General features: G+C 42.4%; 6 protein-coding genes and 1 pseudogene across 6 annotated transcripts; 3 read left to right on the top strand and 4 right to left on the bottom strand.

Annotated features, from left to right (window-relative positions):
- Positions 1-278: 278 nt before the first annotated feature.
- On the bottom strand, positions 279-10,678 carry LOC117389481 (alpha-tectorin-like). Its single transcript, XM_033987163.2, has 18 exons — positions 10,619-10,678; positions 10,444-10,541; positions 9,249-9,476; positions 9,091-9,174; positions 8,478-8,583; positions 8,268-8,397; positions 7,676-7,919; positions 7,222-7,378; positions 7,064-7,151; positions 6,713-6,775; positions 6,382-6,581; positions 5,668-5,802; positions 5,369-5,556; positions 4,066-4,220; positions 2,923-3,168; positions 1,232-1,394; positions 713-805; positions 279-401 (listed from the first exon to the last, which is right to left on the bottom strand). The coding sequence occupies exons 1-17, from the start codon at positions 10,659-10,661 to the stop codon at positions 713-715; spliced, it is 2,421 nt and encodes an 806-aa protein (XP_033843054.2). The 5' UTR covers positions 10,662-10,678; the 3' UTR covers positions 279-401.
- Positions 10,679-13,829: 3,151 nt separating this feature from the next.
- Positions 13,830-14,890, top strand: LOC117389482 (trace amine-associated receptor 13c-like). The gene is made up of 2 exons (XM_033987164.2): positions 13,830-14,002; positions 14,074-14,890. The coding sequence occupies exons 1-2, from the start codon at positions 13,830-13,832 to the stop codon at positions 14,888-14,890; spliced, it is 990 nt and encodes a 329-aa protein (XP_033843055.2).
- A 4,247-nt stretch (positions 14,891-19,137) lies between these two features.
- On the top strand, positions 19,138-20,198 carry LOC117389483 (trace amine-associated receptor 13c-like). Its single transcript, XM_033987165.2, has 2 exons — positions 19,138-19,310; positions 19,382-20,198. Exons 1-2 carry the CDS (start codon positions 19,138-19,140, stop codon positions 20,196-20,198), a joined length of 990 nt encoding a protein of 329 aa, XP_033843056.2.
- A 9,951-nt stretch (positions 20,199-30,149) lies between these two features.
- LOC117389484 (trace amine-associated receptor 13c-like) lies at positions 30,150-31,238 on the top strand. The gene is made up of 2 exons (XM_033987167.1): positions 30,150-30,328; positions 30,404-31,238. Exons 1-2 carry the CDS (start codon positions 30,150-30,152, stop codon positions 31,236-31,238), a joined length of 1,014 nt encoding a protein of 337 aa, XP_033843058.1.
- Positions 31,239-42,640: 11,402 nt separating this feature from the next.
- LOC117389485 (trace amine-associated receptor 13c-like) lies at positions 42,641-43,505 on the bottom strand (annotated as a pseudogene).
- A 260-nt stretch (positions 43,506-43,765) lies between these two features.
- On the bottom strand, positions 43,766-44,814 carry LOC117389486 (trace amine-associated receptor 13c-like). Its single transcript, XM_033987168.1, has 2 exons — positions 44,651-44,814; positions 43,766-44,579 (listed from the first exon to the last, which is right to left on the bottom strand). Exons 1-2 carry the CDS (start codon positions 44,812-44,814, stop codon positions 43,766-43,768), a joined length of 978 nt encoding a protein of 325 aa, XP_033843059.1.
- A 1,377-nt stretch (positions 44,815-46,191) lies between these two features.
- On the bottom strand, positions 46,192-47,240 carry LOC117389488 (trace amine-associated receptor 13c-like). Its single transcript, XM_033987171.1, has 2 exons — positions 47,077-47,240; positions 46,192-47,005 (listed from the first exon to the last, which is right to left on the bottom strand). Exons 1-2 carry the CDS (start codon positions 47,238-47,240, stop codon positions 46,192-46,194), a joined length of 978 nt encoding a protein of 325 aa, XP_033843062.1.
- Between the last annotated feature and the right edge of the window lie 11,444 nt (positions 47,241-58,684).

Raw genomic sequence — 58,684 nt, forward strand, 5'->3', positions numbered from 1 at the left:
TCAACAGCTTTATTCAAATCACCAAAACAGCCGTGGAGGTTAATAATGGATGCATAGACAGGACTTACATTATTGTGTCACTATCCACTAAATAAAAATATAACACCCATTCTCGTGAACATAAGCAAACATTTACAATTGTAGTTTGGTACAATTGTCTTTTTTCAGTAGCTAAGACACTATCACATCTTTGGAAGGTCTTTATGTTCTCTGAACTATTACTTGTGAACAAAGTAAAGTATAAAGACTATTATTATTATTATATTGCACAATGGCTCCCTTAAACCATCCTAGAAAGTTATATAGAAACACCACAAATATGAAGAATGAGGTAAGGAATGAAGATAATCCCCACAGACTCAGACCCTCTGCTGACGAGACCTCATTACCACGGAAACCACCTGAAAACACAATTAGCATCATTTACCTGCCCAGTTATGTAATACAAGGATTCAGCTAAGAGAGCTCAGATCAATTTCCTAAAAGCAACCCCCACTGTCAAAATCTGCCATTTCTGTAGCCGCAGTGAAACACATCCGTAGAGATGCATTGGTCAAAACGACTTTAAAAACGAGCAGTGGAACAGAACGAAGCTGCGTGAATGAAGTGAATGAAGTTTAGCGTCTTAAAATCTCCACTGGTTTAACATTAGACTAACTCAAAATGACGTATATATGACACAATCCTGAGCAGATTCTATTTAGACAAGTACCTAATGTCTCCAGGCCATGGTGATGAGGCCGGGGTTTTGATCCATGTAGTTGGACATGGCAGATCGACGTCTCCTGCTGCTCTGGTTACATTTCTGAGGAACACATAGAAGTTACAACCACAAAATGTATAAAGAAGTGGACTGAATGAGTGTGACGTCACCCACGGCGTTCAGCTCCGGTCAAATGAAGCTCATTGAGGCTAGAGAAGTTATAGTGGCTCATTTGGAGCTGGGTTTTATATTTGAATTTCTGACCGCGAGTATCATAGCAACCAAAGAGCCAACCTGGAGTGTTGAAGGTAACGCACATTAAATCCTCGAATCTGTCAATCAAACTTGTTTCTAACGCTAGCGGGAGTAACCTCAGAGAAAGAAGGTGCCTGACTTGTCTATCATGATCACTAGCAGTTTAGCTATGTCTATTTATATATACAGTTTATGGTTAAAACAAAGCTCAAACTAAACTTCTGTTGCAAAAAAAAGCAGGTGTAACAATAACCAATTAAAAGAGCCTCTTACCGGGGCACAAGAGGTCCCCTGATTGACACACAGCATGGTTTTGCAGTGCAGGTAGATCTTGCCTGTTCTCCCAGTAAACTGGAACAGGCTGAAGGAGAAGTAACTAGACAAACCCTGTCCGTTGTTGATCACTCTTACAGACTTGTCCACAGGGTTGGGGCAGCTGTAAAACCAAGGCAAGTTTATTTGAATAGCACAATTGGTGCATAAAGTAATCCAAAGTGCTTTACAGAAAAAGAAAGACATTAAAATAGCAAGACAAACAAATCTAATCCTAATAATCATAAAAGTAAAATTAAAAGAGACGAGGCAGAATAAATCCCTTTCAGTCGTATGCACAGATAAACAGAACCGTTTGGAGTCTGGATTTAAACATGGTCAAAGTAAAGGCCTGTCTCACATCTTCAGGAAGGCTGTTCCAGGTTTTAGCTGCACAAAACTGAAATGCTGATTCCCCATGTTTAGTCCTGACTCTGGGACCAGCAGGAGGCCGGTCCCTGAAGTTGTGAGATGGTTCATGTGGCTCATGTGGGAGATGTTCTTTGGTGCTGGTCCATGGAGAGACTTGTTCACACTGAGCTGCTTTAAAGTCTATTCTCTGAGCCACAGGAGCCAGAGACCTGAGCCACAGGTCTGTGTGTGCCATGTGTGAAGTACTTCTTGGTTCTAGTCAGGACGAGGGATGGGACGATATTAAAATTTAGACTCATGATTATTGTGACCAATATAATCACAATTAACGATATTATCACAATATTTATTAAACCAAGGCAGTATAATATCCTCATATGTGGCACCAGGACGCTGTAGAAAAAAAAAAAAATTGTATTGTGGCCTTGACGACCCAAAATGTGTTCAAAATGCGTCCTAGGCGGTTATAGGTATTAATTCATGATTGTTGTAAAACCATGCGCCGATGCTAGCAAACTGTACAATCAGCTGTGCAAAAGGCTGTTCAGCTAGTGCTAACCTAGCGATAGCAAAGTCAACACAAACTTACGATGTCACTTACGATGGTTATTTTCGGCTCAATTTTGTCAAACGAAGCAGAACAGTTGTCTCACAAATTTGCGTGTAAGTTACTGGTGTTTGCCCTCTGAGCCGAATCTTTTTTCCTTCAGGCTTTGCAGGTTGGTGGCTCATTTTTCTGGTCTTGTTCATCAAATCCATAATAATTCCACACATCAAACTTCACCTTCTTGAGTGAAGGATATAAATGTGCGGCGTCACCGGGATCCAGATCTACTGTCTGCCCACGAGCCATGAGGAGGACGGACGGTGATGAAGAATAGGCACAGAAGCAAGTGTCATTGCTATGATCGAGGCCCCCTTGTGGACAAACACCAGAACTAACATGTAAACACTGTGTTGAAACCGGAAACATGAGGCAGTCTTGGCTTGTTTGGAGAGGCCGTTACAGTCGTCTAACCTACTAGAGACAAATGCATGGATAAGCCTCTCCAAGTCTGGTTTTGACAGTTTACCTTTGATTTTTGCAGTGTTTTTTATATGGTAAAAAGCTGCAGATGTTATTAATCTGATGTGGCTGTTAAAGTTCAAGTCTGAGTCCATTATTACCCTTGAAAAGTTTTAGAGAGAGAGACTGGAGGTGACTGACACGTTCTCTTTGTTGATAAAAGCACAACACTGGTCTTAATATAAACATGATTCAAAAACCTTTACACACTTACCCAGTTCCAACGATGCTGTATTTCAAGCTGCTGTTTGGTGAGGACTCAGTGGTCGCCCAGCACGAGTCAACAACCAAAGACAACAGGTTTTCATCAATTCCGTCGACCTGCAGTTCGATGTAGATCGTCTGATCCAGGTTTACCTCTGTGTCTGGAGTAAGAGCATGTCTGCGAGCCTCGTCGGTGTACACGATCATGGACAAGTTGTAGCGCCATTGTCCAGATGTTAGCTCCTGAATGACTGAGCTAGAAGTAATACACTACAGTTTACATACATGCCAACTTCTACCACACCATACACAGTACAGTTTTTTGTTTAAGTGGTCATAAGCAGGGGAGTAGACTGTATAAAGAAGTGGACTAAGTGAGTGTGACGTTACCCACAGCTTTCGGCACCAGTCAAATGAAGCTAATCGAGGCTAGAGCAGTTATAGCGGCCAATTTGGAGCGGCGTTCCATTTTTGGAATTCCGACCACGAGTATCATAGCGACCAAAGAGCCAGTCGAGAGCGCAACACCCCTTCCCTGCTGCACTTAGCAACGCTGTCAATCAAGCCTGTTGCTAACACTAGTGGGTGCGACCTCGAGGAAAGAAGGCGCCTGATTTGTCTGTTATTAATGTTCATATCTTGATTTACAGACACAATAGTGAAATTAAAACCCCAGGATCATGTAGAGCGGTTTAATACGAACAAAATGATGAGTCTGACAGCAGCAGTTACCAAGAGAGAGGCTACAGTTTTTCAATGTTAAGTGAATTGGAGCCAGAGTCGATGGAGACGGAAGCGCATCCATGATCACTTCCTGTCTGGAACGCGGCAGTTAGCAGGTTAGCATTTATATATTCAGTCTATGCGGGAGAAAGCGGGACAAAGGGGTCTGTTGTCCCGGGCCCCAGGGTCTTAAGGGCGCAGAATGATATATGGAATTACACAGCGAAGAAAAAGTTAAATAGCTCTACTAAATATTTTTTGATTTTTTGACTTTTTTTTCCTTCGCTACATAATTCCATATAATTTCCTTTATATATTTGAGTTTTTCTGTGTGTTTATAAACTGTAAAAACTAGTAAAAAAGAAAAAAGATTGTTGAATGAGAGGGTGTGTCCAAAGGTCTGGTATCATAACCTCACCTAAGGCCTCACCTGTCTTTAATCCGAACGGCCAGAGACTTGACACCTGGCTGCAGGTAGTGACAGGAGAAGTCTAAGTGCACGTCGTCATGTCTGCTGATGATTCCAAAGTTGGAGCTGTTCCATGTCTGAATGGTGTTGTGGTAGATTATTTTACTGCCGTTGGACTGCAATCCAAAACAGATACACATCATATTACAGTAAATGTATCCTACAGTACCAGACACGCTAGCTACCTCCCTTTTCTCAAATCTTTTGCTAACTTCTATTAAAAGCATAAAATATAACATAAACAGCCTATTAAAATTCAAATTAATTAAAATAAAGACTACCCAATTACTTTAAAACGTAGAATACTTCAGTTTGTGGTATGGTTTAAATTCTTACAATGCCTCAAAAGTAGCATTAGCGTTAGCATTGAGACACAAACATGTCTTTCTAAACACACAAGTATCTCTGGTGAAGTCCATCCATCCATCCATTTTCTTCCGCTTATCCGGGGCCGGGTCGCGGGGGCAGCAGTCTAAGCAGGGACTCCCAGACTTCCCTCACCCCGGACACGTCCTCCAGCTCCTCCGGTGGGACCCCAAGGCGTTCCCAGGCCAGCCGAGTAATACTTCACCTCTGGTGAAGTATTACATTTATTTGTGTAGTGTTTAACATGTTGTCAGTGACATCCACCCGCAGCTCCCTGTCCACTGTCTGACCCGAACCCCTCTAACCTCTGACCCCTGACCCCTAACGCACCCGCAGCTCCCTGTCCACTGCCTGATCTTTTTATTCACTTTAGCTTAACTCGGCAAAAACGTCCCTTAGAATGGCCAGTGCACCCTCACAGCTCCCACAAAGCCCTACGTTCATAGCACATCCAGTTTCGACTAAAGATTTTCAAACGACAACCACAGAGCGTTCAAAATGAGAGTTTTATAAATCACTACAAGGGCTAACTAGATTTAAACTGGCTTAAAACAACAATGCAAACATGGTGGAGGATGGGGGGATGCTCCATTGTTTAAAGGCTCTAAATGAACATGTTAAGTGAGACCTTAGCCCCCTGTAGCTCCTCCAGCCAAAAATGTCTTGCGTCGCCCCGGGCCCATGTGAGGCTTCTTGTCCTAGGACCCCAAATTGCTCCCAACATGCCTGGTAAAATGTATCATCTGATGTTATGAGGGTGTACTCGGACAGGCTTTATTTTAAGTATTTTATCTGCCACTGGGGAACAGTTCAGAGCTGGTTGGGAAAATTACTTAATATCGGTTAGTCAATGTTTATGCTCCATTTTAAAGAGACGCAGACTATATCGTGGCCTCACCTTGACCACAGTTCCACAGGTGTTGGTCTGGTCAAAGCTGAACGTGACCATATGCGTCTCATTGTCCATCTGTCCGACACAGGACTCATTGTTCATGTGCAGGACGCTGTAGTCGATGCCTCTTTCCTCCAGGAGGCAGCCAGCCAGGGTGAGTGCGGCAGTGTGCTCCTCACACACAGTGGGCTCACCTGGACACTCATTTCAGCGTTACACGGTCACAACAAAAAAGAAACGACATTCCCGTGTTCCCCAGACAGGACAGGGTACGGAGCAGCTCTCCTCGTTGACAGGTGACTTACCAAACGTGTTCGTCGGTCTGTATTTAGAAGCAAAGATCGCCCTGCAGAGACACGCCCACTCCCACCCGTTGTTTTTCTCTCCACAAAACTCGTGTTCACTGCAGTACATGTTCTGGCATTTGGCCTGAGTTTCAGCTGTCAACAATAACATATGAAAATGAGTATATATTAAATATGAATCATCAAACCTGTTCTAAAGTGCTTGTGACTTCCTGAAAAAATCCCGAAGAAACTGTAATATGTTTTTTTTTTATTACTGCTGCCATATTGGAATCATAGTAGTCTATCAAAATCATGGGTAGGCTTGTCATGATAACACATTTTGAAGTGCGATATATAGACGATAGACGATAATATTGAAGCCAAACCATAAAGTAGAATTATTCACAAACCTAAAACTATTCTAAATGTACAGTATTGTTTAAAAAAAACTGCAGTAAAGTATGTAAGTCTGTGTCTATAATGAGTCATAGAAGTTAATAATTCAACTTCTACAGCTCAAATATCATCATAGTACAAAAAAAAAACACATTTTCCCAGCAGTTCAAGGAAAAACTCCATCGATAAATATTGACCCCCAAGAAGTATTGTTCCATCTGTTCACATGAGTCCCCCTCTAATAGAAATGAATACAAACAAGGTCCATTGCTGGGCCCCTTGGACCCTGGGACAGCAGACCCCGTTGTCCCCCCCTGTCGACTCCCCTGGTCTTACCGCACTTGATTTGTGACTTCCATCCCTCTACACTGACATTGTGCATTGAGCAGGCCCTGGTGTAGGCTTCAAAGAACTGACAGTTGAATCCATCCACTGCAGGGTATTTGCACAGGACACTAGAGCAGGCTGAGATGAAGGGCTGTGGGTCCACCACCAGGTTACAGGTGGAGAAGGGCTGCTCCCTCAAGATGTTACACCTGCAAAGTGTGAGCCGGCCATATTTAGCATGAAAGAAGTTATAGATCTAATGTTTATACCATACCATTACGCTATAGATCTAATGTTTATACTGTACCATTACGCTATAGATCTAATGTTTATACTGTACCATTCCGCAGTGTCATTGCAGTTGATTGAAACATCAGCATCTTCTGTGTATGTCGTCTCACAGCTGAAGATCAGAGACATAGGAGGGAAAAAGACTGCATTCATTATATTGTATTTTTATATTTTTATAAGTAGATCTGAACTATTTTTCTGCCAAATGTGCTCTCCTCAAGGAAAAGCCCATTTCATTCTTTATATTTCACCATAGACAGTGTGCTGCCACTTCCAACAACAGCTGAATATGGATCTACCACAGCAAATTAAAGAATAAATGACAGAAATAATAATAGTAATAATGCCATTAAGGAAAATAATTTGCACACCACACGCAATAAACTGAAAATCTTCTTACCCACTTTCACTCAGACCAGAATTCTTCTCTTGAGCCAAAGTGGTGCTGGTGTTTCCACATAACCCAAATACTGGAGCCACCTTTGGTCCTAAAATACACAAACAAATGTTTTTATTCACACGCTTATATAGATTACGCTAAGCTGTTTCTTCTTCTACCTGTGACGCGGATCTGCGCAGTGTGACCATTGAAATGTATTGATGCGGCGTAATCAGAGGCGGTGACTTCAGCTGTCAGTCCATTTGGGCCTTTAGAAACTTTCACTCCATGGACCACCTTCTCTGAGGTGTTGAATGGCAGCACTGTGTCATTCACCTAAAGAATACACAACGTTTAAACACCAGGAGGAGGGAAGGGTGGGAGTCCCTGCTTAGACTGTCGGCCCTGCAACCCAGCCTCGGATACACGGAAGAAAATGGATGGATGGGTGTAAACATCCTCAGAAGACCTGTTTTTTTTCTTAAAATGAGTTATATAGAAAAATACTCATCTTTCATCTTTATTTATACATGTTCTCATTAAAAAACAAAGGATCAAAACAGAAATACTGGCTCCCGGCTTCATCGGAGAGTGAGAGATCACATTCTACTGTTTGAAAATAATCAAACCAACCTTCACCCGTCCTCCTTGTTCCAGAGAAATGTCCACATTGGAGGACTTCAGGTGCAGAACCAGCCGCTCTAAGAAGCTCACGTCTTTGCGTCTTCGTTCTTGAAAGACTCCGAACACCTCCAGGTCTGGGATGGACACGTGCTCCATGAGCTTGTACCCACATCGGTCTGGGACAGTGTGGAGCTGTCCAATGACGTCAATAATGGTGGAAGCTGTGACAGTGCAGGTGGCATCCAAGGTACAGCTGAACAAAGAGCCATCACAGCAATGTTCTTTTGTCAAGTAAACATGATAATCATATGTTTTAGGACAGGTAAGTATGAGTACTGCTGTCAGAGAGTGTTTTTAGTGACTTAACCCACTCCTAAAACATGAAGTACACTCATTAAAGTGAAGGCATCATTTACTTGTCATTCACGATTTCAGAGTGGAGCGACAGGTTTGACTATATTCATTTGTGTTTGTGTGTATATATATATATATACACACACACACACTCAAAATATCTCCACATTTACAAAGACACATTCTACTTAAGTGATGTTTTGTCAGATTCACTTAAGCGTATTCAGAATACACATGTAGTATTTACGTGTTGTTTCCTTGGCAGCGCTCCATGGGTCCACATGTGCTCTCGGGAGTAGCGACCCCAAACTCATCACAAGTGACTGTGGAGCAGATGTCTGCGTTCCACACACTCGTGTTGGTCTTGTACACAGCCCCTGAGAGGTACACCGCTGTTACACGATCTCCACTCACATCTGTATACTCAGATACTATAATGGAAGAGAATTAAACACACCGAAAAGTCTGCAGCCGCTCACGTCTGTCAGGACTCCCTTGTTGGTCTTATTGGTATGAAAGACATGTCTCACCATGGACTTCCCATTGACCACAGTTTGTGTTTCCTGTAAATACACAAATAAATGCTTGGTTATGTGGGTTCAAGGTTGACACTGTGTAAAGTGCCTGGTGAAGGGTTCACCACCTGCTCCAGGTCCATAAGTATCATAGCAACCAAAGAGCCAAGGACCGTAGGTTTAGCAGGGAGCGGGCGCTTAGCAACGTTGTCAATCTAACCTAATACTACCAACCTCAGAGAATGAAGGCGCCTGATTTGTCTGTTGTTAATGTTCATATCTTGATTGTGGACGCAAAAATAAAAACACCAGGATCATGTAGAGCGGGTTAATACGAACATTTAAGACAAAAATGATGAATCTGACAGCAGCAGGTGCAGAGAGAGGGGACAGTTTTTCATTGTAAAGTGAAAAGAAGTCGATGGAGCCGGAAGCGCGTCCATGCTCACTTCCTATTTGGAACTCGACAGCTAGCAGGTTGGCTATGTCCATTTATATATACAGGCTATAGTGACATTCAGACACAGCCAGTATTGTATCAGTCGTTTCACTCACAAAGTTGTCGTCTACAAATCCCGAGTGAGTCTTGATTGCCACAATAGCCTGAGGCCCAAAATTCCCCAATTCTATTTGTTTAACCTGAAGAAAAAAAGAAAGATTAAGAATGTTTACAGCACGCTAGCATCACCTGTAAGAGACACGGCCACACTCACATCAGAGCCCTGTTCGTCTCTCAAGGGGATGACGTTCACACACTGCCCTGCGTGCTTCAGGTTTGGCACGAGGCTGTGGATGCCCGATCCTGCAGGGATATCTCTGCTCAGAGTGGTCAGTGCTCCTCGGTCAGCTGACCCTCTGGACATCAGAATACAGTCACTCTTCTGTCCAGAGTGGTACTGTCCATTGAAGCACAGTGTAGATGTGTTGGAGTCAAATCCAACCTGCAAAAGTCCAGAAAACCCTGCGTAAACAACAGCAGTTTTACAAAGCACTTCATTAGATAACGATTTAATGTGCCAAATTACAAAGTAGGATTATGTTTTTCTTTTTACTTACTCATAAAAATGTGTAGTGTTGCATTGGATGATTGAAATATAAGCCAAAGTAATAAACAAATTAACTACAGTGTTTGTCAGGTGGTTCATGAGGACCACACTCAGAGCCATGGGTCACTGGGCTCAGGGCTCAGAGCGGTCACACCATTCACTGTAAAGAAGTGGACAAAGTGAGTGTGACGTCACCCACAGCGTCAGGCTCCAAATGAAATGAAGCTCAGAGCAGTTGTAGGGGGCCAATTTGGAGCCCTGTCCTAAATAGGAAATTCCAACTGCTAGTATCACAGCAACCAAAGAGCCAATCTGGAGTGAGGCTGTTGAAGGTAACGCCTCTTCTCACCTGCACCACTGGTTTAGCAGGAGCGACCTCGGGGAAATAAGACGCCTGGTTTGTCTGTTATTAATGTTCATATCTTGATTTATGGACAAATACTGAAATAAAAACCCCAGGATCATGTAGAGCGGGTTAATACGAACATTTTAAGACCATAATGTAACGAGAGAGGAGCCACAGTTTTGAATGTAAAGTGAGTTGGAGCCGATGGAGCCGGATGCGCGCCCATGATCACTTCCTGTTTGGAACGCGGCGGTAGCAGGTTAGCTATTCCATTTACATTTTCAATCTATGAAGCACACACATTCCCTCACACAGATGCATTATTGGTAATTTAGATTCTTTTGAGATTAGAAACAGGTTTCTGGTTGTAATTTTATTGCAGTTCAGTGTCTGTCATTATGGGGCTGGACCAGAGCGAAAAACCTTGTCACTCTACAGAACAAAACGCTTTTCACAACACAATTGAGTTAAAGTTTATACCAACTAAAAATGTGACGTTTTAATATTGATACTCACATAAACCTTATTGTATTTCAGTCCATAATAAGTGATGGGACAAGCAGCGATGTCGATCTCTGCAGAGCTGATGAAGTCCTGGTTTACAGCCACACTCACTGTAAGGAAACAAATACGAGTCAGATAAATATTACAGTGTTATTCAGATATTCGTTTGTGTAAATATAGGTGTTACCTCCAAACAGGCAGAGAGTAGACAGCAATTTGAGCCCAAACATGTTCAGAGCCCCGTCTGTCCCTGAGTAAAGGTTCATGATTAACACAAGGACCGTAAAGCCCATCGTCAATCTTAACATGATAAAAACTCAAAAAAACATCATTATTACATATGAGTTTATTTCAGCGGTGGAATGTGACAAAGTAAAAGAAGTAAATTACTGTACTTGAGTAAAGTACAGATACCTCAAAGTTATACTTAAGAACATTTTACAGTGTGTACTCTTTAGTTGTATTTCACTACATTTGCGAGCAGTATCTGTACAATCTACTACACTACATTTTTAACACGTTCATAATTTGAGCAAAAAAACAAAACAAATAAAAACAGAAAAAAAATATTGATCCAGTTGTTTCTGTTGAACAAAATTCAGCTCAAATCTTTATCAAAATCACCACATTTGAAGCTTTATAAGACTCAGAATCTGTGAAATACTTTTTACTCTTTATGTACATTTTTAAACAGATACTTTAATACTTTTACTTTTTTTTAAACATTGAGCACTTTTTTTCAACTCTGGTTTATTTATTTATTTATTTTAACTGAGAAAAAATCCAAGCAACCTCATAATTCTCATTGGACTCATTGGAAATATATTCAGTGTTTTGCATATTTCATATTTTTATATTATAATGTCATGCATCATCCGCCAAATTACATAACTACTTGTATTGTTTTATCTTTTTTATTATCTTTTTTGTTTTTGTTTTTTGTTTTGCATGTTTTGTTTTATAAGATTGCCCTTTATATCACCTGTGTACAGCGGTTTGGGCAGGTGTGGGTGTTTTTAAATGTGCTTTTTAAATATATTTGACTTAACTATTGTGTTGAATAATAATAATAATAATAATAATAATAATAATAATAATAATAATAAAACAAATAAATAAATAAATAAATCAATAAATAAATCAATAAATAAATCAATAAATAAATAATAAATAGGTTTCTTACCAAACTACTGCGTCCTTTCAGGCCTTCAGTACGTGGCCAAAGTAAAGTTTTGTTAAGTTCTGGTGCAGACAGCAGCGTTGAAAGCAGGTATCAGATGTGTCTCCTGTGGGTTTGGCGTTAGCATTAGCAGCGTGTCTTTAGACCCTCCTCCTCGTCTTCATGTTCCTGCCCTGTTCCAAAAACAAAAAACATTCTCAGATTCTTCTCTCTTGTCAAAAGTGTGTTCTTGATGTCTGTCAGAAGCTATTGTACTTTGTAAATACCAGGCAGTTACATCAGTGACAAGCTGACAGTCTCTTTGTTCCACAGCGTTACATCGTCGTTCTTATGCTGAGCCCAACATTGTTAAACACACCAAGGCTTTTTCAAGTCTATTCATAGAAGTATTTAATGTGAACTTTTCCCTCAAGATATATAAGAATAATTCCCACAAGAGACGCTACTGGAAAACACCTACAATTAACATAATAACAATCATTTTTATTTACAACTAAACATACATTAACACAAAAGTGGGATTAAAGACAAAAATGAAATCCTGTCTGGAATGTACCAAAGTAGGAATCCTGGTATAATTAGTCCTAGTTTTACCTCGAAGGGAAATAAAACCGGTCAAACAAACTCTAGTGTGAGAATGGTAGACGCTGAGGACGCTGTCAGTCGCTGCACAGAGAACAATGCTCAAAACCTGAGAGTGCAGACCCCCGGGGTTTGAAATCCCACCCCTCAACCCGGTCTCCATCACCTCCCGGCTTTGGATCATAATAAAAACACATGTAATCAAATCTGGTGCACATGTTTCAGGTGGACAGGGGAAACCAAACATCCAGAAAAGATTCACCCGAACACAGTGAGAACATGCAAACTAAAACACAACCACTTTGGAACTCCACAGGGCATTTCTGCGCCGTTCTACATCAACATCAGTGAGGAGAGTGGGGGGAGGGGGGGTTATTGAGGAAGAAACATTTAGGTAAAAGTCTTTAACCCATTTTGGCAGCTTGTACCCGTGATCTTGTCCTTGTCATGACCATTGATTGACCGGTAAATCAAGAACTTTGCCTTCCGGCTCTATACTCTCCATCAGGTCCAGTGTTCCGCGACTGTGACAAAAACCACACTGCTCCTCCTGAATTCGAGATTCAACTATCAGTCGGATTCTCCTCCCCAATACCCTGGAATGGACCTTACCAGGAAGGCTGAGGAGTGTGATTCCCCTGTAAGTGGAACACACCCTCCAGTCCCTCTTCTTATACAGAGGGACCACCACCCTGGTCTGCCAGCCCAGCAATGTTGCAGAGACGTGTCAGCCAAGACAGCCCCACAACATCCAGAGACTTGAGGTACTCAGGACGAATCTCATCCACCCCTGGAGCCTTGCCACCGAGGAGCTTGCCAACCACCTGAGTGATTTCAGCCAGGGTGATGGACGAGTCCCCAGTCTCTGCGTCCTCCTCAGAAGACATAACAATGAGATTGAGGAGATCCTCAAAGTATTCCTTATTTGGAATTTCGAACAAGAGTATAATAGCAATCAAAGAGCCAATCCTGAGTGAGGCTGTTGAAGGTAACACCCCCCTCCTGAGCAAGCGCAGGAGTCTGTTATTAATGTTAATATTTTGATTTACAGACGCAATAGTGACATAAAAAAACAAATCATGTAGAGCAGGTTAATACAAACATTTTAAAACAAAAATGACCAGTCTGACAGTAGCAGTTACAGAAAGACGGGCTATAGTTTTTCAATGAAAAAACAATTTGGAGACAGAGTTGATCGAGTCAGAAGCGTGTCCATGAACACTTCTTATTTGCAACGCGGCAGCTAGCAGGTTAGCTATGTCCATTTATATACCGTCTATGATGCTACCTTACCTTACAAAATACAGTATTTTTTAATATTGCATTGCCTCATGGGACATGCACATACTTGTTCCTTGGACATTGAGTTTGTGTAATGCTCTGGGCCATTACAAATCATACATTATGGGTAAATGAAAAATGATCTAAAGTCAACTTGTAAATTTTTTTTATTTTACTTTTTAAATATTTTTTTTATTAATCTGCATAAATAATGTTCTTTTCTCCACAGTTTGTTTGTCGTATGTTTTCCTCCCCATGAGCACATACAGGCCACAGTGGGAGGAGGGATCAAACTCATATAGGTGAGATGGGCGGGATCCAGACGCTCTTTCTGTCTTCGACTGAACATGTAGAGATGGAGAGCGTTGAAGAGGAGAACTTATGTTTTCCACAAATGCTCAATGCTTCTTGTAAAAAGATTGTCCGGCCTTACTTCACTGCTATACTAATCTACACAGCTCTGTATCTTCTCTCACTGGTGACTACTGTTTTCAACCTGCTTGTTATCATTTCGATCGCACACTACAAGTAATGCCACTTTATCCAACTATGTTTCAATAGTTTATTTTGTCTGGACCTTAAATTTTTCTCTTCTCCAGACAGCTCCACACTCCAACCAACTTCCTCATCCTCTCGCTGGCTGCGTCCGACTTCTGTGTGGGATTCTTTATGTTTTTTCAGATTCTCTTTGTTGATGGATGCTGGCTTCTTGGCGACGCTGTGTGTATTGTATATCAGTTAGTGTCCTTCATCGTCACAAGTGCTTCATCCGGAACTGTTGTGCTTATATCAGTGGAGCGTTACATCGCCATTTGCCAACCTCTGCATTATCACACTAAAGTCACAGAGAAAAGAGTGAGATTCTGTATATGTCTTTCCTGGTTTTGCTCAGCATTTTATAACTCACTGGTGCTTAAAGAGAGCGTAGCACAGATAGGTAGCTTTAACAGTTGCTATGGAGAGTGTGTGGCTGCTGTTAGTTACGTTGCAGGTGTAATAGACATCTTAGTTTCATTTCTTATTCCAGTTACTGCCATATCTATTTTATATATAAGAGTATTCATTGTCGTTTTGACTCAAGTTCGGGCCATGCGCTCCCACATTATGGCCCCAAAATCCCAAAGAAAAGTATTTGCAAATAAATCAGAACTTAAGGCTGCGAGGACGCTGGGCATCATCATCGTCATGTTTGTCTTCTGCCTGTGTCCTTATTACATTTTAATAATCGGGGAGAGCGGCCATCTCAGCGCTTCAGCCGCAGCTGTTATATATCTGATTTATTTGAACTCCTGCTTAAACCCAGTCATCTACACTTTTTGTTACCCCTGGTTTAGAAAATGCCTGAAACACATCGTGACACTTCAGATACTGCAGCCTGGTTCCAGTAAGACCTGTGTACTGTCCACTGAGAAATAATGTGTCAGTATGAAATAAGCTGTTGGTCTGTGTGTGGGTCGTGGGCAGTGGTGGAACGGAACTGACTAAAAGCAATAAAGTACTGTACTTAACTATACATTTTAGGCATCTGTGCTTTACTTAAATACATTTTAAAGTGTATATGTTTTACTTTTAATTCACTACATTTAAGAGCAGTATCTGTACTTTTTACTCCATTACATTTTTCAGTGATTGTCTGTATGATTGTCTGAGACCTGCTGAAAGTTTATTTTTAACATGTTTTAACACGCAAAAAAAAGATCAGTTCAATTGTTTCTGTTGAATAAAAATACCCTCAAATGATTAGCAAAATCACCAAGCTTCATAAGACTTAAAATCTGCATGAAATAATTTTACTTTTTACTCTTGAAGTACATCTTTAAAGGAGTACTTCAATACTTTTACTGAATACTTTTTTTTTTTTTTTTTTTTTGCTCCGCATCTGTACTTTAACTTAAATAACAAAATAACTTTTTCCACCACTGCCTGTGTGGGGTCAGGCAGTTGTGTGGATTGTAGCTGGGTAGTTGGATGGAAGGGCATCTGGATAGTTTTTAATGAGTGTAAACCTTCATTGATGTACAGGTTGCTATTGGGGCTTTAGTTTAGTGGCACCAAGTTACAAACCAGTATTCAGTATGGCACATACTCACGTAATGGACGTTTTATTATCGTTTGCAACTTTATGAACCTTATTTACTGTCACATGTTGACCTCAATTATAAAATTCATGACTTAATCTACAGTTAGGCATCATCAGAGAAATGGGGGTGTTTCTTCTCAATGAATGTGGCTCTTTACTGCAGGTACTTATATAATGTATAAGGCACATGATTATTATCTACGAAGTGGAAAGACGTTCTGTGGAATGCAAGGCCCTAAAACCAGACGTCTGGAAAGTCTGGAAATCCCATTGTATAATTTTTAATATAATTTTGTAATAATCTGAATATTTTCTATAGTAGGATTATTTGTTTTCATTCACCTTGAGAATATATTTTATTTCATATTATAAATACAGTAAAATTTCCATTTTGTAAGTTCATAAAATAGTTAAATATGCATTTTACATGGTGTTAAAACATTGAAATATAAAAATTCATGATTGATAAAAACGTTAAAAATACCCCATAATAAATATGTTACTTGATTTGAGTGTACGTGATGACGTACGCACGTATGAGAAAAGAGAACGTTCGAGAAGCGCGAAAAGATCAGACTGCGCTGTAACGGCAAGAACAAGTCAATGGAGAGAAGCTCGTACGAAAATACAGAAACATTAGTGAAAGCCGCGTTTCAGCGAACTCTGAAGATTTCCCCCTTGCTCTGGAGGACTGCTGAGGACTCGAGGAGAACTCGGAGGACTTAACGCACAGCCTGGGGGTGAGTTTTCACGAAGTCTTCTGATAACCGCGCTGAAAAAGAGCTAAGCTAAAGCTAGCGCCGTATTTGTGCTACTTCACTTCAGAGTCAGTTGGACAGAGACGGTGTGGCCACGGACGAGTCTGCACACTCACCTGTGAGGACGACAGACAGGAGAGCACATTCTGTGTCCCATCTTCAGAAATCTTTTTCCACGTGAAAGTGAACGACGGACTGGTAGGATTATTCCACGTATTTTCCCATTGGATTTTACATTGAGCTCCAACGCGCCACCGTAAAACTGCAAGAGCATAATATCAAACCCACTGCACTCCTGTTCTGACTTTATAGTGTTGGGGGAGAAATTTTACATTTATTGAAATTTATTTTGATTCCTAACAATTTTCCAAAATAAGAAAAGTCTAAAACGTATTTACTGTGTGTTTGTCGTTTGTACACTGTAAAAGCAAACACTGTAAAAATATTCACCAAGTTAGAAATATTTAAAAGTACATTTCATCTTGGTTTCTTGTCATAATAATTATATTCCTTCGAGTTGTTTATTAAATTTAAAAGCTAGAGTCATACTTTTACCCTAGCCTCTTACTACCTAAGCCTATTTTGAAGACAAATTTTCGAAAAATGTATATTCATTTATAAACTGGTCTATTTCAGCAACCCCAAGGTGTATTTCAATGATTTTTGTGCCATTGTAAAGGGATCATTGGGCAGAATAATTTGATATGTCATTTATCCATGTATGTGTTACTGATAAAGAGAAAATTAGGATGAAACACAGCAAAAATTTAGATTTTTTTAGCCTTGCCTAAAAAAAAAAACATGTTTTATGATGAATAACTCTTTGGAATGTTGCTAACATAGCCTTTTTATTTCATAAAATAGAAACCAAACATGTGAACATTATCTCTGCAAAGGTTGAAACTGATTAGATGAAGCAGATCAAAAAGAGAGAGATTTTAGTACAGGAATGTCAGGCGAGGTGTCCATTTTGGCACCATTTGGCACACATAGTGCCATTTGCATTTCTGTCATGTAAAAGTTATATATTTCATTTTTATATCACTAATGGTGTTCAGTAGACCTAAAGAAAACATTTTTGGGCATTTTTTATTTTTTGTATTAAATAAAAAATTATTAATTATATTTATAATAAATATATGTCTATATGAATGTTTCCCCTACAAATAAAATGACCACATAAACCATTTGAATGATTTTTTAGAGATGAATTTAGTGAAAAAAGCAAATCTAAGTTTGTCCGGTGCGCTCTGTGTCCTGTGCGTCAAGGCGCTGTTACGCACACAAGCGTGCTTACTGTACGCGCGGACATTACTCCCCAGCGGATTGGTCAATATGCATGAGTGACACCTCTCTGGAATCGTGAAAGCCAATAGAATAAGGCTATGACTTGCAATACAAGATTGACAACACAGTCGGCCAACCAGAAGGGGAAAAAGAAAGCCACGTGAAAGTGCCATGCTCCTCCATTGGTTTACAGTAAGCGCTTGGTATGACCTATATATCACTATTGTACCGCTCGGACTGTTTTAAGTGACGGACAAGAGTTGGGGCTAACAGGAAATAGCTTGTCTTTACAAATGGAATAAACTTTTCACGGCAAGACGACAAAGGTAAGACAATTTTTACTAATGTGGTTTTGAAAAGCAATGTTTTGTGATCTGATGCGCTGGCTTATATCTCCGCGATGCTTTGGTGTACAGTGCTGGGGCTTACATCTTTGGAACCGGTAGACTCTGCTTTCTTTTGAGTGGTTGTTTCTGTGGGTAGCATGAAGTACAGCTGTTGTGGAGCTGTAAATGCGGCGAGTGGTTTGGCCAAACTAAGGTTGGAGGATTTGGTTTTGAGGTGTTCTCTTGGGTGTCATCTGAGTTGTGTTTGTGCACATGGGACAGGACAACTGCACTTTATTGAGGAGAGGATGACCGGGGCCATGTATTGCGAGATTTTGGGGAACAACCTCCTTCCCTCGGTTAGAGCAGATGGGTCGTGGCTGGGTCTTCCAACATGACAATAACCCGAAGCACACAGCCAGGATAACCAAGGAGTGGCTTTGTAAGAAGCATATCAAGGTTCTGGAGTGGCCTAGCCAGTCTCCAGACCTAAACCCAATAGAAAATCTTTGGAGGGAGCTCAAACTCCGTGTTTCTCAGTTACAGCCCAGAAACCTGACTGATCTAGAGAAGATCTGTGTGGAGGAGTGGGCCAAAATCCCTCCTGCAGTGTGTGCAAACCTGTTGAAAATCTACAGGAAACGTTTCACCTCTAATCGCAAACAAAGGCTACTGTGCCAAATATTAACATTGATTTTCTCAGGTGTTCAAATACTTATTTGCAATAGTAACATACAAATAAATTATTTAAAAATCATACAATGTGATTTCCAATTTTATTTTTTTTTCTTATTTTTTTTTTTTGATTATGTCTCTCACAGTGGACACACAACTAAGATGAAAATTTCAGACCCCTCCATGATTTTAAGTGGAAGAACTTGCAAAATCACAGGGTGTTCAAATACTTATTTGCCTCATTGTGTGTGTGTGTGTATGTATATGTATGTGTATATATATATATATGTGTATATATATATATATGTATATATTATATATATTATATATATATATATATATATATATTATAGTAAAGTGATCTGAAGTCAGCTTCAATGTTCTTTTGACCACAACAACAACTTTGATTTCTTTACTTGTCGTATGTTTTCCTCCCCATGAGCACATACAGGCCACAGTGGGAGGAGGGATCAAACTCATATAGGTGAGATGGGCGGGATCCTGACGCTCTTTCTGTCTTCGACTGAACATGTAGAGATGGAGAGCGTTGAAGAGGAGAACTTATGTTTTCCACAAATGCTCAATGCTTCTTGTAAAAAGATTGTCCGGCCTTACTTCACTGCTATACTAATCTACACAGCTCTGTATCTTCTCTCACTGGTGACTACTGTTTTCAACCTGCTTGTTATCATTTCGATCGCACACTACAAGTAATGCCACTTTATCCAACTATGTTTCAATAGTTTATTTTGTCTGGACCTTAAATTTTTCTCTTCTCCAGACAGCTCCACACTCCAACCAACTTCCTCATCCTCTCGCTGGCTGCGTCCGACTTCTGTGTGGGATTCTTTATGTTTTTTCAGATTCTCTTTGTTGATGGATGCTGGCTTCTTGGCGACGCTGTGTGTATTGTATATCAGTTAGTGTCCTTCATCGTCACAAGTGCTTCATCCGGAACTGTTGTGCTTATATCAGTGGAGCGTTACATCGCTATTTGCCAACCTCTGCATTATCACACTAAAGTCACAGAGAAAAGAGTGAGATTCTGTATATGTCTTTCCTGGTTGGGCTCAACGTTTTATAACTCACTGGTGCTTAAAGAGAGCGTAGCACAGATGGGTAGCTTTAACAGTTGCTATGGAGAGTGTGTGGCTGCTGTTAGTTACATTGCAGGTGTAATAGACATCTTAGTTTCATTTCTTATTCCAGTTACTGCCATATCTATTTTATATATGAGAGTATTCATTGCAGTTTTGACTCAAGTTCGGGCCATGCGCTCCCACATTATGGCCCCAAAATCCCAAAGAAAAGTATTTGCAAAAAAATCAGAACTTAAGGCTGCGAGGACCCTGGGCATCATCATCGTCATGTTTGTCTTCTGCCTGTGTCCTTATTACATTTTAATAATAGGGCAGAGCGGCCATCTCAGCGCTTCAGCCGCAGCTGTTATATATCTGATTTATTTGAACTCCTGCTTAAACCCAGTCATCTACACCTTTTGTTACCCCTGGTTTAGAAAATGCCTGAAACACATCGTGACACTTCAGATACTGCAGCCTGGTTCCAGTAAAACCTCTGTACTGTCCACTGAGACATAATGTGTCAGTATGAAATAAGCTGTTGGTCTGTGTGTGGGTCGTGTGCAGTGGTGGAACGGAACTAACTAAAAGCAATAAAGTACTGTACTTAACTATACATTTTAGGCATCTGTGCTTTACTTAAATACATTTTAAAGTGTATATGATTTACTTTTAGTTCTCTACATTTAAGAGCAGTATCTGTACTTTTTACTCCACTACATTTTTGAATGATTGTCTTCATGATTGTCTGAGACCTGCTGAAAAGACTGAAGGTTTATTTTTAACATGTTCATAAACAAAATTATACAAATAAAAACAAATGGAAGAAGGAAAAAAAAAAACACAATTGATTTAGTTTTTTTCTGTTGAACAAAATTCAGCTTAAATCTTTATCAAAATCACGCCCACCACTTTTTACTCTTGAAGTACATCTTCAAATGGGTACTTTAACATTTTTGCTTGCTTTCATGTGATATTATTTGAGGGTTGTTTTTTTTTTTTTTTTACTTTAACTTAAGTAACAAAACAAAACTGAGTACTTTTTCCACCACTGGTTGTGTGGGGTCAGGCAGTTGTGTTTAGTTTAGTGGCAATAACAAAACACCAAGTGACAAACCAGTACTCAGTATGGTACATACTCATGTAATGGATGTTTTTTTCATTATTTGCAACTTTATGAACCCCATTTATTGTCACATGTTGACCTCGATTATAAAGTTATGACTTAATCTACAGTTAGGCATCATCATGAAAATAAAAATAAATATATATATATATTTTTTACATACATACATTTTGTTGTTGTGGTCAAAAGAACGTTAAAGCTGACTTCAGATCACTTTACTATATATATATAATATATATATATATATATATATATATATATATATATATATATAATTACAATGAGGCAAATAAGTATTTGAACATCCTGTGATTTAGCAAGTTCTTCCACTTAAAATCATGGAGGGGTCTGAAATTTTCATCTTAGTTGTGTGTCCACTGTGAGAGACATATTCAAAAAAAAAAAAAGGAAATCACATTGTATAATTTTTAATTTATTTTATTTATTTATTTGAAGGACAGTGTGCAGATGCATTAAAAAGATGGCTGCACCAGATTTAGCAAAATGCTAATTTCCATCTGTAGTCCTTTGTCACAAACATTAAAAAACAATTTACATATGAAAAGTGCAATACAAAAGATAATGTACAAATGTGCAAAATTTTCTATACATGGTGCAAACTACAAGTTATTAAAGTGCAGGACATAAACGACAAATATCAGAATACAGTGTAGTCGCTATCAGATGATACCCATGAGGGTAACATCTGATGGCCGAATACCCGTCTGGTATTGTTAGTGTTAGCAGGACTGATGGTCAAGAAGCCAGTTTTTAAGAGCCCCTGAAAAACTGTGATAATCTGCTATGTTAAGATTTTCTGGAAGCCCGTTTATTTGTATATTACTATTGCAAATAAGTATTTGAACACCTGAGAAAATCTATGTTAATATTTGGCACAGTAGCCTTTGTTTGCGATTACAGAGGTGAAACGTTTCCTGTAGTTTTTCAACAGGTTTGCACACACTGCAGGAGGGATTTTGGCCCACTCCTCCACACAGATCTTCTCTAGATCAGTCAGGTTTCTGAGCTGTCACTGAGAAACACGGAGTTTGAGCTCCCTCCAAAGATTTTCTATTGGGTTTAGGTCTGGAGACTGGCTAGGCCACTCCAGAACTTTGATATGCTTCTTACGGAGCCACTCCTTGGTTATCCTGGCTGTGTGCTTCGGGTCATTGTCATGTTGGAAGACCCAGCTACGACCCATCTGCTCTAACCGAGGGAAGGAGGTTGTTCCCCAAAATCTCGCAATACATGGCCCCGGTCATCCTCTCCTTAATAAAGTGCAGTCGTCCTGTCTAGAGGTAAGATCTTAAGCCCGAGCCCGACCCGACCCAAATTTCGGGCCGGGTCGGGCCTAAAATGTCAATCATTACGTTCGGGTCGGGTCAGGCTCGGGCTTCTCTCTACCTGACTTTTTTAAAATAAATATATGTTTATAAAAATGTATACTAAAACAATGTGTGGATACTAAACTTAGGAATACTTGTTATTAAAAAAAATAATTTAGATAAAACAGAGAAGGTGCTGTAAGGTAATTGCTATTTAACTACTAAACAGGAGCCGCAGAGCCAGAGCATACTCTGCGCACGTGAACGCTCCCTCTTCCCCTCTGCAAGTCCGCATCTATTTTGACCTGGTATCCCTGATATGGAGCAGCAAGAAGTAAAGGATAAACTAAAGACAGGGGAACTGAAAAGGCAAACACGCACCGGCAAGAGTGAGGTGTGGCTTCAAATTGATTGTTGAAAATGCTACAGAAACTTGCGTTGGCTTCGCTGAATGTAGTCAATGTGGCGCTTTTTTCATACGAGAGCAAAAAGACTGGCACCTCGACGCTGAGCAGACATTTAAACGGCTGTACTGGCAAAAGTGATGATCGTCAAACATCTATATTATCATTTGTCCCAAAGACCGCACCTCTTCGCGCTAAGCAGGCCATCACAGACAAGTGCGTGGACTTTTGCTGTCAGGACCTTAGACCATTTTCAGTAGTTAGTGACGAAGGTTTTTTATTAGTAGGCTTATTTTTACGCATGTTTAACTTTGTTTGGTTCTTTATTTTTTTAATTTATCCTCACAAATAAAATATGAAATTTCGGGTTTGCTTCGGTCTCGGGCCTGCAAATCAAGTTAATTGGTCGGGCTCGGGCTGGGTCGGGCTTTAATACCCGCGGGCCTGGGTCAGGTCGGGCTGGATTTTTTGGGCCCGATCTTACCTCTAGTCCTGCCCCATGTGCAAAAACACAACCCAAAAGCATGATGTTTCCACGCCCATGCTTCACAGGAGGGATGGTGTTCTTTAGATGGTACTCATCATTCTTCTTCCTCCAAACACGGCGAGTGGAATTGAGACCAAAAAGTTCTATTTTGGTCTCACCTGGCCACATGACTTTCTCCCATGACTCCTCTGGATCATCCAAATGGTCATTGGCTGTCATGATGCCTGCATTGTCTCTCCTCCTGTGTTCTTCCCCCTCCCCTACCTGTCTGCCTGGAGCTGGGCGGAGTTCCTCACTCCTCCCGCACGCACCTGGAGCGCATCAGCGTAATTACCCCCACCTGCTGCTGAGTATATGAGGGCTCGGCAGAAGACACTCGGTGCCAGACTGTCCGCGTGTCACCGTATATGCCTCAGCCTAGCTTTGTATTTGTGTTGCCTGTCCCCCCATTACTTACCGGATTTCTGCTACCTTCCAGATTTCTGCTCTCGCTCGTCCCTGCTCCTGCCTCCACGCTCCAGCTCCGGTACAGTCCTCCTCATTGCCTTTCCTCCCCGTCCTTTCCGTCTCCGGCCCCATCTCCCGCTCTCTGGACTATCCCTGCTGGGTCTTCCCTGGCCCTGTTTCTGGTCCTGTCGTGCTCCGGCCCTGGCTGTCTTTGTGCCCGCTCTGGACATCTCCGCCTGGCTTGCTCTTGTCCCATCCTGATTCTGTCCTTGTCTCGGTCCGGGTTTCCCGTCCCTGCTCGGCACCACTCCCGTCTGGTTCACCTCCCTCTCCCTGCGCCCTGTGTGTGTGTTACATGAACTATTAAGACTGAACTTTCACTACTTGTAAATAAAACACTGTAAACCTGTCCTGAGTCCTGCAGGTCTTTGGTCCGCTACACCCACCGTTATGACAGAACGGTCTGGCCAAAAAATGGACCAAGCAGACTCGGGACCGGATCAGGCGCCATGCCACGCCTTTTCCCACCACAAAGTGATTATTGGGCAGCACGACCAGTCCCTCCGGACTCTTGGGGCAGAGGTAGACTGGACGGACAGCACGCTGCGGGCTGCCTTCTTAAAGGGACTGAACGAACATTTAAAGGATGAATTTGTTTCCCGAGATGAGCCCCTGAATTTACAGTCTCTCACCTCGCTGGCCGGCCGGATCAATAACCGGTTGCAGACTCGACGGAGGGAGAGACGTCGATCTCCGGTCCCGCGAGAGACGTGTTTTCCCGTTGCCTCCGGAGGAGCCTATGCAGTTGGGCCGGGCCAATGTGTCTGCCGAGGAATGCAGTCGGTGTCGCCGCCGGGTGGGGGCGTGTCTCTAGTGTGGTGAGCGGGGACAGTTCATCGCTGTCTGCCCGGTTCGGCCAAAAGGGGAAGCCCACCAGTAGGACTGGGAGCACTGGTGGGTCAGTCTCACATCCCGGAAGGAAATAATAGACTCACGTTGCATGCAACCCTGTGTCGTCACTCGGATACCTTATCGGTGGATGCTCTCGTCGATTCTGGGGCCGAGGAGGTCTTCATTGACAAGCAGCTTGCGGCGCAGTTTGGAATTAAACTAGAGGCCCTGGAACATCCCCTCGATGTGCGGGCGCTGGATAGACGCTTTCTCACCCACGTGACTCTGGTCACGGAGCCCCTCACACTTGTTTTATCAGGGAATCACCGCGAGGTTCGCAGCTTCCACGTTTTTTTCCTCCCCCTCGTTGCCGCTGCTCCTGGGCTACCCATGGCTACAAACCCACAATCCGGTTTTCGACTGGGTCCGGAGGAAAGTGTCTGGCTGGAGCCCCACATGCCACGCCCAGTGTCTCCAGTCGGCCCTGTCCCCCAGAGGGAAGGTCGACCCCACTTCCAGCCCCGCCTCGGACATCCCGAACCTCTCAGGTGTCCCAGCAGAGTACCACAACCTCCAGGAGGTATTTAGTAAAAGTAGGGCGCACTCGTTGCCTCCACACCGACCCTATGACTGTGCAATTGATCTCTTGCCGGGTGCCCCCTTACAGTCTAGCCGGCTGTATAACTTGTCCAAACCCGAACGAGAGACTATGGAGGAGTATATACAGAACTCACTGGCCGCTGGTATCATCTGCCCGTCCTCCTCCCCAGTAGGTGCAGGGTTCTTCTTTGTAGCAAAAAAAGACAAGACATTACGTACCTGCATTAACTATAGGGGGCTAAATAACATCACCGTAAAAAACAAATACCTACTACCTCTCTTGGATTCCGCATTCACACCCCTCCATAAAGCAACCATCTTCTCCAAACTCAACTTACGGAACGCGTACCACCTGGTGCGCATAAGGGAAGGGGACGAATGGAAAACCGCTTTTAAGACCCCCCTTGGCCATTTCGAGTATCTGGTCATGCCATTCGGCCTTACTAACGCTCCAGCTGTATTTCAGGCCCTGATCAATGATGTGCTGCGGGATTATCTTAACTGATTTGTGTTCATATACCTTGATGACATTTTGATTTTTTTTTCCAATTCTTCACAGGAACACCGTCATCACGTCCGCCAGGTCCTCCAGCGCCTACTGGAGAACAAGTTATTCGTTAAAGCAGAGAAGTCTGAATTCCACGCCGAGGAGATCAGTTTTCTGGGTTTCATAGTGGGGCGGGAGCAGGTTAAAGCAGACCCGGAGAGGATCCAGGCAGTCACGGATTGGCCGGTTCCTGCCAACCGCAAGCAGCTCCAACGATTCATTGGCTTTGCAAACTTCTATAAACGGTTCATCCTCGACTTCAGTCGAGTCGTCTCACCCCTCACTAAATTGACCTCGCCCGCGTTGCCGTTCACTTGGTCTCCAGAAGCACAGTCCGCGTTTGATAGACTCAAGCACCTGTTGACCTCGGCTCCTATCCTCCACCATAGTGTGGAAGAAGACCAGGCCGGTGCTCCTCCAGGCGGGCAGACGCATCAAGGCGGCAGCGGATCGGCGCCGTGTCCCGGCACCCGCATACCAACCCGGCCAAATGGTGTGGCTATCTTCCAAAACCATCCCACTCAAGACCGACTCTCGCAAACTCTCCCCCCGATTCTTAGGGCCGTTCAAGATCACGAAGATAATCAACCCATCTGCCGTACAGTTACAGCTACCGCCGTCTCTCCATATCCATCCCTCTTTCCACGTCTCCCAGGTTAAATCCATCCAGACCAGCGACCTGTTCGCCTCCCGCTTCCTGCTCCCTGTGTGTGTGTTACATGAACTATTAAGACTGAACTTTCACTACCTGTAAATAAAACACTGTAAACCTGTCCCGAGTCCTGCACGTCTTTGGTCCGCTACACCCACCCGTACGACATTGGCAAACTTAAGATGGGCCTGGACATGTGCTGGTTTAAGCAGGGGAACCTTCCGTGCGATGCGTTTTAAACCGTTTTAAACCGTCTTAATGTATTACTAACAGTAACCTTGGAAACGGTGGTCCCAGCTCTTTTCAGGTCATTGACCAGCTCCTCCCGTGTAGTTCTGGGTTGATTCCTCACCTTTCTTAGGATCATTGAGACATATATATATATATATATATATATATATATATATATATATATATATATATATGATTGAGAGAGAGTTAAATGGGATTTCCAGTATTTATCATTTTCAAAGGCGTTTCTTCTCAATGAATGTGGCTCTTTACTGCAGGTACTTATATAATGTATAAGGCACATGATTATTATCTACGAAGTGAAAAGACGTTCTGTGGAATGCAAGGCCCCCAAACCAGATTAGCGGCCTTTCCCATCTTGTCGGCTCTTTTGAACAGTTCCTTAGCATCAATGGATGGAACCGGGACTCGATTTTTAAAATATCTGAATCTCATATTTGGCATCATATTAAATGGTTAATACTTTTGCATCTTTTAGCACTTTTCCACATTGAAGATACTCAAAGTGCTTTACACACATTCATACACCAGTGTACGCAGACACTGGGGGCGAGGTGTGTTCAGTGTCTTACCCAATGACACAACAACAGCATTCATCTGTGGGAGCTGGAATTGCACTGCCAACCTGTGGGTCAGTGGGTCTGACCGTGGACCAATTATGTTAATTTTCAAAAGCAGGTTTCAAAACCACCAACCTTGAGATGAGAGGACGAACATGAACTTAGCCACTGTTACCCATTTATTCAGTCAGTTTTAAAATTATTCTTATTACAGTGCAATGTTTTATCGAGATTATGCATCATTTCAAAGAGTGACCTCTCTCCCACGCCCAGTTTCAACCATTTTAAACACATCTGAGTCTTGGCGTCGGTGGTTAGTTCTGTCATATCTTTAGAAAAGTTAGTTGCAAATCAAGTTACAGTTTATTTAAATAAATGCTCCTTTTTGAATCTTATCTATCAGGTTTCAGAAAAGGACATAGTACTGTCAGTGCAGCCACAAAAGTGTTAAATGACATTTTCTCAGCCCTTGATGACTTGTGCAGGTTGTGTAGCTCCGTTTATTGATTTAACTGAAGCTTTTGATTCAGTGGATCATGGAGTCCTCCTGAAGCGTCTGAAGCAGATTGGATTTGACAATGCTACATGCATGTTCCAAAATTATCTTTCAAACAACCCAGGCAGTAGTAGCCAACTGTTTTAAATGAGATTTTCTAACTTTAAGTAAAGGAGTGCCCCAAGGCTCAATTTAGGGCCCCCTACTTTTTTTTACCATTCTTATTCATTCTATTGGTTGCAATTTAAAAGAAAGCCATATAAATGTATATGCAGATGATGTTTTGTAAGTGCTCCCTCTGCTGATCAGGCGCTTTTAAAACTGCAATAAGATTTTAATTAAACTTTAACAAAGTATATGATTTTTTTTCTAAAAAAAAACAAAAAAAAAAAACATTTTAGTAACTTGCAAGTTACAAATCTTTATACGCTAAATGGTACATCCATTGAAAGAGTTGACACAAATATCTTGGATTTTGGCTCGATAAGAACTTGTCCTTTAAAAACATATCTCAGTATTATGTAACAATTTTAAATCTAAATTATCTTTTTATTACAGAAACAAATTATGTGTCCCAATAAATTACAGAACAGAAATAGTGCAAGCAGCCTCCCTCTCTACTGGATAATGGAGATGTGGTAAATGTTGCCCGGTCCCGACCTGTCCACTCCCGACCCGCCCTCCCTTGCTCAGGACCCTTGCCCCTTCCGTCCAGGGACTGCCTTGTGTCCCACCAGTGACACCCCTGCCCTGCTCTTGCCTGCATCCCGGTCCTGGTTTCCTCGTCCCCGACCTGCACTCCGCCTGCCTGGTCTGCCTCCCTCTCCGTGATTCTCCGTGTGATCTTATATGAACTAATTAAGACTGAATTTCACTGCCTTTGTAAATAAACACTGTAACCTTGCCCCGAGTCTGCACCTCTTGGTCCTTCCCGCACCCGTTACGACAAGGGCGCACCGCATTATAAGGCGCATAGAATATAAACTACTGTAGTATCCATGAGATAGAGCTGCGCTAAAGGGAACGTCAACAAAACAGTCAGATAAGTCAGTCAGTCAAACTTTATTAATAGAATAAAAAAAAACCCTGAAAACTTTGTTCACTCACAAAACAAGTTAATGCATATAGTTACACAATATAGTAACTCTCGAAATAGTGCAAAGCAATAACAATAACTCAATGTTGTTCAAATGTTAATGTCCATATTCACAATATCTCCAGCCTTGTTTAGTTGTAAACATGTGAAAGAAACCCGTAAAGCTCACTTTTTCAGTTCATTCCTCATTCACGAATCCGTCGAATTCTTCCTCTTCAGTATCTGAGTTGAACAGTTGGGCGAGCTCATTCAAAGTGCCCGATTCCGTCTCGTCAAAATCGCCATTATCCGTGTTGCTGCTGTTGTCTGGCAGTTCAGTGACAATTCCTTCCTTCGTGAAACTCGGACCACAGTTGAGACTGATATATCAGCCCAGGCATCCGCAATCCATTGGCAGATTGTGGTGTATGTCGCCCGGCGCTGTCTCCCCGTCTCCCCGTTATCCCTATAGCGTCGGATCCTATCGTCGCAGATAGCGCGGGTTGCGGAATTTCCAGCAGCGTAACTCCGCAACCGTGCTCTCATGTAAATTCAAACGGCGTCTCAAAGCGGAGACATGGGGCTAAATATATTACCATCATTACGATAATCTGCCTCTGTTGTCCTGAAGATGATGAATGAGAGCGCGGAGGCTGCGGGGATTTTCCCAGTCATTTATTCGATGCGTAAAAGAAAAAATACGGATGGATGTGTAAAATAGAAGGAGTTGTGTGAAAAAATGCGCTAAATACAGATGCTTTGTTTAACATGATTTTTGTGGCTAAAAAAAGAATAAAAATCTAGGTCTAGGTGAGCTGTACTGGCCCATAGTGTGCTCAGTCCTTAAAGGGTTATTACCGCTATTACTTCGGCGACGCCTCCTGACTACGGGTGTCATAATTGACCAATATTGATCCATATATAAGGCACATCGGATTATAATGCGCACTGTGGGTTTTTGACAAAATTAAAGGCTTTTAGGTGCGCCTTATAGTGCGGAAAATATGGTACTTGTTAGTCATTGATATCAGATCACATGACCGTATAAGTCTAAGGCCTAGATGCACCAGAACTGAGACAGAAAGGATTTTTAGCTGTTTTTTTTTTTGTTGTTGGTTTTTTCCATAAAAACTGAATACACTCAAAGAAAAAGTAAAACTGGATATGTTAATCTGGTAATAAACCTATATACACACCTGCACCTGTTTTTAAGGTTTTATGTGGAATTGTATTCTTGTTCATTTTTTGTTTTTTTTTAGTTTGCTTGTATTGTATTTTAAACAGGCAGCCCATAAAAAAGAGAGCTGAAGTGCTCTCATTGGGTTCATTTGTATAAATAAAGACAAATAAATAAATATAAATAAACAGTAAGAGAGACAATTTTTTGAACGCCTCCTTTGAAAGTAACGGATCTAAAAGACTCAGATCCCATAAAGGAGCCGAAAGTCCCATCATTAATCCATAGTGCAGATTTAATTTGGACCACACCCCCTGTCGAAGCAGAGGGCAACGTAGGAGGAGATATGAGCAGCAGACGTACATAAAGCCCAGGTGGAGGCAGTGACGGGAGGGGTCCTACTCTCTGTGCGGTGCAGAGATGCCACCATGGAGACCATAGACCATGGAGTGTATGACTTCTGTTTTCCACATCTTTTCAATGTTTCTTGTATAAAGATCGCACGTCCTTATGCTGTAACTCTGCTCATTTACACCGTGTTATATATTATATCAATGGTGACAACAACTCTGAACCTGCTGGTGGTTATTTCACTCTCACACTACAAGTAATGTTTACACTTTGTATATGTTTAAGAGTCAGACAGATTTCACTGATGTTATGGTGTGCTCCCTCCCTCCAGGCAGCTCCGCACACCCACCAACCTCCTCCTCCTCTCTTTGGGCATCTCAGACCTTTCCGTGGGCCTTCTCATGTTTTTACAGACTCTCTTTGTAGATGGATGTTGGCTGTTCGGTGACACCATGTGCATCGTGTATCAGTACCTGTCGTATGTGGTCACCTGCGCCTCAATGGGAACAATCGTGCTCATATCTGTGGATCGTTACGTTGCCATTTGCCAGCCTTTACATTACTACATGAGAGTAACTGAATGTAGAGTTAGATTTTGCATATGTCTCTCCTGGCTTTGCACTGTAGTCTATAGCGCAGTGGTGCTTAGAGAAAATATGGAAAAACCAGGCAGCTTCAACACTTGCTCAGGTCAGTGCGTGGCAGCGATAAATTACTATGTAGGAATCGCAGATCTTTTTATATCTTTTATCTTCCCCGTTGGTGTCATCGCTGTTTTGTACACGAGGGTTTTCGCTGTGATTATGACCCAGATTCGTGTCATGCGCTCCCAGATCACAGCAGCACAGTCCCAAAGAACAGTATTTGCAAATAAATCTGAACTAAAGGCTGCAAGGACTTTAGGGGTTGTCATTATAATGTTTCTTATATGTTTGTGCCCATATTACTTTGTAGTGCTCACAGGTCAGGACACTGTACTCGATGCCTCAAACGCAGCAGCTGTGCTTTATCTTGTCTATTTTAACTCCTGCTTAAATCCCATTATATATACCTTTTTCTATTCATGGTTCAGAAAATGTCTTAAAAACATAGCCACACTTCAGATACTTCAGCCCGGTTCCAGTAAGAGCAACATAATGTCCACAGAGAAACAGAGTCTAAAGTGAGCTGCGTTTTTCAATGTCATATAATTTGAAAGATCAGCAGAAGTGGAAGAAGTACTTCATTTTGTTACCTGAGTAAAAGTACAGATACTGGAGCGAGGAAATTCTTAAGTAAAAGTATCACATAAAAAAAATCTACTTAAGTAAAAGTACCTGCTTAAACATGTACTTTAAGATTTAAAAGTATTTCACGGAGATTTTGAGTCTTATAAAACTTCAAATGTGGTGATTTTGATAAATATTTGAGCTGAATTTTGTTCAACAGAAACAAATTAATATTTTTTCAGTTTTTATTTGTATATTTTTGTTTTGCTCAAATTATGAACATGTTACAAATAAACCTTTGGCCTTTTCAGCAAGTCTCATACTGTAATAAAAAAAATATTTTTACTTTTTAGTACTGTTAAGAAATGTAGTGGAGTAGAAAGTACAGATACTGCTCTCAAATGTAGTGAAGTAAAAGTAAAAAGTATAAACTTTAAAATATTCCTAAGTAAATTACAGATACCTTAAATGTATACTTAAGAACAGAACTTAAGATCAGTAAGTATTATTGTTATTATTGCTTAAGGTTTTACAGGTCACCCACACTCTCCCCGTGCTGAACCTGTGTATTTGAAGAGATCCATAACATGACATATGTATGAAAATGACTATCTCTGTGGAGAGCCTATGCATTGTAGACATATATATATATATATATATATATATATATATATATATATATATATATATATATATATATATATATATATATATATATAAATACTCACTTCAGCTCCAGTCTGTCCAGTCTGTGCATGGCCTAATACAAGAGTAGACACTATTTCTATATTTATGAATATTTCTAGCCATACAACACAAAACAGATTTATTGATATCTTTACTGATCTCAGTCTGTGCACCTCTAGTTGTATGAAAATTAGGCAAGGCAAGTTTATTTGTATAGCACAATTGGTACACAAATTCATTGAAAGCGCTTTGTGGAATAAAAATGGCATTAAAATAACAATACAACAAATCAAAATATAAATAAACATCAAAAAAATAACGTTAAAACAGAAGAGGCAGAATAAAAAAAAACATTTAGTCATTTGCACAGCTTAGTAAAAAACATCACTTTTTCTTTTTGATTCTAAGTTATTTTAATTTGTATAAAATTCATATAAATTTATTTCTGTTAAATGTGAAACCGGGTGGATGTTGTAGTCCAGTGTTAGAAACACTTGGAGAACACTTCATAATAAGTACATGCTAAATATCCATAATAAAACATCAAAGATGACTTGCTTCATAACGAACAAAAACTTTATCAAGAATAGTTCGGGTTTAGTAACTACATAATAATGTTCTAACCTTAACTCTAAGCTTAAGTCCTTAATTAACGAGTTACCAAGCCTGAATAATTCTTAATAAACTATTTGTGCCAGGTTACTTCTTTCTGCTGTTTTTCCTGTTGTCTCCACCCCCTTCTGTGTTGTCTGTCTCCTCCCACCTGGACGGCAGCTTACCTGATCTGACAGCTGGCAAACCTAGATCTCTGTTGTTATTTTTGGATCTGCTCGCCTGTCTCCTCACCTGTCTACCTGCCTGCCAGCTCAAACCATTCTGCGCCTCTGGACCCCCCCAGCCTGACACTTACCATATTTACCTGATCACTAGCCTGGACAATAAACAGTTGAACCACTTACCAGTTGTGTGCTGCTTTTGGGTCCTTAGTAAAACTGAGACAATTTGTTGATCATGAATTTTCTTTGTTCATGCTTTACTAAGACTGTAAATTGTGTAGTGTGTACTTACTGCTGTTTGTACTGGCAGTTGCTGGTATTTTTCCTGGTACTTACTACTGTTTGTACCACTTATTACCGTAGTAGTTACCAGTGACACCGGACTGTATTTTAAAGCGAGACATTATGGTATTTGGCTAGTAATTACTGGTACTTTCTGTAGTACTTACTGCTGTTTGTACTGGTAATGAATGGTACTTTCCTTGGTACTTACTGCTGTTTGTACTGGCAGTTGCTGGTATTTTTCGTAGTACTTACTACTGTATGGTATGGTAGTTGGCTGGTAATTACTGGTACTTTCTGTAGTACTTACTGCTGTTTGTACTGGTAATTCCTGGTACTTTCCGTGGTACCTGCTACTGTTTGTACTTGTATTTACTGGTACTTTCTGTGTTACTACTGTTTGTACTGGTAATTACTGGTACTTTCCTTGGTACTTACTGATAAGATAAGATAAGATAAACTTTATTGTCCCAAAGGGAAATTTGTCTTGGGCTCACTGCCCGCAGCTTAAAAACACAGTTACACTCATACATACACAAGATACATGTGCCATTTTTAATGTCCATAGTCCATTTGTGCACTGCTCAACCATAAAAGTGTCCAAGTTATATCTCAAGTCCCATTTCACAAATAATTATTTCACCAGCTCGTAATTGCACAATTTTTGCACAGGCAGTTTTTGTACCACTGAAAATAAAGTGACTAAGTGCGCTTTTGTTGTTCAGATTTGTTCAATAGTGTAACAGACATGGGCACAAATGAGAGTTTGTATCTGTTACTCCTAAAGTTATGCACCCGATAGCACCTGCCCGATGGAAGCATTTCATATTCCTCATGCAACAGGTGAGAGGGGTTCCCCACAATCCGTCTGGCCTGAGCGAGCACAGAGTTTTGAAAAATGTCCTGCAGAGAAGGGAACTCTTTCCTGCCGATCACCTTCATGGCCTTATTTATCAGTTTTCCAAGTTTAGTTTTATATTGGACAGTTAAAGAGCCGAACCAGGCGACCATACTGTAGCGGATCAGACTCCAACACAGCCTTATAAAAACAGGTCATGATTTTTGTGCTCACACCAAACAGCTTCAGCCTCCTTAAAAAGTGGAGCCTCTGGGACAGCTTGGAACAAAGAAAATCAACATGTACATTCCATTTGAACAGGTTGTCAATGTGTACACCCAAATACTTAAAAGATGCAACCTGTTCTATTTGTCGACCTTCAATAACAACAGGATGATGGATCTGCTGAGCTCGAGGGTCAAACACCATCTCCTTAGTTTTATTCACATTTAAGGTTAAGTGATGCTCACTGCACCAAGACAGAAAAGAGCTAATCTCCTGATGGTAGGTGGAAATACAGTCACCATTTTGAAGAAGACTCACAATAATAGTGTCTGAAAATTTAATGATTTTGTTTCCTGGCTGACTGTTACGACATCCAATTGTGTACAGGGTGAACAAAATGGGTGAACTTGCTGCACCTTGTGGCACACCTGTACTACAATTTTTTGCTCTAGATAATGTGCTGTTAACCCTCACTTGTTGTGATCTATTTGTTAAAAGAGAGTAAAACCATTTCACAAGTGCTGGGCTTACATTTAAGTCAAACAGTTTTTGAACAAGAAGATTCGGCCGTACAGTATCAAATGCACAACTAAAATCTGCAAATAAGACCCTTGCATAAGCCCCAGGAGATTCCAAATGTTTACAGATCAGGTGCGACAGACTGATGACTGCGTCAGCTGTGCTAAGGCCCTGTCTGTATGCAAATTGCAATGGGTCAAGGTCAGAAGAAACTTCAGATTTTAGTCTGTTGACCATTATCTTTTCAAAACATTTCATGACAATGCTCGTTAGGGCTACAGGTCTGTAGTCCTTATTTGAGCTTGGACAAGATGTTGTACTGCTGTTTGTACTGGTAATTACAGTAGTAGTTACCAGTGAGACAGGGCTGTATTTTAAAGAGAAACATTATGTTAGTTGGCGGGTAATTGCTGGTACTTTCTGTAGTACTTACTGCTGTTTGTACTGTTTGTTGATCTGTCACATAATACAGACCACATAGTGTACTTCTCACGATCCAACAGGCCTGTGTCAGAAAAATTTCAACTGGAATTGATAAAAGGCCAACGAGGAAATCTGACACAGCCAGAGAGAGGATTAGCAGGTTGGTAGGACTGTGAAGCTGCCTGAAAAGAGAACATTTTCAAATTACAGACCAAATTAAATGACAAAATTCAAATAATGAGCAATGCTTTGCCTGAAGTGTGCGATGGAGATGATGACCAGTAGATACATTGTCACTGTGAGCAGAGATATTAGAGAGAGCAGGTTGTAGGACAGTAGAGCGTCTGATGGAGCAGGCTGGGGCTTTCTGCAGGAGATGTTGTGAAGTTCTGGGAAGCACAGTTCAGCTGTTTCCATGGTTGCAGATGCAGGTTGATTCACAAGATGTCTGCTCTTGAATTCACTGATGTGTGATATTTATGTAGTCTTTGGGTTCATCCTTAACAAACCCTCCCATCTACAGCACTATATCCTGTGTGTGTCCACTGGGCCTCCCTGAAGTTTGCAAAAATGTAGTTGCTGTTTTCAGTCACTTGTGTAAATATGCAAGTTGTGATGTTTCTTCTGTGTAGCTTTAGCTTTTCCATCCAGGGGTTTTGAAACAGAAGGATGAAATCAGGAAAACAAATTATTACTCTGGAAAATTCACTTTATGTTAAAATTTCATTGCAATGACAATAAAACTATCACCTTTATTTTTTGCCAGTTTAACCATTTTTTATTAATCATTCATTCATTCATTTTTATTTTTATTTTTTGCTTTATCGGGGGCCGGGTCACGGAAGCAGCAGTTCCAGCAGGGAAGCCCAGACTTCCCTCTCCACACACACTTCCTCCAGCTCTTCCGGGGGAATCCCGAGGCGTTCCCAGGCCTGCCGAGAGACACAGTCCCCCCAGCGTGTCCTGGGTCTTCCCTGTGGCCTCCTCCCGGTGGGACATGCCCAGAACACTTCCCTAGGGGGGTGTTCAGGAGGCATCCGGAATAGATGCACGAGCAACCTCAACTGGCTCCTCTCGATGCGGAGGAGCAGCGGCTCTACTCCAAGCTCCTCCCATGTGACTGAGCTGCTCACCCTATCCCTAAGGGAGCGCCCAGCTACCCTACGGAGGAAACTCATTTCGGCCGCTTGTATCCTCCATCTTGTCCTTTCAGTCATTATCCAGAGCTCATGACCGTAAGTGAGGGTAGGAATGTTGACTGGTAAATCGGGAGATTTGCCTTTGGGCTCAGCTCTTTTACCACAACAGACTGATACAGCGACCACATCACTGCAGACGCTGTATCAATCCGCCTGTCAATCTCACGCTCCATCCTTCCCTCACTCATGAACAAGACCCCGAGATACTTGAACTCCTCCACTTGAGGCAGAGACTCACCACCCACCCGAAGAGGGCAAACCACCTTTTTCCGGTCGAGAACCATGGCCTCGGATTTGGAGGTGCTGATTTTCAATCCCCACCGCTTCACACTTGGCTGCAAACCACCCCAGTGCCTGCTGACCCCCTCCGGCCCCTGGTTGCGCCTAGAAATTCTGTCCACAAATATAATGAACAGAACTGGTGACAAAGGGCAGCCCTGGAGGAGTCCAACATGCACTGGGAACAGGTCTGACTTACTGCCGGCAATGAACACAGCTCCTGCTCTGGTCAAACAAGGATTGGACAGCCCTTAGCAAAGGGCCCCGAACCCCATACTCTCGAAGCACCCCCCAAAGGACACCATGAGGGACATGGTCGAATGCCTTCTCCAGATCCACAAAACACATGTGGACTGGTTGGGCAACTCCCATGAACCCTCGAGGACCCGATGGAGAGTATAGAGCTGGTCCAGTGTTCCACGACCAGGACGAAAACCACACTGTTCCTCCTGAATCCGAGGTTCGACTATCGCTCGGATTCTTCTCTCCAGTACCCTGGAATAGACCTTACTGGGAGGGCTGAGGAGTGTGATTCCCCTGTAGTTGGAACACACTCTCCAGTCCCCCTTCTTAAACAGAGGGACCACCACCCCGGTCTGCCATTCTAAAGGTACTGCCCCCAACCGCCAAGCGATGTTGCAAAGGTGTGTCAGCCAAGACAGCCCCACAACACCCAGAGATTTAAGATACTCAGGACGGATCTCATCCACCTCTGGAGCCTTTCCACCAAGGAGTTTACCAACCACCTCAGTGACCTCAGCCAGGGTGATGAACGAGTCCACCCTTGAGTTCTCAAACTCTGCTTCCTCCTCGGAAGATGTGAGAGTGGGATTGAGGAGATCCTCAAAGTATTGTTTCCACTGCCCAACTACATCCCCAGTTGAGGTTAGCAGCTCTCCGCCTGCACTGTAAACAGTGTCGGTGAAGCACTGCTTCCCTCTCCTGAGGCATCAAACGGTTTGCTAGAATTTCTTCGAGTCCAACCGACAGTCCTCCTACATGGCCTCCCCGAACTCCTCTGTGACTGCACGGGCTGTGGCACGCTTGGCCTGATGGTACTTGTCTGCTGTTTCAGGAGTCCCACAAGCCAGCAGGGCCATATAGGACTCCTTCTTAAGCCTGATGCATCCCTTACTTCCGGCGTCCACCACCGGGTTCCACCGCGACAGGCAGCTACGTGCAGCCGCAACGACAATGGAGGTGGAGAACATGGCCCACTCGGACTCCTTGTCTCCAACCTCCCCCGGGATATGGGAGAAGCTCTCCTGGAGGCGTGAGTGGTGAAACCCTCTGTCAGCAGAGTCTTCAAGACTTCCCAGCAGACCCTCATGATACGCTAGGGTCTGCCACGTCGGTCCAGCTTCCTCCTCTGCCAGCGGATCCAAATCACAACCAGGTGGTGATTGGTTGACAGCTCTGCCCCTCTCTTCACCCGAGTGTCCAAGACATGCGGCCGGAGGTCAGATGACAAAGTCAATCATTGACCTCCGACTTAGGGTGTCCTGGTGCCATGTGCACTTATGGACACTTTCGTTCGAACATGGTGTTTCTTATGGACAAACTGTGACTTGCACAGAAGTCCAATAACAAAACACTGCTCGGGTTCAGATCAAGGAGGCCGCTCTTACCGATCACGCCCCTCCAGGTGTCACTGGCCTTGCCCACGTGGGCGTTGAAGTCCCTCAGAAGAACAATGGAGTCCCCAGTAGGTGCACTGTCTAGTACCCCTCCCAGGGACTCCAAGAAGGCCGGGTACCCCTCTCAAGGAGTTGAGTAGCAGAACCCAAGCTGTGCATGGAGGTGAGCCCGACTATATGTATGGTTGTCGAGAAACCTGTCTCCGACCGCTGCCCAGTCCTCTTTGCACCCGACCCCTATGAGACCCTCTGCGGGTGGTGAACCCACAGGAGGGCGGACCCACATCCTTTCGGACTGAGCCCGGCCGGGCGCTCACATTTGAGCCCCAACCCCAGGCCTGGCTCCAGGGTGGGGCCCTGGCTGCACCATACCGGGCAACGTCACGGTCCTTGTTATTTTACTCATCATAGTGGTATAGGGATAGGTATTTTATCATTGTACATGAAAAGATTAGACATTTGGATTTAGTAAAAAAAATAATAATAATAACTAAGTAAAAAATTATTCATAAATATGAATTTATGATGATTTTTCAGGTGTTTTGTAGGTTTTTTTTAGGGTCACCAGAGTGACTTTTTCAACAGATCCCAACAGATAAGAGACATAGTCCCTCCAGTGTGTCCTGGGTCTTCCCCGGGGCCTCCTCCCAGTGAGATGTGCCCAGAACACCTTTCCAGGGAGGCGTCCAGGAGGCATCTGGAATAAATGCCAGAGCCACCTCAGCTGGCTCCTCTCGGCATGGAGGAAAAGCGGCTCTACTCCGAGCTCCTCCTGTGTGACTAAGCATGACTGAGCTCCTCACCCTATCTCTAATAGAGTGCCCAGCCACCCTGCAGGGGGAAACTCATTTTGACTGTATCTGTGATCTTGTTCTTTCGGTCATTACCCAGAGCTCATGATCATAGGTGAGGGTATGAACATAAATTGACCGGTAAATCGAGAGCTTTGCCTTTGGACTCAGCTCCTTCATTACCACAACAGTCCAATACAGCGACCGCATCACTGCAAACGCTGCACCGATCCAACTGTCAATCCATCCTTCCCTCACTCGTGAACAAGACCCTGAATACTTGAACTCCTCCACTTGAGGCAGGGACTCACCATCCACCTGAATAAGGCAAGCCACCTTTTTCTGGTCGAGAACCATGGCCTCAGATTTGGAGGAGCTGATTTTCACCCTGCACTCGGCTGCAAACCTTTCCAGTGCCTGCTGCAGTTCCTGGTTCAATGAAGCCATCAGGACAACATCATCTGCAAATAGCAGAGATGTGATCTTGTGGTCCCCAAACCAAAACCCCTTCAACCCCTGGCTGTGCTTAAAAATTCTCTCCATAAAAACAATGAACAGAACTGGTGACAGAAGGCAGTCCTGGCAGAGTTCAAAGTGCACCAAAAACAGGTATGACTTTCTCCTGCTCTGGTCATACATGGACCGGACAGCCCTTAGCAAAGGGCCCCAGACCTGATACTTACAGAGCACCCCCCAAAGGACACCACAAGTGACACAATAAAATGCCATCTCCAGATCTACAAAGCACATGTGGAATAGCTGGGCAGACTCCCATGAACCCTCAAGTACCTGATGGAGAGTATCAAGCTGGTCCAGTGTTTCACGACAGGGATGAAAACTCCTGAATCCAAGGTTTGACTATAGGTCGGGTTCTCCTCTCCAGTACCCTGGAATAGACCTTACTGGGAGGGCTGAGGAGTGTGATTCCTCTGTAGTTGGAACACACTCTTCAGTCCCCTTTCTTAAACAGAGGGACCACCACCCTGGTCTGCTAATCCACAGGCACTGTCCCTGACTGCCATGCGAGGTGTATTAGACCCAGCCCCACAACATCCAGAGATTTAAGATACTCAGAATAAATCTCATCCACTTCTAGACCATTGCCTTTATGTCTCAATGGCAGCAGGTGAATATGCACTGGTGGATTCACTCTGCCACTGCATCCAACAGATCAATGTGGATGCAACATAACTTTTTTCAATTAAACTCAGACAAGACAAAAGTCATAGTTTTTGGCCCACAGAAACGGAGAAAGTGTCAGCAGTGACCTCCAGTCTCTCTCTCTAAAACCTTCAAATGAGGCTAGAAATTGAGGAGTAATAATGGACTCAGACTTAAACATTACTTTTTACCAACTAAAAACATGTCAAAAATCAAAGGTATACTGTCAAAGCCAGACTTGGAGAGACTTATCCATGCATTTGTCTCCAGTAGATTAGACGACTGTAACGTCCTGCTCAATGGCCTCTTCAAACGAGCCTTAAGACAGAACGGTACATCCAGAACACTGCTGCTCGGGTCCTGACTAGAACCAGGAAGTACGAGCAAATAAGTCCTGTGCTCAGGTCTCTACACTGACAGACAGACAGAAGGACCTGTCCCTGACCTGAACGCGCAGGGAAGTTCAACACGTGGCGGCTGAGCTTTGGGGCTATAAGCAAGCCCACAGCAGCTCATTGCCCCTCCACATGGGCAATGCCAGAACAGTGAGGGTCTAACCCCTCTCAAAGAGTTGGGTATCAGAGCCCAAGCTGTGGTTGGAGGTGAGCCCGACTACTCTCAACCTCCTACACAATTCCTAGGATCATTCAGGTACACAAACTCCCCCACCATGATAAGGGGGCAGTTCAAGGAGGGACTTTATAAATGACGTTTTATAATATATGTTATTCATATATTATTAAAGTAATTCTAAGTTATATTACAAAGAATCGATAACATATATTATCAAAAGAATGCATGACATGTGAAATGAATAAATAAAATACGTTATTAAAAGATTGCATAACTGATATAAAAGAGAAGTTATACTATATGTTAAAAAGAAGGCATAACTTATATTAAAAATAATTCATATTAAATTATTAAAATAACTCATAAATTATATTTAAAATAACGAATAACATGTATGAAAAAGAATTCATAACATATATTAAAACAAATGCATAACATTTATTATTTAAACAATGCATAACTTCCATTCAAAAGAAATCATAAAATATTAATAAGTATGCATAAATTACATTAAAAATAATTCATAACATACAGTATATTAGTAATTTGGTTATTTAGTTTATTTTCTTTCGCCAGTTAGCATAATTCTTGATAGTGTTATGAATATCACAAATAAAACAAAAACATAACACTTAAGTTATTTTACAGACTGGATGGGTTTAGGATAAAGTTTAATACTTATTTTGCATAACCCTCTTACGATACAGAATACAAGATGGTAGAAAATATATTTACCATAAAAACAATACGCATCTATCATGAATGTGTGAATGAGAGGTAACCAATAGCAAAGTTTGTAGGTGGAATCACACACTCATAGAACTAAAGTTATGTCAATGAACTGTAATTTTAAAACTTATAGCAGTGGTGTCAAACTCAAATTCAGGGGCAAAATTAAAAACTAAGTCGCAGGCTAAACAAAATTTTTATTGAAATATTTCAATAACATTTGATTGTTTTTCAGTAGGGGTGGATTAGATTTGAGTGTGTCGACAGGCAGCAGATGCTAATGAGCATCAACAGAAGTGGTGGGGGCCAGCACCAACACTTTGCAAAGCATTCTGGGATTTGTAGTATTAGAGGTGCATGCTCTATACTGGCACAGCGACCAGTGGGCCAGCTCTAAAATATATTTGATATGATCCCGGGGGGGCCAAATATAATTATATCAAGGGCCAAATTTGGCCCACGGGCCTGAGTCTGACATATCTGGCTTATAGCTATCAAATGCAAGCAACCCCCATGGCATGATTTATTTAAGTAAAGCACTGACTGGGCTAATGCGTCACTTTAATAACTTAATTTTGTGAATAAAAGAACTAGAATAAAGAACAAGAAAAGTGTGAATAAAAGGAAAAATTAAGGAAAAAACAAAAAGACCAACTCAAATGTGCAGAGTCCAGACAATCCTGGAGCCCAGAACATTTTATTATTCGCAGACATGAAAAACAGGTCAGGAAACATTTGTTTATGTGCAAACAACTTTACAAACTTCATCAGTAAAATTACATCAAATTCAGTTGTAGGATTTATAGAATGTAGTATAGTACTTTCTCGGTGTCAATGTTTTTTTATAATTGTTAAAGCTGGGGTAAGAAAAACAAAGAGAAGGGGTTTAGACAGGAGTTAACACACAGCATCAACAAAACAACAGATAATGGGGATCTTTTCCTCTTTGTGAAGATTAAATATAAACAGCACGATAACATTTTAAGAGTCTTGGCTGTTTTTATGTCTGATTTTCTCACTGAAGTGTCCTGCAAAATAACTCATATTTAGACTAGACTGGATGATCCGGAGATACTCCCTGAAAATGCAAATCAGGGATAGTGTTGATAAAACAAGAAATGCTCTGGTTATTATACATTTTCAATAGTCTTTTTACTTTGTCTTTTTAAATGTGACATCAATACAAAATACTGGGTTGACCTTGAAATACACTTAAAAAGAAAAATCAGCACGGGCTTAATTCACAGAACATTTGCATGAGAAGAATGGGGCTGCAGTATTTTCAATGTAATAATTAGTTTTATACATTTTCTAAACCAGGGATAAAATAATGCATAGATAAATGGGTTTATACAGGAGTTAAAGAACCATATCCAGACAACGACAGGTGTAGCAGTGCTGCTTTCTACAATGTCTTCCCCAGTGAAGGATGGGATGTAATAGGGACATAAACACGCTATGGAAACTAAAATAACTATTCCAAGTGTCCTAGCTGCTTTTAGCTCCGATTTTCTGGCCGACATAGTCACAGTTTGATGCAAAGTCACGACTTTAGACTGCATTGAACGAGCTTGAGAGACGACCACCATAAAAATCCTCACATACAGAACCACAATGACAGTGACAGGGCCAATAAAGGTACAGACTAAATCAACATTTCCTGTAACAGAGTTGAGCACCACCACACACTCTCCATAACATGAACTTCCTGCATCGGGATCAATGAGAAAATCCTTAAAAATCAGACTATTGTAGATGAGAGCCAACAAACACAGAACCTAACCCAGTTTACTGTCACTTTGGTATTGTAATGTAATGGATCACAAATGGCTAAATAACGATCAATTGAAATGAGCACAATAGAACCAATTGCAGATGCTGTTATGGTAAAGACTGTCATATAATACAAAGCACAGAGCACACTTCCCAGGATCCAGCAGGCTTCTGATAGAAGGATTTCAACTGGAATCAACAAAAGACCAACGAGGAAATCTGACACAGCCAGAGAGATGATTAGCAGGTTGGTAGGACTGTGAAGCTGCCTGAAAAGAGAACATTTTGAAGAACTACATAAACAAAGATTAATTATAAACAGCACAATAACATTTCAATAGCTTTGGCTGCTCTTATGTATGGTTTTCTCAATGAAGTGTGCCGCAAAATAACTCATATTTAGACTAGACTGGATGATCCTGAGATACTCCCTGAAAATGCAAATCAGGGATAGTGTTGATAAAAGAAGAAATGCTCTGGTTATTATACATTTTCAATAGAGTCTTTTTACTTTGTCTTTTTAAATGTGACATCAATACAAAATACTGGGTTGACCTTAAAATACACTTTAAAAAATTCAGCACGGGCTTAATTCAAAGAATATTTGCATGAGAAGAATGGGGCTGCACTATTTTCAATGTTACAATTTGTTTTATACATTTTCTAAACCAGGGATAAAATAATGCATAGACAAAAGGGTTTACACAGGAATTAAAGAACCATATCCACGTAACAAGAGGTGTAGCAGTGCTGTTGTCTACAATGTCCTCCCCAGTGAAGGATGGGATGTAATAGGGACATAAACACGCTATGAAAACTAAAATAACTATTCCAAGTGTCCTAGCTGCTTTTAGCTCTGATTTTCTGGCCGACATAGTCACAGTTTGATGCAAAGTCACGACTTTAGACTGCATTGAACGAGCTTGAGAGACGACCACCATAAAAACCCTCACATACAGAACCACAATGACAGTGATAGGGCCAATAAAGGTACAGACTAAATCAACATTTCCAGAAACATGGTTGACCACCAATACACACTCTCCATAACATGAACTTCCTGCATCAGGATCACTGAGAAAATCCTTTAAAATCAGACTATTGTAGATGAGAGCACAGAGCCAACAAGCACAAACACAGAACCTAACCCGGTTTACTGTCACTTTGGTATTGTAATGTAATGGATCACAAATGGCTAAATAACGATCAACTGAAATGAGCACAATATTACCAATCGAGGAAGAAGTTATGGTAAAGTCTGTCATATAATACAAAGCACATAGAGTACTTCCCACGATCCAACAGGCCTGTGTCAGAAAAATTTCAACTGGAATCAATAAAAGGCCAACGAGGAAATCTGGCACAGCCAGAGAGAGGATTAGCAGGTTGGTAGGACTGTGAAGCTGCCTGAAAAGAGAACATTTTCAAATTACAGACCAAATTAAATGGTAAGATTCAAATAGTGAGCAATGCTTTGCCTGAAGTGTGCGATGGAGATGATGACCAGTAGATTCATTGTCACTGTGAGCAGAGACATTAGAGAGAGCAGGTTGTAGGACAGTAGAGCGTCTGATGGAGCAGGCTGGGGCTTTCTGCAGGAGATGTTGTGAAGCTCTGGGAAGCACAGTTCAGTTGTTTCCATGGTTGCAGATGCAGGTTGATTCACACGAGGTCTGCTCTTGAATTCACTGATGTGTGATATTTATGTAGTCTTTGGGCTCATCCTTAACAAACCCTCCCACCTACAGCACCATTTCCTGTGTGTGTCCACTGGGCCTCCCTGAAATTTGCAAAAAAATTATTTGTTGTTTACAATCACTTGTGTAAATATCTAAGTTGTGATGTTTATTCTTATCAATTATAATTACATGGCTGTAGAGTGGATGCTACCTCTATTCCTCATGTAAGACAAAGGTTTCTAGGAGTAAAGTTTCTGTATTAACTTTTCCAGCTCGTCCACTGTCTTGTCCGTTGTTTGTCTTCATTGTGTCTGTGGGCTGGTGAGGTCAGACACAAGACTTATGACAGAAAGGCTGCAGGTTAAGTAATTTCTTTGTGGTGCCTCTCCACCTAGGGCTATATTTATCCCTACTTCAGCTGTGTAACGGCCTGCTCACTGGCTTTTCCAAACTAGCCTTAGAACAGCTGCAGTACATCCAGTTATTGGTCACTGACTTTTTTATGCAATATAAAGGTTTAGTCACAAAATGAACATTAACGTAGAATAATATTTACATTAAAGGACGCCTGGGATTTTGAGCATGTCATTATCAGTGGTGTAGTGTGGTGTGTACATGTTGGGGTGTGTGTGTGTGTGTGTGTGGTGTGTGTGTGGGGGGGTGTATGTATGTGTAGAGTGTGTAAAACAAAAAGACCAACTCAAATGTGCAGAGTCCAGACAAATCTGAAGCCCAGAACATTTTATTATTCACAGACATGCAAAACAGGTCAAGACATTTTTTTAAATGCAAACTACTTTACAAGCTTCCTCAGTAAAATGACATCAAATACAGTTGTAGGATTTACAGAATGGGGTTCAGCATTATCATCAATGAGTTTCATATAATTCCTAAAGCTGGGACAGAAAAAACAAACAGAAGGGGTTTAGACAGGAGTTATCACACAGCATCAACAAAACAACAGATAATGTGGATCTTTCCTCTGTGTGAAGAAAAACATGAACAGAGATTAATTATAAACAGTACAATGTAATTTTAAGAGCCTTAAAATAATATTATACTGGCTGTTTTAATCTATTCAAGTGTGCTGCAAAATCACTCATATTTACACTGCACAGAATGACCCTGACACACACCTTGATAATTCTCATACAGATCCGAAGACAGATTAAAAAGCTTCCCTGGTTATGGTCTTGTTCTGCTTTTCTTCTCCATAGACTCTCTTTCTATTAGCTTTTAAATGGGTTATAAGACATGAATAGAAAATACTGGATTGTGACGTCTCAAATGTGCACATTCAACACACTTCAAACGAAATAAATACTAACTTTCATGTTCCCTCAAAGAATATTTGCATGAGAAGAATGGGGCTGCACTATTTTAAGTGTTACAATTTGTTTTATACATTTTCTAAACCAGGGATAAAATAACGCATAGACAAAAGGGTTTACACAGGAGTTAAAGAACCATATCCAAACAGAAAGACGTGTACTAAGGCTGCTGTCTACAATGTTCTCCCCAGTGAAGGATGGGATGTAATAGGGACATAAACACACTATGAAAACTAAAATAACTATTCCAAGTGTCCTAGCTGCTTTTAGCTCTGATTTTCTGGCCGACATAGTCACAGTTTGATGCAAAGTCGTGACTTTAGACTGCATTGAACGAGCTTGAGAGACGACCACCATAAAAATCCTCACATACAGAACCACAATGACAGTGATAGGGCCAATAAAGGTACAGACTAAATCAACATTTCCAGTAACATAGTTGAGCACCACCACACACTCTCCATAACATGAACTTCCTGCATCGGGATCAATGAGAAAATCCTGAAAAATCAGACTATTGTAGATGAGAGCACAGAGCCAACAAGCACAAACACAGAATCTAACCCGGTTTATTGTCACTTTGGTATTGTAATGTAATGGATCACAAATGGCTAAATAACGATCAACTGAAATGAGCACAATATTACCAATTGAGGAAGCAGTTATGGTAAAGTCTGTCATGTAATACAAAGCACAGAGCACACTTCCCAGGAACCAACAGGCTTCGGATAGAAGGATTTCAACCGGAATCAACAAAAGACCAACAAGGAAATCTGACACAGCCAGAGAGAGGATTAGCAGGTTGGTAGGACTGTGAAGCTGCCTGAAAAGAGAACATGTTCAAATTACAGACCAAATTAAATGACAAGATTCAAATAATGAGCAATGCTTTGCCTGAAGTGTGCGATGGAGATGATGACCAGTAGATTCATTGTCACTGTGAGCAGAGATATTAGAGAGAGCAGGTTGTAGGACAGTAGAGCGTCTGATGGAGCAGGCTGGGGCTTTCTGCAGGAGATGTTGTGAAGTTCTGGGAAGCACAGTTCAGTTGTTTCCATGGTTGTAGATGCAGGTTGATGCACAAGACGTCTGCTCTTGAATTTACAGTTGTGTGATATTTATGTTGTCTTTGGGCTCATCCTTAACAAACCCTCCCACCTACAGCACTATTTCCTGTGTGTGTCCATTGGGCCTCCCTGAACTTTGCAAAAATGTAGTTGCTGTTTTCAATCACTTGAGTAAATATTTAAGTTGTGATGTTTCTCATTAAACAATTATTATAATTACTGTATTTTCCGCACTATAATGCTCATCCGAATATAAGGCGCACCTTCAATGAATGGCCTAATTTACAACAGTTTTCATATATAGGGCGCACTGCATTATAAGGCGCATAGAATATAAACTACTGTAGTAGCTGGGGTTGTGTTACGCATCCACGAGATGGAGCTGCGCTAAAGGGAATGTCAATAAAACAGTCAGATAAGTCAGTCAGTCAAACTTCATTAATAGAATATTAAAAAACGTTCTGAAAACTTTGTTCACTCACAAAACAAGTTAATGCATTCAGAATATAGTAACTCTCGAAATATTGCAAAGCAATAACAATAACTCAACGTTGTTCAAATGTTAATGTCCATATTCACAATATCTCCCAGCCTTGTTTAGTTGTAAACTTGTGAAAGAAACCCGTAAAGCTCACTTTTTCAGTTCATTCCTCATTCACAAATCTGTTGAATTCTTCCTCTTCAGTGTCTGAGTTGAACAGTTGGGCGAGCTCATTCAAAGTGCCTGATTCCGTCTTGTCAAAATCACCATTATCCGTGTCGCTGCTGTTGTCTTAACAGTTCAGTAACAATTCCTTCCTTCATGAAAGCTCGGGCCACAGTTGAGACTGATATATCAGCCCAGACATCAGCAATCCATTGGCAAATTGTGGCGTATCTCGCCCGGCTCTGTCTCCCCGTCTCCTCCAGTCCTCCAGTTCCTCTGGTGAGACTTCAAGGTGTTTCCAGGCCAGCCGAGACACATAGCCCCTCCAGCGTGTCCTCCGTCTTCGCTGGGGCCTCCTGCCAGTGGAACATGCCTGGAACACCTTCCTAGGAAAGTATCCAGGGGGCATCATGAACAGATGCCTGAGCCACCTCAGCTGGCTTCTCTCAATGTGGACTAGCAGCGGCTCTACTCCGAGCTCCTCCCGTGTGACCAAGCTACTCACCCTATCCCTAAGGGAGCGCCCAGCCACCCTGGAGGAAACTCATTTCAACGGTTTGTATCTGTGATCTTGTCCTTTTTGTCATTACCCAAATCTCATGACATAGGTAGTTTCATATGCGTCACTGCAATAAAAAAAAACACCTGATTGCACAGTGGTATTTGAGTCTGCCTCAAAGCGCGATGAAGGGAATGATGATCAGACTACAGAAATAGCATTTTAGCTGTTCCATGCAACCAGTGGCCAGCAACTGTGACGAAAATCACATACACTTTTGTTTGTCATTCGTACGATTTCTCTTCTCCAGGAAAAGACTTTATTGGGGAGGCTTAGAATTATGATTTCCTTGTAAGCGGTGCACGCCCTTCAGTCCCCCTTTTTCACTGAGACTGCTCTTAGCAAGGTGACAAATGACATCTGCCCAAACACTGATGCACGCAAAGTCTCAGTCATGATCTTATTAGATCTCAGTGCTGCCTTTGTACTGTCAGTCATGGGATCCTCTAATGCTGCGTTCAGAACAGGGCATCAAAAATGCATTGGATGCCTCTAGTTGGACGCCTCTAGTTGGACTCCGTTGTGGTCTGCGAGTGCCTTTGGATGTTTTGTCTTTCCCATGTCGATGCAGACCAGTTTGAGAGAGAAGCTTTAGTGTATTTACTGTATTACACAAAACCCATCAACACAGACAATCAGCTCAGTGGCGTGTCTGAGTCCGTGACTAGCCTTTATACTAGCCAGTGTGCCCAGCATAATTAAGTTGCCGCTATTGTGTAGCTGATATCTTTCTACTTTTTGAGATAATGACATCACTAAATCACTGCAGCGTAGTCTGTGATTGGTTGACGTTGCATGTCACTTGCCAAAAGTTAAACTTTTTCAATTCTGGCGTCTGACTCTTCGGACACTCGAACAAATGCACTGTATCAACGCCCAATTTGCACCACTCTGTTGTTTGAAAACGCGGCACAAAAATGCATGGCGGCCTAGATGCACGTCCACCATTGTCATGATGCCCGTTTGTTCCTGTCCTCCCATGCTCTCTACCCCTCCCCGACCTGTCTGCCTGGAGCTGGGCGGAGTTCGAGACTTCTCCCGCACGCACCTGGAGCGCATCAGCGTAATCACCGCCACCTGCTGCTGAGTACTTGAGGGTTCAGCAGACTACACTCGGCGCTAGACCGTCCGCGTGTAAACGTGAATGCTCCAGCTCAGTTTTGTATCCTGGTACCTGCTTGTATGTACTCATTTGGATTTTGTTACCCTCCAGATTCCTGTCCTCGCTCATCCCCGCTCCTGCCTCTGCGCTCCGGTAAAGTTCCCCTCCGTCTCGCTACCTGTCTCCTCCTGGTCTCCGGTTTGCTGCTCACCTTCGGTCTCGGGCTCCGCTCTCTGGACTACGCCGGACCAGCCTGCCCCGGTCTCGCCCTGCTCTTGCCTGCACCCCGGTCCTTGTTTCCTCGTCCCCGACCTGCACTCCGCCCGCTTGGTCTGCCTCCTGCTCTGTGATTCTCCGTGTGAACTTATATGAACTAATTAAGACTGAATTTCAGTGCCTTTGTAAATAAACACTGTAACCTTGCCCCGAATCTGCACCTCTTGGTCCTTCCCGCACTCGTTACGACAACCATAAACTTTACATGTAAACTCGACGCCCCTGATGCCCCAGTGTAAACACACCATTACAGAGACTACTTTTTTTGAGTACTTTGTTGAAATTGGAAAATGCGTCTCAGATAAAATGTCCCTGACCTGTGGGGTGCTCCAGGGGTCAATCCTGGGACCCCTGTTGTTCAATCTCTACATGCTGCCGTTAAGTCAGTTAATATGCAGTAACAATTTGTCCTACCACAACTCTGCAGATGACACTCAGATCTATGTCTCACTGCAGCAGGTGAATATGGACCAGTGGATTCACTCTGCCACTGCATCCAACAGATCAGTGTGTGGAGGAAAAACAACTTTCTCCAGCTAAACTCAGACAAGACTGAAGTCATCATCTTTGACCCACAGAAACATAGAGAAAGTGTTAGCAGTCACTTCCAGCCTCTCCCTCTAAAACCTTTAAATTAGGCTGGAAATCTAGGGGTAATAATGGACTCAGACTTTAACAGCCACATCAAATCAACAACATCTGCAGTTTTTTTCCATCTAAAAACATTGCAAAAATCAAAGGTATACTGTCAAAACCAGACTTGGAGAGACTTGTCCATACATTTGTCTCCAGTAGGTTAGACTACTGTAACGGCCTGCTCACTGGCCTCTCTAAACAATTGTTAGGATAGCTACAGTACATCCTGCTGCTTGGGCCCGGACTAGAACCAAATTTTTGATTATTTGTGATTATTTATCTTTTGATTTGTTGTATTATAATTTTAATGTCTTTCTTATTTTGTAAAGCACTTTAGATTACTTTGTATACGAATTGTGCTAGACAAATAAACTTGACTTGCCTTGGCTTCTTGCCTGGCTGCTATAGACGCTATGGTCAGCTCTATGTTCTCACTGCTCCTACAGTGCCACACCAACCTCCACAAAATGGTTAAAGTTAGGCCAGGGGATATGGATTTACTTTCGAAAATATCTTTTAAATGTGAGAAAATAGGGTTGTGGGAACATGGAGCTGTGGGATCAAAAGCATACTCCCCAGACGCCTGTAGGACCCAGGCTCTTCCCACTGTGGGTCCAGGGCTCTGTGCAGGCAGATCAGGCCTGCGTCTGCAGCAAACACCACTATGATTAAATCACTGAAACATAGAGGCCAAAAACAGGGGGTCATGGTGGCTGCTTGTAAGCGCCCAAAGCTCCCCGCTTACGGCAGAGTGCCATGAGTACAGTAACATCCAAACACCCTGAGAACCGTAAGCCTTCAGACGCCGAGCTGCCTCTCGAAGAGCAGAGTGTGTTTCTCTATGGTAAATCTAGAGAACACGCATTAAAACTTTTTATAATCAATGCCAATCCGAGCCAGTCTTCTCTGTGATGTTTATTCGAGAGGCCACTGTTCCACTAGAAAATGCTCTTGTGGTGTGTTCCGGGCACTAGCCCTGTGCTGGGTGACACATGCATGACTCAGGGTCCCACGCCTGCTTCTCATTCGATGCACCACTTAGAGAACAACCTCCTGGAAGTGTGTTTCCATGTCCCGATCCTGTAAAAACACACACATTTCCTCAAGTTTGCCATTGGTAACTAATATGTAGAGAACAGAGAAAAGAGTGCGCTGCACCCAACACAGCAGGTGTTGTACCCCCGAAGAGGGGATATGTTGCACTCCTGAAAATATGGAGAGTTAATCACGAGAGTGATTTGCAGTTGTTTCTCTCACGCAGGAATTTAATGCAATCAAATGAACAGTATAATGCAATTGAATGAACAGTATATTACATTAGCACATTAGCACATTAGCTTGTGTGGCCACAAGATGGCGGAGCACCAGTTCACAACACAATTAACACATTTCCAAAGGCTTCTAAAATACACAAATAAACATTCTTTTAGTTTAAGTTCAACATTCTACAGCAACAACAAACTACCTTAACAGTGCACAGATAACAAGCAAACATTTGGTAACCTTTACCTGAAAATATGGAGAGTTAATCACGAGAGTGATTTGCAGTTGTTTCTCTCACGCAGGAATTTAATGCAATGAGGAGAAACTGCGCGAAATCCCCCAAGTGGCGGGTGAAGGGATTACCGATCACTGAAAAGGATCCCCAGGCTTAGGAGCTGATTACCGATGATTTTACTCTATCACACTCTCCCCCACTTGAAAAATGTCGTCCCGACATTATACCAACCAATACATCATCTTCTTTTATAGTCCATTTTTACCCATCAGTCCATAAACTCAAGAGCAAATCATATATGCTGACTTCAAACACCACTTCCCCACTGTCCGAATCTGAAGATTGACGACTCAATAACAAGTCCACTCTTCACAATTAGTCTTTTCACTGTGTTTATAATCCACAGAGCAAAAAGTCTTAATGACAGTCTGTAAGTACAGTTCTTAAGTCATCCCTGGAGAAGTGTCAACTTATATTTGCTGTAGTCCATACATACCAAAGGGCTGAGTGTAGTATGGCTGTAGAGTTGGGAACCACGGGACCAAACCTGGATACACAGGCGGCATCGGCGGTGCCGACTGGACACTGAGGCAGGATGGAGTGCCCAGGTGGTCATATGTTAACCGTCTCGGTGGGTGTCGCTCTCGTTGAGGGCACTGGGGCCTTGGCTCCTCGGGTCTTGCAGGTGCAGCAGGCGAGTGAGGGGCCGGTGGATCACCAGCAGCTGAAACCATCTCCTCGCAAGTTGTCTCCTCAGCAGCCGGATCATGCGCATCCAGTTTCTCTACACCAGGGGGCTCTGGTGGTAGGGCAGGGACTGGTACTGGAGTCTGCTGTCTCCCTATTGCAGGTTCTTGTCCTGTTTCAGCAGAATGGTCTGGTACCTGGGGAGCAACAAGCTGAGGTGGTGCATAATAGCAGCTGTACTCATCACCACTCTCCTCATCGTCATCAGACTCTTGAACATCCAGAGTGGGTTTGTCTCTCTTTTTCTGTTTTACAGGGTTGTCCTTTTCTGGAACTGGGTCAAAAGGTAAGTGGTCACATGACATGAGAAGGTTTCTGTGTAGCACTCTAGGGCGTCCTTTGCCTCTCTCTGGTCTCACCTCGTAGACTGGTAGGTCCGTCCCCATTTGTCTGACTACTGTATGAATAGTGTCTTCCCAATAGTCTCTAAGTTTCCCTGGGCCTCCCCTGGGTGTCAGGTTCTTGACCAGAACTCTCTCGCCAGGCTGTAACACAGAACTTCTCACTTTTGCGTCATAATGTCTTTTGCTTTTTTCAGCTGCTCTCTTTGCATTCTCACTTGCAATGGCATATGCTTCCTCCATGCCTCTTCTCCATTTATCGACATAGTCTCTGTAGTCACTAGAACTTGAATCTGAATGCAATCCAAAAAGCATATCTACTGGCAACCTGGGTGACCTCCCGAACAGTAGATAAAATGGGGAATAACCAGTCACTTCACAGCGTGTACAGTTATAAGAGTACATCAGCTTATTGATAGAGTCCTTCCAGTTAGACTTTTGAGTTTCTGTTAGTGTCTTAAGCATTTGCAATAATGTTCTGTTCATACGCTCAACTTGACCATTCCCCATCGGGTGATAGGGCGTTGTTCTGGAGCCGGCCATGCCACTGAGTTTTTTAAGCTGAAGGAATAACTGATTTTCAAACTCACCACCTTGGTCATGGTGAATGCGACAAGGAAAACCAAATTTCAGGGCATAATCATTGAAGATGAGGTTAGCAGCTGTTTTCCCTGACTTTGAGGTGGTGGCATAGGCTTGTGCAAAGCGTGTGAAGTGATCAACTATCACTAGTATATATTCATAACCACCTTTGCATTTATCGAGATGAAGAAAATCGATACACACAAGTTCAAAGGGCTGTGTCGTTACAATATTTGTCAAAGGGGCTCTTGTTTCACGATTGGGTTTTTTCTGTTTCACACAGGAACAAACTTTGGTCACATAATGTTCGATATCTGCCTGCATATATGGCCAAAAGAAGCGGTCACGTACTAAAGACACTGTGCGGTCAACACCTTGATGGCCCATATTATTGTGCAGCTCTTCAAGCACTGTCTTTTTAAACTGTTCTGGCAGGACCAGCTGTTTGCGGACAGAAGTAGTTCTGTACAGAATGCCATCAGTATCTAGCACTAGCTTATCCCATTCTCTGAACAGACATTTTATTTTTGGGTTGAAAGTTTTGAGTTCTCTGGCCAGTGGTTTTGAATCTGTCTGTTTACATTGTAATACAGGACTTATAACAGGGTCAGTCTTTTGTACTCGGCTTAACTGTTCTTTTGGTATGGGTGCGAGTGATGCTTCAGCTGACTCACCTTGCTGTACGACGACTGACATGGCTGCTGCTGATAAGGTCCATGTAGCTGGGGTGTGCTTTTGGTTCTCAATGGCTTGAACTACAGCTGCAATGGAGTCAGGAGGAAGTTCCTCAGAACAGTCTTTCATTAGTGTCTCTACATCAAGGGGCATTCTCGATAAAGCATCAGCATCACCATTTTCTTTTCCCGGTTTGTACTTGATAGTAAAGTGAAAATCAGCAAGCTCTGCGACCCATCTTGAGGTTGTTGCGTTCAGTTTGGCAGTGGACAAAATGTATGTTAGTGGATTGTTGTCACTAAACACAGTGAATGTCGGGGCATAGTATAAGTAGTCTCTAAATTTGTCTGTGATTGCCCACTTTAAAGCTAAAAATTCAAGTTTGCCTGCATGGAAATGGTAGTTCTTCTCAGCTGCTGTTAACGTGCGTGATCCATAAGCAATAACACGTAATTTACCATTTTGTCTTTGGTACAACACTGCTCCTAGTCCCTTGTGTGACGCGTCAGTGTGGACAATAAATGGCTGCATGAAATCAGGGAAGCCGAGCACTGGTGGGTTGAGCAAACAGTCTATTAGTTCCTCAAGTGCACTTTGGTGTTGGTCCGTCCACTCTATTTGTTTTGTTGAGGGCACAACTGGACTGGCGTTCTTCTGTTTTCTCTTTGTCACTTTTTTCATAGTCAAGTTCTCTGTATCTTGGTCAGCCTTTAACAGCTCATATAGGCAGTTTGCTTTTCTGGAAAAGTCTTTTATGTATTGCCGGTAGTATGACAGCAGGCCTAACATTTTTCTAAGTTGACCAATATTTTGTGGTTTGGTGTCTTTAAGTGCTCTTACTGCTTCAAAATCTGCAGGATCGACTCTACTGCCCTCTGCTGACACTATTCTGCCTAGGTAGCGCACTTCCGATCTAAAAATATCACACTTGCTTGGCTTAAGCTTGATACCAAAGTCTCTTAAACGCTGGAGAACTTTTCTCACATCCTCCACATGATCTTGGAAGGTTTTGCTGTACACCAATGTGTCGTCCAGGTAGGGGATGCAGATGTTGTCACGGAGTCCCTCCAGACACTCCTCCATGCAACGTTGAAATGCTGCCGGAGCATTCATTAGTCCAAAGGGGATGCGTATCCACTCATACAGTCCCCAGGGGGTCACGAAAGCAGTGAGTGGGCGACTTTCCTCTGACATGAATCCCTGGTGGTACGCTTTCCCCTGATCCAACAGTGAGAACCAGGAATTACCACCCAAACTGTCCATAATGTCCTGAACACGAGGGATGGGCTGGCGGTCAGGATGGGTTTTTCTATTCAAGTCCCTATAGTCTATGCACAATCTTAAAGTACCGTCCTTCTTTCTAACACACACGACTGGTGAGGAGTAAGAGGAGTTTGACTTTCTGACCCAGCCTTGTGCTATTAGATCATGTAAGTAACTTTTCATCTCTTGATATAACGGGCGTGGCACTGACATATAGGTGCGTTTGACAGGTTCATTATCTTTAAGGGAAATGGTCATTTTTAAATTTCCAATACAGCCTATGTCATTGTCTGTTTTAGAGAAAGAGTCACATTCCTCTCTAAGCATTTGCTTTACTATTACTCTCTGTTCTGCGCTGAGGGAGCTTAGATCTACAGGTGGGTCCCACTTTTCACTAGAGCTACATGGTGGCTGTGTACTTGTGGGTTTAACTGCAGCTACAGTAGCTTTTTCAAACACTTGGTCAGGTAAGACAGCAGTAATAGTCTGCACTGTACCAACTACTGTGCGCCCTACAAGGACTATCTCATGGTCAGTGGGATTGGAGACATCTACAGTTATGACTGGTAAAGTGCCCTTCTTAACTGTAACCAGGCTATCAAAGAACTCGAGATTGTCTGGCCACTGAGGATTTAAATCTGGCTCAAATAGTACAGTCATGTCTTGTTTAAATGGCTGTGCAGCTACACGACACTTAACTTGGATGTGACTTTGTTTAGGTACAGTGATACGGTCTTTTTTTGTTTTTACCTTGAACTCATTTTCTGTATCTGTACTGACAGCTCGAACAAAAGCCTTAACCTTGTTTCTTTTGAGGCTGGGGAATGCTTTTCTCACTGCATTAAATACCTCATCTTTTGCAGTCTTATTCAAAATATGTTCAATGACATTATAACCTATAATGGGGTGGGGCAAATAATAACCTTTCATTACCAGCATGGGAATGATGATTTTCTCAGGTTGTCCTGTCCCAGAAACAAGTTGGAAGCTTGTCTCGATCCACCCGAGATAGGGCATGCTGGTCCCGTTAGCTGCGGTCAAGCTCAGTTCAGTGGAGTCCATGATCTCAGTAACATCTCTCAGTTTTATATGTGGTAAATAGTCCTCTTTCCATCTCTCATCAATTATTGACACTTGTGAGCCTGAATCCCACAGAGCCTGGAGTCTGTGGCCGTCCAGGAGACACTCCACCAAGCACTGGCTGCCCACGAGAGATGCAACTTTGTGAGGGGTGTTTACCTGGGCCAGTGGTAGCGGGATATGAACAGTCTCATTGTTTGGCCTAACTTCTGTGCATTGTCGCTTACATTTGTTACAGTGATTCTTCTGGCATGTTGGAGAACAGTAAAGTGTATTTTTACATGCGGAACACTGTCTCAGGACCTTATCTGGATTTTCTTGGTTACAGTTGGCAGATTGTCGGGACTTGGTGTGAGCAATGGTTAACACTCGTCCCTCAGTGGTAACCATTGCCTGTTTAAATGTCTCTCTCTAGAGGGTCTCATGCCTCTGTTTCTACATCCAGCTTGAAAGTGTTCTCCGCTCCCACAGAGGTAGCAATGTGTGCAGCGCTCATTGGCTCCGGTTTGCTGACAGACGTGGCACATCCTCTCCCGGCGAGCTAGGCGGTTTGAATAGTGCAGTGCTTGATATTGAGAGGGTTGTGATCTTTGGCGGGGGTCCTGATGGCTGTGGAACTGCCGTTGGGGGTCCCTGTCGTAGTGCATAACTGGTGGCGGAGCATATGACTGAAGGCTAGACACTGGCTGCTGTAGCGTCTCTTTAATCTGAGCTATCTCTGCACTGAGTCCTTTCAGGGACGCTACACCTGTCTTAAGTTCTGCTAGCTCGGTAAACAGTTCAGCAGGTATTTTGGCTTTAACCTCTCTCACTGGATTCTTAACAGATACTGCATCCTCTAACTGAACCACACTCACACTTGTAGTTGATTGTGAGGCTAAACACCTTTTCTTGTTTTTTCTCTCTGCTTCGTTGGCACAAGCCATGTTTAACCTCTCTAACAAGAGTTCATCTGGTGTCCCGGAGTCTAACAGAAGTGGCTGCATGTCTATCCTGACACTGTCACTCTGCAGGCCTGTGAGTATGGTGTGTAAGCACATACGCTGAACTAGTGCTGGATCATACTTAAGTCCTGACTCTGACTCTTGGGATGCAAACAAGACCTTTTGTTTTAAATCTAAAACCCTCATAAGAAAACTCTGGGCAGTCTCTTTGGGGTTCTGTACCTCTGAAGCTAGTTGTTTGTACAATTCAGTGGCACTCTTCTCCTGGAAATGCGAGCGGAGGATGCGGCGGAGAGTGGGCAAGGTGAGCTGGGCCTTCCCCTCCAGGTAGCTGCGTAGTTGGAGACCTGGCAAAATAGCTCTGATAACGGCATCTACAATGTCCAGCTCCGAGTAGCCTCTGCTCAATCCGTTTTCTATCTGATGAGCCAGACTGGAAAATGTCAGTTTGTCTTTTTGGCCTGGCTCTCCTATTTGGCCAGATATTTTGAAGTCCTTTTGCCAACAGGGGCCTGGTTGCTGGTGACTGAGTGTGCTACTCACAGGGCGGCTACTTCCGGGGGGCTGGCGATAAGCCACAGTGCTGTTCACTACATTAGCTGTCTCTGTCACTAAAGTAGTATCAGGCTGCTTTTCATGCCCTGGATCGCCTCTTTCATTTACGTTTTGTTCATATGAGTCATTGTCAACTTTTATTATTTCAGTAATCTTATCATTCAGCAGCAACAGCTCTGACATTCCTTCATCCTCAAACCCTTGCATTTCTTCTCTCTCAATGTGCAACTGGATATGTGTGAGCAGAGATAGGCGTGTTTTCGTGCTAGCCTTTATTTTATCTGCTATGCCGAGGAACTCACAGATAGATACTAGATGATTTTTGGGTAAGGGGTGCACTTCATGCACAACTTGTTCTCGTAATTGCTCCAACGCTGACATCTTGGCAGTAGACAGGAGGACCTTTTGCAGATATAGATGACGCTGAGCTGTACGGTCTTTGCGGCTCCTGATGATCTCTGATCGGCCTCAGGACGCGTCGACTGAAACACAGCTGCCAGCTCTCCTTACAGCAACACCTTCCTCGCTGCG

The sequence above is a fragment of the Periophthalmus magnuspinnatus genome, chromosome 21 (assembly GCF_009829125.3).
Source record: "Periophthalmus magnuspinnatus isolate fPerMag1 chromosome 21, fPerMag1.2.pri, whole genome shotgun sequence".
NCBI classification, from domain to species: Eukaryota; Metazoa; Chordata; class Actinopteri; order Gobiiformes; family Gobiidae; genus Periophthalmus; species Periophthalmus magnuspinnatus.

Bases quoted from the DNA above. Each gene is read 5' to 3' on its own strand.
- LOC117389481 (XM_033987163.2), bottom strand. From the start codon at position 10,661: ATGTTTGGGCTCAAATTGCTGTCTACTCTCTGCCTGTTTGGAG. The intron at 7,379-7,675 runs GTTGGTTTGATT...TGTATTCTTTAG, and splicing joins AACAAGGAGGACGGGTGAAG to GTGAATGACACAGTGCTGCC. The intron at 5,557-5,667 runs GTAAGTCACCTG...ATGAGTGTCCAG, and splicing joins CAGACCGACGAACACGTTTG to GTGAGCCCACTGTGTGTGAG.
- LOC117389482 (XM_033987164.2), top strand. From the start codon at position 13,830: ATGGAGAGCGTTGAAGAGGAGAACTTATGTTTTCCACAAATGCTCAAT. The intron at 14,003-14,073 runs GTAATGCCACTT...TCTCTTCTCCAG, and splicing joins ATTTCGATCGCACACTACAA to ACAGCTCCACACTCCAACCA.
- LOC117389483 (XM_033987165.2), top strand. From the start codon at position 19,138: ATGGAGAGCGTTGAAGAGGAGAACTTATGTTTTCCACAAATGCTCAAT. The intron at 19,311-19,381 runs GTAATGCCACTT...TCTCTTCTCCAG, and splicing joins ATTTCGATCGCACACTACAA to ACAGCTCCACACTCCAACCA.
- LOC117389484 (XM_033987167.1), top strand. From the start codon at position 30,150: ATGGAGACCATAGACCATGGAGTGTATGACTTCTGTTTTCCACATCTT. The intron at 30,329-30,403 runs GTAATGTTTACA...CCCTCCCTCCAG, and splicing joins ATTTCACTCTCACACTACAA to GCAGCTCCGCACACCCACCA.
- LOC117389486 (XM_033987168.1), bottom strand. From the start codon at position 44,814: ATGGAAACAACTGAACTGTGCTTCCCAGAGCTTCACAACATCTCCTGC. The intron at 44,580-44,650 runs GCAAAGCATTGC...TTCTCTTTTCAG, and splicing joins ATCTCCATCGCACACTTCAG to GCAGCTTCACAGTCCTACCA.
- LOC117389488 (XM_033987171.1), bottom strand. From the start codon at position 47,240: ATGGAAACAACTGAACTGTGCTTCCCAGAACTTCACAACATCTCCTGC. The intron at 47,006-47,076 runs GCAAAGCATTGC...TTCTCTTTTCAG, and splicing joins ATCTCCATCGCACACTTCAG to GCAGCTTCACAGTCCTACCA.